General features: G+C 42.4%; 10 non-coding genes across 10 annotated transcripts; all 10 read left to right on the top strand.

The window, feature by feature from the left end:
• Nucleotides 1-7,386: 7,386 nt before the first annotated feature.
• TRNASTOP-UCA (transfer RNA opal suppressor (anticodon UCA)) lies at nucleotides 7,387-7,473 on the top strand. Its single transcript has one exon. It is a non-coding gene; the product is annotated as a tRNA-Sec (tRNA).
• Nucleotides 7,474-22,071: 14,598 nt separating this feature from the next.
• TRNASTOP-UCA (transfer RNA opal suppressor (anticodon UCA)) lies at nucleotides 22,072-22,158 on the top strand. Its single transcript has one exon. It is a non-coding gene; the product is annotated as a tRNA-Sec (tRNA).
• Nucleotides 22,159-24,460: 2,302 nt separating this feature from the next.
• On the top strand, nucleotides 24,461-24,547 carry TRNASTOP-UCA (transfer RNA opal suppressor (anticodon UCA)). The gene has a single exon. It is a non-coding gene; the product is annotated as a tRNA-Sec (tRNA).
• Nucleotides 24,548-27,971: 3,424 nt separating this feature from the next.
• Nucleotides 27,972-28,058, top strand: TRNASTOP-UCA (transfer RNA opal suppressor (anticodon UCA)). The gene has a single exon. It is a non-coding gene; the product is annotated as a tRNA-Sec (tRNA).
• A 4,858-nt stretch (nucleotides 28,059-32,916) lies between these two features.
• TRNASTOP-UCA (transfer RNA opal suppressor (anticodon UCA)) lies at nucleotides 32,917-33,003 on the top strand. Its single transcript has one exon. It is a non-coding gene; the product is annotated as a tRNA-Sec (tRNA).
• A 2,648-nt stretch (nucleotides 33,004-35,651) lies between these two features.
• TRNASTOP-UCA (transfer RNA opal suppressor (anticodon UCA)) lies at nucleotides 35,652-35,738 on the top strand. Its single transcript has one exon. It is a non-coding gene; the product is annotated as a tRNA-Sec (tRNA).
• Nucleotides 35,739-38,018: 2,280 nt separating this feature from the next.
• On the top strand, nucleotides 38,019-38,105 carry TRNASTOP-UCA (transfer RNA opal suppressor (anticodon UCA)). The gene has a single exon. It is a non-coding gene; the product is annotated as a tRNA-Sec (tRNA).
• Nucleotides 38,106-44,179: 6,074 nt separating this feature from the next.
• TRNASTOP-UCA (transfer RNA opal suppressor (anticodon UCA)) lies at nucleotides 44,180-44,266 on the top strand. Its single transcript has one exon. It is a non-coding gene; the product is annotated as a tRNA-Sec (tRNA).
• A 3,775-nt stretch (nucleotides 44,267-48,041) lies between these two features.
• On the top strand, nucleotides 48,042-48,128 carry TRNASTOP-UCA (transfer RNA opal suppressor (anticodon UCA)). The gene has a single exon. It is a non-coding gene; the product is annotated as a tRNA-Sec (tRNA).
• Nucleotides 48,129-62,479: 14,351 nt separating this feature from the next.
• Nucleotides 62,480-62,566, top strand: TRNASTOP-UCA (transfer RNA opal suppressor (anticodon UCA)). The gene has a single exon. It is a non-coding gene; the product is annotated as a tRNA-Sec (tRNA).
• Nucleotides 62,567-72,089: the final 9,523 nt, after the last annotated feature.

Here is a 72,089-nt window from a genome sequence, read left to right as displayed (position 1 = left end):
ATATCCTACAGAGTATTTACATATACAGCTGTGTGTGTGATATCCTGCAGAGTATTTACATATACATCTGTGTGTGTGATATCCTGCAGAGTATTTACATATACAGCTGTGTGTGATATCCTACAGAGTATTTACATATACAGCTGTGTGTGTGATATCCTGCAGAGTATTTACATATACAGCTGTGTGTGTGATATCCTACAGAGTATTTACATATACAGCTGTGTGTGATATCCTGCAGAGTATTTACATATACAGCTGTGTGTGTGATATCCTGCAGAGTATTTACATATACAGCTGTGTGTGATATCCTGCAGAGTATTTACATATACAGCTGTGTGTGTGATATCCTACAGAGTATTTACATATACAGCTGTGTGTGATATCCTACAGAGTATTTACATATACAGCTGTGTGTGTGATATCCTACAGAGTATTTACATATACAGCTGTGTGTGTGATATCCTGCAGAGTATTTACATATACAGCTGTGTGTGATATCCTGCAGAGTATTTACATATACAGCTGTGTGTGATATCCTACAGAGTATTTACATATACAGCTGTGTGTGTGATATCCTACAGAGTATTTACATATACAGCTGTGTGTGTGATATCCTGCAGAGTATTTACATATACAGCTGTGTGTGTGATATTCTGCAGAGTATTTACATATACAGCTGTGTGTGATATCCTACAGAGTATTTACATATACAGCTGTGTGTGTGATATCCTGCAGAGTATTTACATATACAGCTGTGTGTGTGATATCCTACAGAGTATTTACATATACAGCTGTGTGTGTGATATCCTACAGAGTATTTACATATACAGCTGTGTGTGTGATATCCTGCAGAGTATTTACATATACAGCTGTGTGTGATATCCTGCAGGGTATTTACATATACAGCTGTGTGTGTGATATCCTGCAGAGTATTTACATATACAGCTGTGTGTGTGATATCCTGCAGAGTATTTACATATACAGCTGTGTGTGTGATATCCTACAGAGTATTTACATATACAGCTGTGTGTGATATCCTGCAGAGTATTTACATATACATCTGTGTGTGTGATATCCTGCAGAGTATTTACATATACAGCTGTGTGTGATATCCTACAGAGTATTTACATATACAGCTGTGTGTGTGATATCCTGCAGAGTATTTACATATACAGCTGTGTGTGTGATATCCTACAGAGTATTTACATATACAGCTGTGTGTGTGATATTCTGCAGAGCATTTACATATACAGATGTGTGTGTGATATCCTACAGAGTATTTACATATACAGCTGTGTGTGTGATATCCTGCAGAGTATTTACATATACAGCTGTGTGTGTGATATCCTACAGAGTATTTACATATACAGCTGTGTGTGTGATATCCTACAGAGTATTTACATATACAGCTGTGTGTGTGATATCCTACAGAGTATTTACATATACAGCTGTGTGTGATATCCTGCAGAGTATTTACATATACAGCTGTGTGTGTGATATCCTACAGAGTATTTACATATACAGCTGTGTGTGTGATATCCTACAGAGTATTTACATATACAGCTGTGTGTGTGATATCCTACAGAGTATTTACATATACAGCTGTGTGTGTGATATCCTGCAGAGTATTTACATATACAGCTGTGTGTGATATCCTGCAGAGTATTTACATATACAGCTGTGTGTGTGATATCCTACAGAGCATTTACATATACAGCTGTGTGTGATATCCTGCAGAGTATTTACATATACAGCTGTGTGTGATATCCTACAGAGTATTTACATATACAGCTGTGTGTGTGATATCCTGCAGAGTATTTACATATACAGCTGTGTGTGATATCCTGCAGAGTATTTACATATACAGCTGTGTGTGATATCCTGCAGAGTATTTACATATACAGATGTGTGTGTGATATCCTGCAGAGTATTTACATATACAGCTGTGTGTGATATCCTGCAGAGTATTTACATATACAGCTGTGTGTGATATCCTGCAGAGTATTTACATATACAGATGTGTGTGTGATATCCTACAGAGTATTTACATATACAGCTGTGTGTGATATCCTACAGAGTATTTACATATACAGATGTGTGTGTGATATCCTACAGAGTATTTACATATACAGATGTGTGTGTGATATCCTACAGAGTATTTACATATACAGCTGTGTGTGTGATATCCTGCAGAGTATTTACATATACAGCTGTGTGTGTGATATCCTACAGAGTATTTACATATACAGCTGTGTGTGATATCCTGCAGAGCATTTACATATACAGCTGTGTGTGATATCCTACAGAGTATTTACATATACAGCTGTGTGTGTGATATCCTGCAGAGTATTTACATATACAGCTGTGTGTGATATCCTACAGAGTATTTACATATACAGCTGTGTGTGATATCCTACAGAGTATTTACATATACAGCTGTGTGTGTGATATCCTACAGAGTATTTACATATACAGCTGTGTGTGATATCCTGCAGAGTATTTACATATACAGCTGTGTGTGATATCCTGCAGAGTATTTACATATACAGCTGTGTGTGTGATATCCTACAGAGTATTTACATATACAGTTGTGTGTGTGATATCCTACAGAGTATTTACATATACAGCTGTGTGTGATATCCTGCAGAGTATTTCACTACTGGGGAACAGATGTCACATAGAGTGTCACACTACTGGGGGGAACAGATGTCACATAGAGTGTCACACTACTGGGGGGAACAGATGTCACATAGAGTGTCCCACTACTGGGGGGGGACAGATGTCACATAGAGTGTCACACTACTGGGGAACAGATGTCACATAGAGTGTCACACTACTGGTGGGAACAGATGTGTGTGTGATATCCTACAGAGTATTTACATATACAGATGTGTGTGTGATATCCTACAGAGTATTTACATATACAGCTGTGTGTGTGATATCCTACAGAGCATTTACATATACAGCTGTGTGTGATATCCTGCAGAGTATTTACATATACAGCTGTGTGTGTGATATCCTGCAGAGTATTTACATATACAGCTGTGTGTGATATCCTACAGAGTATTTACATATACAGCTGTGTGTGATATCCTACAGAGTATTTACATATACAGCTGTGTGTGTGATATCCTACAGAGTATTTACATATACAGCTGTGTGTGATATCCTACAGAGTATTTACATATACAGCTGTGTGTGTGATATCCTACAGAGTATTTACATATACAGCTGTGTGTGTGATATCCTGCAGAGTATTTACATATACAGCTGTGTGTGATATCCTACAGAGTATTTACATATACAGCTGTGTGTGTGATATCCTGCAGAGTATTTACATATACAGCTGTGTGTGATATCCTGCAGAGTATTTACATATACAGCTGTGTGTGATATCCTACAGAGTATTTACATATACAGCTGTGTGTGTGATATCCTGCAGAGTATTTACATATACAGCTGTGTGTGTGATATCCTGCAGAGTATTTACATATACAGCTGTGTGTGATATCCTGCAGAGTATTTACATATACAGCTGTGTGTGATATCCTGCAGAGTATTTACATATACAGCTGTGTGTGTGATATCCTACAGAGTATTTACATATACAGTTGTGTGTGTGATATCCTACAGAGTATTTACATATACAGCTGTGTGTGATATCCTGCAGAGTATTTCACTACTGGGGAACAGATGTCACATAGAGTGTCACACTACTGGGGGGAACAGATGTCACATAGAGTGTCACACTACTGGGGGGAACAGATGTCACATAGAGTATCACACTACTGGTGGGAACAGATGTCACATAGAGTGTCACACTACTGGTGGGAACAGATGTCACATAGAGTATCACACTACTGGGGGGAACAGATGTCACATAGAGTGTCACACTACTGGGGGGAACAGATGTCACATAGAGTGTCACAATACTGGGGGGAACATATGTCACATAGAGTATCACACTACTGGGGGGAACAGATGTCACATAGAGTGTCACAATACTGGGGGGAACAGATGTCACATAGAGTATCACAATACTGGGGGGAACAGATGTCACATAGAGTGTCACACTACTGGGGGAACAGATGTCACATAGAGTATCACAATACTGGGGGGAACAGATGTCACATAGAGTGTCACAATACTGGGGGGAACAGATGTCACATAGAGTGTCACACTACTGGGGGGAACAGATGTCACATAGTGTGTCACACTACTGGTGGGAACAGATGTTACATAGAGTGTCACACTACTGGGGGGAACAGATGTCACATAGAGTGTCACACTACTGGTGGGGAACAGATGTCACATAGAGTGTTACAATACTGGGGGGAACAGATGTCACATAGAGTGTCACACTACTTGTGGGGAACAGATGTCACATAGAGTGTCACACTACTGGTGGGAACAGATGTTACATAGAGTGTCACACTACTGGGGGGAACAGATGTCACATAGAGTGTCACACTACTGGTGGGGAACAGATGTCACATAGAGTGTTACAATACTGGGGGGAACAGATGTCACATAGAGTGTCACACTACTGGGGGGAACAGATGTCACATAGTGTGTCACAATACTGGGGAACAGATGTCACATAGAGTGTCACACTACTGGGGTGAACAGATGTCACATAGTGTGTCACACTACTGGGGAACAGATGTCACATAGAGTGTCACACTACTGGTGGGGAACAGATGTCACATAGAGTGTTACAATACTGGGGGAACAGATGTCACATAGAGTGTCACACTACTGGGGGGAACAGATGTCACATAGAGTGTCACACTTCTGGGGTGAACAGATGTCACATAGTGTGTCACACTACTGGGGAACAGATGTCACATAGAGTGTCACACTACTGGTGGGGAACAGATGTCACATAGAGTGTTACAATACTGGGGGAACAGATGTCACATAGAGTGTCACACTACTGGGGGGAACAGATGTCACATAGAGTGTCACACTACTGGTGGGGAACAGATGTCACATAGAGTGTTACAATACTGGGGGGAACAGATGTCACATAGAGTGTCACACTACTGGTGGGAACAGATGTCACATAGAGTGTCACACTACTGGGGGGAACAGATGTCACATAGAGTGTCACAATACTGGGGGGAACAGATGTCACATAGAGTGTCACACTACTGGGGGAACAGATGTCACATAGAGTGTCACACTACTGGTGGGGAACAGATGTCACATAGAGTGTTACACTACTGGGGGGAACAGATGTCACATAGAGTATCACACTACTGGGGGGAACAGATGTCACATAGAGTGTCACACTACTGGGGGAACAGATGTCACATAGAGTATCACACTACTGGGGGGAACAGATGTCACATAGAGTGTCACACTACTGGGGGGAACAGATGTCACATAGAGTATCACACTACTGGGGGGAACAGATGTCACATAGTGTGTCACAATACTGGGGGGAACAGATGTCACATAGAGTGTCACACTACTGGGGGGAACAGATGTCACATAGAGTGTCACACTACTGGGGAACAGATGTCACATAGAGTGTCACACTACTGGGGGGAACAGATGTCACATAGAGTGTCACAATACTGGGGGGAACAGATGTCACATAGAGTGTCACACTACTGGGGGGAACAGATGTCACATAGAGTGTCACACTACTGGTGGGGAACAGATGTCACATAGAGTGTTACACTACTGGGGGGAACAGATGTCACATAGAGTATCACACTACTGGGGGGAACAGATGTCACATAGAGTGTCACACTACTGGGGGAACAGATGTCACATAGAGTGTCACACTACTGGTGGGAACAGATGTCACATAGAGTATCACACTACTGGGGGGAACAGATGTCACATAGAGTGTCACACTACTGGGGGGAACAGATGTCACATAGAGTATCACACTACTGGGGGGAACAGATGTCACATAGTGTGTCACAATACTGGGGGGAACAGATGTCACATAGAGTGTCACACTACTGGGGGGAACAGATGTCACATAGAGTGTCACACTACTGGGGGGAACAGATGTCACATAGAGTATCACACTACTGGGGGTAACAGATGTCATATAGAGTGTCACACTACTGGGGGTAACAGATGTCATATAGAGTGTCACAATACTATGGGGAACAGATGTCACATCTGGGGAACAGATGTCACATCTGGGGAACAGATGTCACATAGAGTGTCACACTACTGGGGGGAACAGATGTCATATAGAGTGTCACACTACTGGGGGGAACAGATGTCACATAGAGTGTCACACTACTGGGGAACAGATGTCACATAGAGTGTCACACTACTGGTGGGAACAGATGTCACATAGAGTGTCACACTACTGGGGGGAACAGATGTCACATAGAGTGTCACACTACTGGGGGGAACAGATGTCACATAGAGTGTCCCACTACTGGGGGGGGGACAGATGTCACATAGAGTGTCACACTACTGGGGAACAGATGTCACATAGAGTGTCACACTACTGGTGGGAACAGATGTCACATAGAGTGTCACACTACTGGGGGGAACAGATGTCACATAGAGTGTCACACTACTGGGGGGAACAGATGTCACATAGAGTGTCACACTACTGGGGGGGGGGACAGATGTCACATAGAGTGTCACACTACTGGTGGGAACAGATGTCACATAGAGTGTCACAATACTGGGGGGAACAGATGTCACATAGAGTGTCACACTACTGGGGAACAGATGTCACATAGAGTGTCACAATACTGGGGGGAACAGATGTCACATAGAGTGTCACACTACTGGGGGGGAACAGATGTCACATAGAGTGTCACACTACTGGGGGGGAACAGATGTCACATAGAGTGTTACAATACTGGGGGGGAACAGATGTCACATAGAGTGTTACAATACTGGGGGGGAACAGATGTCACATAGAGTATCACACTACTGGGGGGAACAGATGTCACATAGAGTGTTACAATACTGGGGGGAACAGATGTCACATAGAGTGTCACACTACTGGGGGGGAACAGATGTCACATAGAGTGTCACACTACTGGGGGGGAACAGATGTCACATAGAGTGTCACAATACTGGGGGGAACAGATGTCACATTACTGAGTCTCATTAGACGAGCTGGCAGCAAAGTGTTAATAAATACAGTGACGTAGGCTTTAGATCTGTATTCAATCCCAGGATGCATTGGGCTAATTTGCATACGCATTCTCAGTCCGGTTACGGTAAATAAATAGTAAACGGCAGCCAGTAACGAGCTGAACCAATCAGAGGCGGCCGTGTGAGAGCTCCGCCGGTTACCGGTGTAACTACAGCAGTAGTCATAGGTCGCCCTTAGCTAAAGAGACTCACTTCTGGGCTCCATATAAACTGCTCAGGGCCGCTCATTCTATTGCCCGGATGATCCTCAGTGGTCTGGGGTGCAGGCTTCAAACCTGTAGCTGTCTAGGGACAGAGTGGTTCAATTCCACCCTCCGGGCGTCCGTAGCAATAACTTTATTGTAGGTCATACGTATTCTCCTCACGTGCATGCTGGGAGATGTAGTGAAGTCTCATCTAAATCAACAATACTTTATTAGCAAGACCTTGTTACAAGTAATATGTTACACAAAAAAGATCAATATCAATTTATTATATAGTATTACATTGGGGTAAATGTGTTAATATCTTTTAGTCTTTGCATTCTGGGTGATGTAGGCTAATTATCTGCTGTGCATGCTGGGATATGTAGTCCCAGTGTTAAATAGGATGAAAGTAGTGAGGTGTATTACATTTATCTCTAACACAAGACATGTATAAGGGTGGGGTATACAGCTGTGTGTAATGTGTATAAGGGTGAGGTATACAGCTGTGTGTAATGTGTATAAGGGTGAGGTATACAGCTGTGTGTAATGTGTATAAGGGTGAGGTATACAGCTGTGTGTAATGTGTATAAGGGTGAGGTATACAGCTGTGTGTAATGTGTATAAGGGTGAGGTATACAGCTGTGTGTAATGTGTATAAGGGTGGGATATACAGCTGTGTGTAATGTGTATAAGGGTGAGGTATACAGCTGTGTGTAATGTGTATAAGGGTGAGGTATACAGCTGTGTGTAATGTGTATAAGGGTGAGGTATACAGCTGTGTGTAATGTGTATAAGGGTGAGGTATACAGCTGTGTGTAATGTGTACAAGGGTGGGGTATACAGCTGTGTGTAATGTGTATAAGGGTGGGGTATACAGCTGTGTGTAATGTGTATAAGGGTGGGGTATACAGCTGTGTGTAATGTGTATAAGGGTGAGGTATACAGCTGTGTGTAATGTGTATAAGGGTGAGGTATACAGCTGTGTGTAATGTGTATAAGGGTGAGGTATACAGCTGTGTGTAATGTGTATAAGGGATGGGGTATACAGCTGTGTGTAATGTGTATAAGGGTGAGGTATACAGCTGTGTGTAATGTGTATAAGGGTAGGGTATACAGCTGTGTGTAATGTGTATAAGGGTGAGGTATACAGCTGTGTGTAATGTGTATAAGGGTGAGGTATACAGCTGTGTGTAATGTGTATAAGGGTGAGGTATACAGCTGTGTGTAATGTGTATAAGGGTGAGGTATACAGCATAGTTGCCAACAGTCCCTAATTTCCAGGGACAGTCCCTGAATTTTGTTGTATGTCCCTGGAGTTTTTTTGTCCCTGGAAATGTCCCTGAAAATCTCCTTTGCACAACATTTGTTGTTTGCATATATATACACACACATACACATATACAGATAGATAGATGATAAATAGATATAGTGTATTATTTAAATATAATTCATTCCTAATGGAATATTGTTATTATTATTGAATGGGTTCACATATTATTGGTCTTTCTAATTTTGATGCTGTGTTGTAAAAATAACCATATGCCCAGAATGTGTTCCAGAGACTGGGTAGGTGTAAGAGCTTGGTGCTGTAATCTGTATAATAAACTATGGATAAGTCTAAATTATACTATTACTTTCAAATGGGTGTGTTTTGATTGCAGAACTGAGTGGGCGGAGCAGTTGAACAGTAGGTCGTCAATACTCCAGTAACCCGCTTGCTTGCTCTGCTGCAAAGTGTCCCTGGAATTTTTTTTGAAATGTTGGCAACTATGATACAGCTGTGTGTAATGTGTATAAGGGTGAGGTATACAGCTGTGTGTAATGTGTATAAGGGTGAGGTATACAGCTGTGTGTAATGTGTATAAGGGTGAGGTATACAGCTGTGTGTAATGTGTATAAGGGTGAGGTATACAGCTGTGTGTAATGTGTATAAGGGTGGGGTATACAGCTGTATGTAATGTGTATAAGGGTGAGGTATACAGCTGTGTGTAATGTGTATAAGGGTGAGGTATACAGCTGTGTGTAATGTGTATAAGGGTGAGGTATACAGCTGTGTGTAATGTGTATAAGGGTGAGGTATACAGCTGTGTGTAATGTGCATAAGAGTGAGGTATACAGCTGTGTGTAATGTGTATAAGGGTGAGGTAAACAGCTGTGTGTAATGTGTATAAGAGTGAGGTATACAGCTGTGTGTAATGTGTATAAGGTGGGGTATACAGCTGTGTGTAATGTGTATAAGGGTGAGGTATACAGCTGTGTGTAATGTGTATAAGGGTGAGGTATACAGCTGTGTGTAATGTGTATAAGGGTGGGGTATACAGCTGTGTGTAATGTGTATAAGGGTGAGGTATACAGCTGTGTGTAATGTGTATAAGGGTGAGGTATACAGCTGTGTGTAATGTTTATAAGGGTGAGGTATACAGCTGTGTGTAATGTGTACAAGGGTGAGGTATACAGCTGTGTGTAATGTGTACAAGGGTGGGGTATACAGCTGTGTGTAATGTGTATAAGGGTGAGGTATACAGCTGTGTGTAATGTGTATAAGGGTGAGGTATACAGCTGTGTGTAATGTGTATAAGGGTGAGGTATACAGCTGTGTGTAATGTGTATAAGGGTAGGGGTATACAGCTGTGTGTAATGTGTATAAGGGTGAGGTATACAGCTGTGTGTAATGTGTATAAGGGTGAGGTATACAGCTGTGTGTAATGTGTATAAGGGTGAGGTATACAGCTGTGTGTAATGTGTATAAGGGTGAGGTATACAGCTGTGTGTAATGTGTATAAGGGGGAGGTATACAGCTGTGTGTAATGTGTATAAGGGTGAGGTATACAGCTGTGTGTAATGTGTATAAGGGGTGAGGTATACAGCTGTGTGTAATGTGTATAAGGGTGGGGTATACAGCTGTGTGTAATGTGTATAAGGGTGAGGTATACAGCTGTGTGTAATGTGTATAAGGGTGAGGTATACAGCTGTGTGTAATGTGTATAAGGGTGGGGTATACAGCTGTGTGTAATGTGTATAAGGGTGAGGTATACAGCTGTGTGTAATGTGTATAAGGGTGAGGTATACAGCTGTGTGTAATGTGTATAAGGGTGAGGTATACAGCTGTGTGTAATGTGTATAAGGGTAGGGTATACAGCTGTGTGTAATGTGTATAAGGGTGAGGTATACAGCTGTGTGTAATGTGTATAAGGGTGAGGTATACAGCTGTATGTAATGTGTATAAGGGTGAGGTATACAGCTGTGTGTAATGTGAATAAGGGTGAGGTATACAGCTGTGTGTAATGTGTATAAGGGTGAGGTATACAGCTGTGTGTAATGTGTATAAGGGTGAGGTATACAGCTGTGTGTAATGTGTATAAGAGTGAGGTATACAGCTGTGTGTAATGTGTATAAGGGTGAGGTAAACAGCTGTGTGTAATGTGTATAAGAGTGAGGTATACAGCTGTGTGTAATGTGTATAAGGGTGGGGTATACAGCTGTGTGTAATGTGTATAAGGGTGAGGTATACAGCTGTGTGTAATGTGTATAAGGGTGAGGTATACAGCTGTGTGTAATGTGTATAAGGGTGAGGTATACAGCTGTGTGTAATGTGTATAAGGGTGGGGTATACAGCTGTGTGTAATGTGTATAAGGGTGAGGTATACAGCTGTGTGTAATGTGTATAAGGGTGAGGTATACAGCTGTGTGTAATGTTTATAAGGGTGAGGTATACAGCTGTGTGTAATGTGTACAAGGGTGAGGTATACAGCTGTGTGTAATGTGTACAAGGGTGGGGTATACAGCTGTGTGTAATGTGTATAAGGGTGAGGTATACAGCTGTGTGTAATGTGTATAAGGGTGAGGTATACAGCTGTGTGTAATGTGTATAAGGGTGAGGTATACAGCTGTGTGTAATGTGTATAAGGGTAGGGTATACAGCTGTGTGTAATGTGTATAAGGGTGAGGTATACAGCTGTGTGTAATGTGTATAAGGGTGAGGTATACAGCTGTGTGTAATGTGTATAAGGGTGAGGTATACAGCTGTGTGTAATGTGTATAAGGGTGAGGTATACAGCTGTGTGTAATGTGTATAAGGGTGAGGTATACAGCTGTGTGTAATGTGTATAAGGGTGAGGTATACAGCTGTGTGTAATGTGTATAAGGGTGGGGTATACAGCTGTGTGTAATGTGTATAAGGGTGAGGTATACAGCTGTGTGTAATGTGTATAAGGGTGAGGTATAACAGCTGTGTGTAATGTGTATAAGGGTGGGGTATACAGCTGTGTGTAATGTGTATAAGGGGTGAGGTATACAGCTGTGTGTAATGTGTATAAGGGTGAGGTATACAGCTGTGTGTAATGTGTATAAGGGTGAGGTATACAGCTGTGTGTAATGTGTATAAGGGTAGGGGTATACAGCTGTGTGTAATGTGTATAAGGGTGAGGTATACAGCTGTGTGTAATGTGTATAAGGGTGAGGTATACAGCTGTGTGTAATGTGTATAAGGGTGAGGTATACAGCTGTGTGTAATTGTGTATAAGGGTGGGGTATACAGCTGTGTGTAATGTGTATAAGGGTGAGGTATACAGCTGTGTGTAATGTGTATAAGGGTGAGGTATACAGCTGTGTGTAATGTGTATAAGGGTGAGGTATACAGCTGTGTGTAATGTGTATAAGGGTGAGGTATACAGCTGTGTGTAATGTGTATAAGGGTGAGGTATACAACTGTGTTAATTGTATAAGGGTGGGGTATACAGCTGTGTGTAATGTGTATAAGGGTGAAGTATACAGCTGTGTGTAATGTGTATAAGGGTGAGGTATACAGCTGTGTGTAATGTGTATAAGGGGTGAGGTATACAGCTGTGTGTAATGTGTATAAGGGTGGGAGTATACAGCTGTGTGTAATGTGTATAAGAGTGAGGTATACAGCTGTGTGTAATGTGTATAAGGGTGGGGTATACAGCTGTGTGTAATGTGTATAAGGGTGAAGTATACAGCTGTGTGTAATGTGTATAAGGGTGAGGTATACAGCTGTGTGTAATGTGTATAAGGGTGAGGTATACAGCTGTGTGTAATGTGTATAAGGGTGAGGTATACAGCTGTGTGTAATGTGTATAAGGGTGAGGTATACAGCTGTGTGTAATGTGTATAAGGGTGAGGTATACAGCTGTGTGTAATGTGTATAAGGGTGAGGTATACAGCTGTGTGTAATGTGTATAAGGGTGAGGTATACAGCTGTGTGTAATGTGTATAAGGGTGAGGTATACAGCTGTGTGTAATGTGTATAAGAGTGAGGGTATACAGCTGTGTGTAATGTGTATAAGGGTGAGGTATACAGCTGTGTGTAATGTGTATAAGAGTGAGGTATACAGCTGTGTGTAATGTGTATAAGGGTGGGGTATACAGCTGTGTGTAATGTGTATAAGGGTGAGGTATACAGCTGTGTGTAATGTGTATATGGGGTGAGGTATACAGCTGTGTGTAATGTGTATAAGGGTGAGGTATACAGCTGTGTGTAATGTGTATAAGGGTGGGGTATACAGCTGTGTGTAATGTGTATAAGGGTGAGGTATACAGCTGTGTGTAATGTGTATAAGGGTGAGGTATACAGCTGTGTGTAATGTTTATAAGGGTGAGGTATACAGCTGTGTGTAATGTGTACAAGGGTGAGGTATACAGCTGTGTGTAATGTGTACAAGGGTGGGTATACAGCTGTGTGTAATGTGTATAAGGGTGAGGTATACAGCTGTGTGTAATGTGTATAAGGGTGAGGTATACAGCTGTGTGTAATGTGTATAAGGGTGAGGTATACAGCTGTGTGTAATGTGTATAAGGGTAGGGTATACAGCTGTGTGTAATGTGTATAAGGGTGAGGTATACAGCTGTGTGTAATGTGTATAAGGGTGAGGTATACAGCTGTGTGTAATGTGTATAAGGGTGAGGTATACAGCTGTGTGTAATGTTGTATAAGGGTGAGGTATACAGCTGTGTGTAATGTGTATAAGGGTGAGGTATACAGCTGTGTGTAATGTGTATAAGGGTGAGGTATACAGCTGTGTGTAATGTGTATAAGGGTGAGGTATACAGCTGTGTGTAATGTGTATAAGGGTGGGGTATACAGCTGTGTGTAATGTGTATAAGGGTGAGGTATACAGCTGTGTGTAATGTGTATAAGGGTGAGGTATACAGCTGTGTGTAATGTGTATAAGGGTGGGGTATACAGCTGTGTGTAATGTGTATAAGGGTGAGGTATACAGCTGTGTGTAATGTGTATAAGGGTGAGGTATACAGCTGTGTGTAATGTGTATAAGGGTGAGGTATACAGCTGTGTGTAATGTGTATAAGGGTAGGGTATACAGCTGTGTGTAATGTGTATAAGGGTGAGGTATACAGCTGTGTGTAATGTGTATAAGGGTGAGGTATACAGCTGTGTGTAATGTGTATAAGGGTGAGGTATACAGCTGTGTGTAATGTGTATAAGGGTGGGTATACAGCTGTGTGTAATGTGTATAATGGGTGAGGTATACAGCTGTGTGTAATGTGTATAAGGGTGAGGTATACAGCTGTGTGTAATGTGTATAAGGGTGAGGTATACAGCTGTGTGTAATGTGTATAAGGGTGAGGTATACAGCTGTGTGTAATGTGTATAAGGGTGAGGTATACAGCTGTGTGTAATGTGTATAAGGGTGAGGTATACAGCTGTGTGTAATGTGTATAAGGGTGAGGTATACAGCTGTGTGTAATGTGTATAAGGGTGAGGTATACAGCTGTGTGTAATGTGTATAAGGGTGAGGTATACAGCTGTGTGTAATGTGTATAAGGGTGAGGTATACAGCTGTGTGTAATGTGTATAAGGGTGAGGTATACAGCTGTGTGTAATGTGTATAAGGGTGAGGTATACAGCTGTGTGTAATGTGTATAAGGGTGAGGTATACAGCTGTGTGTAATGTGTATAAGGGTGAGGTATACAGCTGTGTGTAATGTGTATAAGGGTGAGGTATACAACTGTGTGTAATGTGTATAAGGGTGAGGTATACAGCTGTGTGTAATGTGTATAAGGGTGAGGTATACAGCTGTGTGTAATGTGTATAAGGGTGAGGTATACAGCTGTGTGTAATGTGTATAAGGGTGAGGTATACAGCTGTGTGTAATGTGTATAAGGGTGAGGTATACAGCTGTGTGTAATGTGTATAAGGGTGAGGTATACAGCTGTGTGTAATGTGTATAAGGGTGAGGTATACAGCTGTGTGTAATGTGTATAAGGGTGAGGTATACAGCTGTGTGTAATGTGTATAAGGGTGAGGTATACAGCTGTGTGTAATGTGTATAAGGGTGAGGTATACAGCTGTGTGTAATGTGTATAAGGGTGAGGTATACAGCTGTGTGTAATGTGTATAAGGGTGAGGTATACAGCTGTGTGTAATGTGTACAAGGGTGAGGTATACAGCTGTGTGTAATGTGTATAAGGGTGAGGTATACAGCTGTGTGTAATGTGTATAAGGGTGAGGTATACAGCTGTGTGTAATGTGTATAAGGGTGAGGTATACAGCTGTGTGTAATGTGTATAAGGGTGAGGTATACAGCTGTGTGTAATGTGTATAAGGGTGAGGTATACAGCTGTGTGTAATGTGTATAAGGGTGAGGTATACAGCTGTGTGTAATGTGTATAAGGGTGAGGTATACAGCTGTGTGTAATGTGTATAAGGGTGAGGTATACAGCTGTGTGTAATGTGTATAAGGGTGAGGTATACAGCTGTGTGTAATGTGTATAAGGGTGAGGTATACAGCTGTGTGTAATGTGTATAAGGGTGAGGTATACAGCTGTGTGTAATGTGTATAAGGGTGAGGTATACAGCTGTGTGTAATGTGTATAAGGGTGAGGTATACAGCTGTGTGTAATGTGTATAAGGGTGAGGTATACAGCTGTGTGTAATGTGTATAAGGGTGAGGTATACAGCTGTGTGTAATGTGTATAAGGGTAGGGTATACAGCTGTGTGTAATGTGTATAAGGGTGAGGTATACAGCTGTGTGTAATGTGTATAAGGGTGAGGTATACAGCTGTGTGTAATGTTTATAAGGGTGAGGTATACAGCTGTGTGTAATGTGTATAAGGGTGAGGTATACAGCTGTGTGTAATGTGTATAAGGGTGGGATATACAGCTGTGTGTAATATGTATAAGGGTGAGGTATACAGCTGTGTGTAATGTGTATAAGGGTGGGATATACAGCTGTGTGTAATGTGTATAAGGGTGAGGTATACAGCTGTGTGTAATGTGTATAAGGGTGAGGTATACAGCTGTGTGTAATGTGTATAAGGGTGAGGTATACAGCTGTGTGTAATGTGTATAAGGGTGAGGTATACAGCTGTGTGTAATGTGTACAAGGGTGGGGTATACAGCTGTGTGTAATGTGTATAAGGGTGGGGTATACAGCTGTGTGTAATGTGTATAAGGGTGAGGTATACAGCTGTGTGTAATGTGTATAAGGGTGAGGTATACAGCTGTGTGTAATGTGTATAAGGGTGAGGTATACAGCTGTATGTAATGTGTATAAGGGTGGGATATACAGCTGTGTGTAATGTATATAAGGGTGAGGTATACAGCTGTGTGTAATGTGTATAAGGGTGAGGTATACAGCTGTGTGTAATGTGTATAAGGGTGAGGTATACAGCTGTGTGTAATGTGTATAAGGGTGAGGTATACAGCTGTGTGTAATGTGTATAAGGGTGGGATATACAGCTGTGTGTAATGTGTATAAGGGTGAGGTATACAACTGTGTGTAATGTGTATAAGGGTGAGGTATACAGCTGTGTGTAATGTGTATAAGGGTGAGGTATACAGCTGTGTGTAATGTGTATAAGGGTGAGGTATACAGCTGTGTGTAATGTGTATAAGGGTGAGGTATACAGCTGTGTGTAATGTGTATAAGGGTGAGGTATACAGCTGTGTGTAATGTGTATAAGGGTGAGGTATACAGCTGTGTGTAATGTGTATAAGGGTGAGGTATACAGCTGTGTGTAATGTGTATAAGGGTGAGGTATACAGCTGTGTGTAATGTGTATAAGGGTGGGATATACAGCTGTGTGTAATGTGTATAAGGGTGAGGTATACAGCTGTATGTAATGTGTATAAGGGTGGGGTATACAGCTGTATGTAATGTGTATAAGGGTGAGGTATACAGCTGTGTGTAATGTGTATAAGGGTAGGGTATACAGCTGTGTGTAATGTGTATAAGGGTGAGGTATACAGCTGTGTGTAATGTGTATAAGGGTGAGGTATACAGCTGTGTGTAATGTTTATAAGGGTGAGGTATTCAGCTGTGTGTAATGTGTATAAGGGTGAGGTATACAGCTGTGTGTAATGTGTATAAGTGTGAGGTATACAGCTGTGTGTAATGTGTATAAGGGTGAGGTATACAGCTGTGTGTAATGTGTATAAGGGTGAGGTATACAGCTGTGTGTAATGTTTATAAGGGTGAGGTATACAGCTGTGTGTAATGTGTATAAGGGTGAGGTATACAGCTGTGTGTAATGTGTATAAGGGTGAGGTATACAGCTGTGTGTAATGTGTATAAGGGTGAGGTATACAGCTGTGTGTAATGTGTATAAGGGTGAGGTATACAGCTGTGTGTAATGTGTATAAGGGTGAGGTATACAGCTGTGTGTAATGTGTATAAGGGTGAGGTATACAGCTGTGTGTAATGTGTATAAGGGTGAGGTATACAGCTGTGTGTAATGTGTATAAGGGTGAGGTATACAGCTGTGTGTAATGTGTATAAGGGTAGGGTATACAGCTGTGTGTAATGTGTATAAGGGTGAGGTATACAGCTGTGTGTAATGTGTATAAGGGTGAGGTATACAGCTGTGTGTAATGTGTATAAGGGTGAGGTATACAGCTGTGTGTAATGTGTACAAGGGTGAGGTATACAGCTGTGTGTAATGTGTACAAGGGTGGGGTATACAGCTGTGTGTAATGTGTACAAGGGTGGGGTATACAGCTGTGTGTAATGTGTATAAGGGTGAGGTATACAGCTGTGTGTAATGTGTATAAGGGTGAGGTATACAGCTGTGTGTAATGTGTATAAGGGTGAGGTATACAGCTGTGTGTAATGTGTATAAGGGTGAGGTATACAGCTGTGTGTAATGTGTATAAGGGTGAGGTATACAGCTGTGTGTAATGTGTATAAGGGTGAGGTATACAGCTGTGTGTAATGTGTATAAGGGTAGGGTATACAGCTGTGTGTAATGTGTATAAGGGTGAGGTATACAGCTGTGTGTAATGTGTATAAGGGTGAGGTATACAGCTGTGTGTAATGTGTATAAGGGTGAGGTATACAGCTGTGTGTAATGTGTATAAGGGTGAGGTATACAGCTGTGTGTAATGTGTACAAGGGTGGGGTATACAGCTGTGTGTAATGTGTATAAGGGTGGGGTATACAGCTGTGTGTAATGTGTATAAGGGTGAGGTATACAGCTGTGTGTAATGTGTATAAGGGTGAGGTATACAGCTGTGTGTAATGTGTATAAGGGTGAGGTATACAGCTGTGTGTAATGTGTATAAGGGTGAGGTATACAGCTGTGTGTAATGTGTATAAGGGTGAGGTATACAGCTGTGTGTAATGTGTATAAGGGTGAGGTATACAGCTGTGTGTAATGTGTATAAGGGTGAGGTATACAGCTGTATGTAATGTGTATAAGGGTGGGATATACAGCTGTGTGTAATGTGTATAAGGGTGAGGTATACAGCTGTATGTAATGTGTATAAGGGTGGGGTATACAGCTGTATGTAATGTGTATAAGGGTGAGGTATACAGCTGTGTGTAATGTGTATAAGGGTGAGGTATACAGCTGTGTGTAATGTGTATAAGGGTAGGGTATACAGCTGTGTGTAATGTGTATAAGGGTGAGGTATACAGCTGTGTGTAATGTGTATAAGGGTGAGGTATACAGCTGTGTGTAATGTGTATAAGGGTGGGGTATACAGCTGTGTGTAATGTGTATAAGGGTGAGGTATACAGCTGTGTGTAATGTGTATAAGGGTAGGGTATACAGCTGTGTGTAATGTGTATAAGGGTGAGGTATACAGCTGTGTGTAATGTGTATAAGGGTGAGGTATACAGCTGTGTGTAATGTTTATAAGGGTGAGGTATTCAGCTGTGTGTAATGTGTATAAGGGTGAGGTATACAGCTGTGTGTAATGTGTATAAGTGTGAGGTATACAGCTGTGTGTAATGTGTATAAGGGTGAGGTATACAGCTGTGTGTAATGTGTATAAGGGTGAGGTATACAGCTGTGTGTAATGTTTATAAGGGTGAGGTATACAGCTGTGTGTAATGTGTATAAGGGTGAGGTATACAGCTGTGTGTAATGTGTATAAGGGTGAGGTATACAGCTGTGTGTAATGTGTATAAGGGTGAGGTATACAGCTGTGTGTAATGTGTATAAGGGTGAGGTATACAGCTGTGTGTAATGTGTATAAGGGTGAGGTATACAGCTGTGTGTAATGTGTATAAGGGTGAGGTATACAGCTGTGTGTAATGTGTATAAGGGTGAGGTATACAGCTGTGTGTAATGTGTATAAGGGTGAGGTATACAGCTGTGTGTAATGTGTATAAGGGTAGGGTATACAGCTGTGTGTAATGTGTATAAGGGTGAGGTATACAGCTGTGTGTAATGTGTATAAGGGTGAGGTATACAGCTGTGTGTAATGTGTATAAGGGTGAGGTATACAGCTGTGTGTAATGTGTATAAGGGTGAGGTATACAGCTGTGTGTAATGTGTACAAGGGTGGGGTATACAGCTGTGTGTAATGTGTACAAGGGTGGGGTATACAGCTGTGTGTAATGTGTATAAGGGTGAGGTATACAGCTGTGTGTAATGTGTATAAGGGTGAGGTATACAGCTGTGTGTAATGTGTATAAGGGTGAGGTATACAGCTGTATGTAATGTGTATAAGGGTGGGATATACAGCTGTGTGTAATGTATATAAGGGTGAGGTATACAGCTGTGTGTAATGTGTATAAGGGTGAGGTATACAGCTGTGTGTAATGTGTATAAGGGTGAGGTATACAGCTGTGTGTAATGTGTATAAGGGTAGGGTATACAGCTGTGTGTAATGTGTATAAGGGTGAGGTATACAGCTGTGTGTAATGTGTATAAGGGTGAGGTATACAGCTGTGTGTAATGTGTATAAGGGTGAGGTATACAGCTGTGTGTAATGTGTATAAGGGTGAGGTATACAGCTGTGTGTAATGTGTATAAGGGTGAGGTATACAGCTGTGTGTAATGTGTATAAGGGTGAGGTATACAGCTGTTTGTAATGTGTATAAGGGTGAGGTATACAGCTGTGTAATGTGTATACGGGTGAGGTATACAGCTGTGTGTAATGTGTATAAGAGTGAGGTATACAGCTGTGTGTAATGTGTATAATGGTGAGGTATACAGCTGTGTGTAATGTGTATAAGGGTGGGGTATACAGCTGTGTGTAATGTGTATAAGGGTGAGGTATACAGCTGTGTATAAGGGTGAGGTATACAGCTGTGTGTAATGTGTATAAGAGTGAGGTATACAGCTGTGTGTAATGTGTATAAGAGTGAGGTATACAGCTGTGTGTAATGTGTATAAGGGTGAGGTATACAGCTGTGTGTAATGTGTATAAGGGTGAGGTATACAGCTGTGTGTAATGTGTATAAGGGTGAGGTATACAGCTGTGTGTAATGTGTATAAGGGTGAGGTATACAGCTGTGTATAAGGGTGAGGTATACAGCTGTGTGTAATGTGTATAAGGGTGAGGTATACAGCTGTATGTAAGGGTGGGGTATACAGCTGTGTGTAATGTGTATAAGGGTGGGGTATACAGCTGTGTGTAAGGGTGAGGTATACAGCTGTGTATAAGGGTGAGATATACAGCTGTGCGTAAGGGTGGGGTATACAGCTGTGTATAAGGGTGAGGTATACAGCTGTGTATAAGGGTGAGGTATACAGCTGTGTGTAAGGGTGAGGTATACAGCTGTGTATAAGGGTGAGGTATACAGCTGTGTATAAGGGTGGGGTATACAGCTGTGTATAAGGGTGAGGTATACAGCTGTGTATAAGGGTGAGGTATACAGCTGTGTGTAAGGGTGGGGTATACAGCTGTGTATAAGGGTGAGGTATACAGCTGTGTATAAGGGTGAGGTATACAGCTGTGTGTAAGGGTGGGGTATACAGATGTGTGTAAGGGTGAGGTATACAGCTGTGTATAAGGGTGAGGTATACAGCTGTGTATAAGGGTGGGGTCGTATACAGTTATATGCACAGCTGTGTGTCTGCCACTCTCTGTAGACTACAGTGTATATTTGTGCCACATAGCTTCAGCCATATAGATGCACCAATGATTAACTCCTTCTTGCTGGGCACATAGATAGCAGTTATTAACCCCCTCTGCCTAGTTATATAGACATCACTGTTTAAGTCTGTCCTACCAAACCCATAACAACCCTCTATGGCAGTGATGAACTCACTCCGGCTAATCACATAGAGAGCAGGGCTTAAAGGGAGAGGAAACCCACATTTTTTTCTTTCATAATTCAGATAGAGCAGCAATTTTAAATTTTACTCCTGTTATCAATTTGTCTTTGTTCTTTGTGTATCTTTATTTGAAAAACAGAAATATAAGCTTAGGATCCGGCCCATTTAGCCACCAATCAGCAAGCGCTGCACAGGAGAAGGAAATACTACCACTATAACTCCACTGCTCTATGTTTTACTTAACCTAGGGGCCTAAAAACCACTGTTCTATATATCACTGGCATAAAAAGGGTTAAATCACTGCTCTTTGTGTATCGCTGGCAATGAGTGATTTTCAGCAATCATGTTTACTGGCAGCCAAGGGGTTTAAATTGCTGCTTAGTGTGTTTCAGTGGCAGTTATGGGGGTAAACTCAATGTTCTGTGGCTGTTGCTGGCAGTCAGGGGATACAATCCCTACTTCATGTGTCATTGGCAGCCAAAGGGAAAAATCACTGCTGCAAAATTGCTGTTATGCAAAATATAAATAGTGAAAGCAAAATCAAAGCCAAGAACAGGGTTTAGAGAAGGGGCAGTTGGGAATCGCTGCCATCTGGCAAACCCTAGACTCTCTGATATGTCTTCTTGCCCACTGGTGGGGTTTCAGATCATATAAAGAGGAATTTGCGGAGACCACATTGTCGCATCATTAGACCCTCTCTTATTAGATGAGGCTGCTGGGTACAAGTCTGTACTGCAGCTGCCTTCTCTATAGCTAGGTACGCCTTCCCCTCACCCATACAAAGGGTTCCCCGGGCACTTATCTTCTATTGTGAGATGATAGAGGGGGTTTCTGTGTATTGTGCCATCTGTAACAGTGGTGCTGGGTATCACATCATAGGAGATGTATGGTTATATTTACTGTATAGGTGCAGGGTCTTCCCCTATCAGACCCACAAACCTGCCCTGTTGTCTCCCTACACTGCCAGACACTGCTACCCAGTACCCACTCACTGACCAACAACCTGCCTCTAGCCTTGCAATCCCAGCATGCACTGGGCAGATTTGCATAACCACCTCTGCCCTGTGATGAGCTGTAATTATAAGTTACTGATGAACAAACAACAAATAAAACTAATAGAGACAAAGCTGAGGGAACAGAGGGATAAGCAGGTGTAATTATAATGCACCTGTGTCTGTCTCCCTAATCTAAATGAATCCAGTACTGAGGGCTGATATATATCACAGGGAGCAGCTAATACAGATGCCCAGATGATCCTCAGTGGTCTGGGGTTCAGGCTTCAAACCTGTAGCTGTCTAGGGACAGAGTGGTTCAATTCCACCTTCTGGGCGTGGGTCTAAGTCACTTGTTTTATTAGTGAGCATTAGAAGAGAGGCATGCTGGGAGCAGCAGGAGAGAGAGGTATGCTGGGAGCAGCAGGAGAGAGAGAGGCATGCTGGGATTTATTAGTGTATAATCTGACTATATAGAATAACAGGACCGGTGAGACTAGGACGTTCTTTAGTGAACCGAGACCCTACAGGCACTAAATAGAGAATATTTACCGTCTCCCCTGGGTGCTGTTGCTTATTCTTTGAATACAAATAAATACTCAGTTTAGATTCATTAATACAACAAAGAGCTCATCAGTAAAACCTAATGATTACTGGAGATGATTACAGGATGAGGCAGCTCTCTGCTTATTAGTGAATCTGGCCCCTCAGATAACACAGGAATAGGGAGATTTATGTAGTAACAGTACTTCTGCTCAGTACCTACACGTGCACTATACACTGGGGAATCCTCTCTGGAAAGAAATACAACGCAGACACATATTATGTTTATTTATTGCTCACATATTGTGTGTTTAAGTATCACATTTATTTGTGCATTATCACTAGTGTGTGAGTGTGATGAGTACTTGTGTATGAGCATGTAACTGTGTATTATCACTAGTGGGTGAGTGTGATGAGTACTTGTGTATGTGCATGTACCTGTGTATTATCACTAGTGTGTGAGTATGATAAATACTTGTGTATGTGCATGTACCTGTGTATTATCACTAGTGTGTGAGTATGATGAATACTTGTGTATGTGCATGTACCTGTGTATTATCACTAGTGTGTCAGTATGATGAGTACTTGCGTATGTGCATGTACCTGGGTATTATCACTAGTGTGTGAGTGTGATGAGTACTTGCGTATGTGCATGTACCTGGGTATTATCACTAGTGTGTGAGTATGATGAGTACTTGTGTATGTGCATGTACCTGGGTATTATCACTAGTGTGTGAGTGTGATTAGTACTTGTGTATGTACATGTAACTGTGTATTATCACTAGTGTGTGAGTATGATGAATACTTGTGTATGTGCATGTACCTGTGTATTATCACTAGTGTGTGAGTGTGATGAGTACTTGTGTATTAGCATGTAACTGTGTATTATCACTAGTGTATGAGTGTGATTTGTACTTGTGTATGTGCATGTAACTGTGTATTATCACTAGTGTGTGACTCGTATGATGAATACTTGTGTTTGTGCATGTAACTGTGTATTATCAGTAGTGTGTGAGTGTGATGAGTACTTGTGTATGTGCATGTAACTGTGTATTATCAGTAGTGTGTGAGTGTGATGAGTACTTGTGTATGTGCATGTACCTGGGTATTATCAGTAGTGTGTGAGTATGATGATTACTTGTGTATGTGCATGTACCTGGGTATTATCAGTAGTGTGTGAGTATGATGAGTACTTGTGTATGAGCATGTACCTGGGTATTATCAGTAGTGTGTGAGTATGATGATTACTTGTGTATGTGCATGTACCTGGGTATTATCAGTAGTGTGTGAGTATGATGAGTAATTGTGTATGTGCATGTACCTGTGTATTATCACTAGTGTGTGAGTATGATGAGTACTTGTGTATGAGCATGTACCTGGGTATTATCAGTAGTGTGTGAGTATGATGATTACTTGTGTATGTGCATGTACCTGGGTATTATCAGTAGTGTGTGAGTATGATGAGTAATTGTGTATGTGCATGTACCTGTGTATTATCACTAGTGTGTGAGTATGATGAATACTTGTGTATGAGCATGTACCTGGGTATTATCACTAGTGTGTGAGTATGATGAGTACTTGTGTATGTGCATGTAACTGTGTATTATCACTAGTTTGTAACTCGTATGATGAGTGCTTGTGTATGTGCATGTACCTGGGTATTATCAGTAGTGTGTGAGTATGATGAGTACTTGTGTATGTGCATGTACCTGGGTATTATCACTAGTGTGTGAGTGTGATATTTATATAGCAACAAATCTCTGTATATTACAGCCTTGTGCCAGTATAGTATTTGTGTATGCAGATGTGTGTGTTATTACTGTGTGTTTACTAACGTACTTGTGTGTGTTTAACTGTTTAGCTTTTATTATTCAATCCCAGCATGCACTGGGCTGATTTGCATAACCACCTCTGCCCTGTGATGAGCTGTAATTATAAGTTACTGATGAACAAACAACAAATAAAACTAATAGAGAAAAAGCTGAGGGAACAGAGGGATAAGCCGGTGTAATTATATTGCACCTGTGTCTGTCTCCCTAATCTAAATGAATCCAGTACTGAGGGCTGATATATATCACAGGGAGCAGCTAATACAGATGCCCAGATGATCCTCAGTGGTCTGGGGTTCAGGCTTCAAACCTGTAGCTGTCTAGGGACAGAGTGGTTCAATTCCACCTTCTGGGCGTGGGTCTAAGTCACTTGTTTTATTAGTGAGCATTAGAAGAGAGGCATGCTGGGAGCAGCAGGAGAGAGAGAGGCATGCTGGGATTTATTAGTGTATAATCTGACTATATAGAATAACAGGACCGGTGAGACTAGGACGTTCTTTAGTGAACCGAGACCCTACAGGCACTAAATAGAGAATATTTACCATCTCCCCTGGGTGCTGTTGCTTACTCTTTGAATACAAATAAATACTCAGTTTAGATTCATTAATACAACAAAGAGCTCTTCAGTAAAACCTAATGATTACTGGAGATGATTACAAGATGAGGCAGCTCTCTGCTTATTAGTGAATCTGGCTCCTCAGATAACACAGGAATAGGGAGATTTATGTAGTAACAGTACTTCTGCTCAGTACCTACACGTGCACTATACACTGGGGAATCCTCTCTGGAAAGAAATACAACGCAGACACATATTATGTTTATTTATTGCTCACATATTGTGTGTTTAAGTATCACATTTATTTGTGCATTATCACTAGTGTGTGAGTGTGATTACTTGTGTATGAGCATGTACCTGTGTATTATCACTAGTGTGTGAGTATGATGAGTACTTGTGTATGTGCATGTACCTGTGTATTATCACTAGTACGTGAGTATGATAAATACTTGTGTATGTGCATGTACCTGTGTATTATCACTAGTGTGTGAATATAATGAGTACTTGTGTATGTGCATGTACCTGTGTATTATCACTAGTGTGTGAATATGATGAGTACTTGTGTATGTGCATGTACCTGTCTATTATCACTAGTGTGTGAGTATAATGAGTTCTTGTGTATGTGCATGTACCTGTGTATTATCACTGTGTGTGAGTGTGATGAGTACTTGTGTATGTGCATGTACCTGTGTATTATCACTAGTGTGTGAATATGATGAGTACTTGTGTATGTGCATGTACCTGTCTATTATCACTAGTGTGTGAGTATAATGAGTTCTTGTGTATGTGCATGTACCTGTGTATTATCACTGTGTGTGAGTGTGATGAGTACTTGTGTATGTGCATGTACCTGTGTATTATCACTAGTGCGTGAGTATGATGAGTACTTGTGTATGTGCATGTACCTGTGTATTATCACTGTGTGTGAGTAGGATGAGTACTTGTGTATGTGCATGTACCTGTGTATTATTACTAGTGCACGAGTATAATGAATACTTGTGTATGTGCATGTACCTGTGTATTATCACTAGTGTGTGAGTATGATGAGTACTTGTGTATGTGCATGTACCTGTGTATTATCACTAGTGTGTGAGTATGATGAGTACTTGCGTATGTGCATGTACCTGCGTATTATCACTAGTGTGTGAGTATGATGAGTACTTGTGTATGTGCATGTACCTGTGTATTATCACTAGTGTGTGAGTATGATGAGTACTTGTGTATGTGCATGTACCTGTGTATTATCACTAGTGTGTGAGTATGATGAGTACTTGCGTATGTGCATGTACCTGTGTATTATCACTAGTGTGTGAGTGTGATGAGTACTTGTGTATGTGCATGTACCTGGGTATTATCACTAGTGTGTGATTATGATGAATAATTGTTTATGTGCATGTAACTGTGTATTATCACTAGTGTGTGAGTATGATGAGTAATTGTGTATGTGCATGTACCTGTGTATTATCACTAGTTTGTGAGTGTGATGAGTACTTGTGTATGTGCATGTAACTGTGTATTATCACTAGTGCGTGATTATGATGAGTACTTGTGTATGTGAATGTAACTGTGTATTATCACTAGTGTGTGAGTATGATGAATACTTGTGTATGTGCATGTAACTGTGTATTATCACTAGTGTGTGAGTAATATGAATACTTGTGTATGTGAATGTAACTGTGTATTATCACTAGTGTGTGAGTAATATGAATACTTGTGTATCTGCATGTAACTGTGTATTATCACTAGTGTGTGAGTGTGATGAATACTTGTGTATGTGCATGTAACTGTGTATTATCACTAGTGTGTGAGTAATATGAATACTTGTGTATGTGAATGTAACTGTGTATTATCACTAGTGTGTGAGTATGATGAATACTTGTGTATCTGCATGTAACTGTGTATTATCACTAGTGCGTGAGTATGATGAGTACTTGTGTATGTGCATGTAACTGTGTAGTATCACAAGTGTGTGAGTATGATGAATACTTGTGTATGTGCATGTAACTGTGTATTATCACTAGTGTGTGAGTATGATGAATACTTGTGTATGTGCATGTACCTGTGTATTATCACTAGTGTGTGAGTGTGATGAGTACTTGTGTATGTGCATGTACCTGGGTATTATCACTAGTGTGAGTATAATGAGTACTTGTGTATGTGCATGCACTGTGTATTATCACTAGTGTGTGAGTGTGATGAGTACTTGTGTATGTGCATGTACCTGTGTATTATCACTAGTGTGGGAGTATGATGAGTACTTGTGTAGGTGCATGTAACTGTGTATTATCACTAGTGTGTAAGTGTGATGAGTACTTGTGTATGAGCATGTTACTGTGTATTATCACTAGTGCATGAATATGATGAATATTTGTGTATGTGCATGTACCTGTGTATTATCACTAGTACGTGAGTATGATGAGTACTTGTGTATGAGCATGTACCTGGGTATTATCACTAGAGTGTAACTCGTATGATGAATGCTTGTGTATGTGCATGTACCTTGGTATTATCACTAGTGTGTGAGTATGATGAGTACTTGTGTATGAGCATGTACCTGGGTATTATCAGTAGTGTGTGACTCGTATGATGAGTTCTTGTGTATGTGCATGTACCTGTGTATTATCACTGGAGTGTGAGTATGATGAGTACTTGTGTATGTGCATGTACCTGGGTATTATCACTAGTGTGTGAGTATGATGAGTACTTGTGTATGAGCATGTACCTGTGTATTATCACTAGTTTGTAACTCGTATGATGAGTGCTTGTGTATGTGCATGTACCTGGGTATTATCAGTAGTGCGTGAGTATGATGAGTACTTGTGTATGTGCATGTACCTGGGTATTATCAGTAGTGTGTGAGTGTGATATTTATATAGCAACAAATCTCTGTATATTACAGCCTTGTGCCAGTATAGTATTTGTGTATGCAGATGTGTGTGTTATTACTGTGTGTGCACTAACGTACTTGTGTGTGTTTAACTGTTTAGCTTTTATTATTCAATCCCAGCATGCACTGGGCTGATTTGCATAACCACCTCTGCCCTGTGATGAGCTGTAATTATAAGTTACTGATGAACAAACAACAAATAAAACTAATAGAGACAAAGCTGAGGGAACAGAGGGATAAGCCGGTGTAATTATACTGCACCTGTGTCTGTCTCCCTAATCTAAATGAATCCGGTACTGAGGGCTGATATATATCACAGGGAGCAGCTAATACAGATGCCCAGATGATCCTCAGTGGTCTGGGGTTCAGGCTTCAAACCTGTAACTGTCTAGGGACAGAGTGGTTCAATTCCACCTTCTGGGCGTGGGTCTAAGTCACTTGTTTTATTAGTGAGCATTAGAAGAGAGGCATGCTGGGAGTACCAGGAGAGAGAGGCATGCTGGGATTTATTAGTGTATAATCTGACTATATAGAATAACAGGACCGGTGAGACTAGGACGTTCTTTAGTGATCCGAGACCCTACAGGCACTAAATAGAGAATATTTACCATCTCCCCTAGGTGCTGTTGCTTACTCTTTGAATACAAATAAATACTCAGTTTAGATTCATTAATACAACAAAGAGCTCATCAGTAAAACCTAATGATTACTGGAGATGATTACAGGATGAGGCAGCTCTCTGCTTATTAGTGAATCTGGCCCCTCAGATAACACAGGAATAGGGAGATTTATGTAGTAACAGCACTTCTGCTCAGTACCTACACGTGCACTATACACTGGGGAATCCTCTCTGGAAAGAAATAAAACGCAGACACATATTATGTTTATTTATTGCTCACATATTGTGTGTTTAAGTATCACATTTATTTGTGCATTATCACTAGTGTGTGAGTGTGATGAGTACTTGTGTATGAGCATGTACCTGTGTATTATCACTAGTATGTGATTGTGATGAGTACTTGTGTATGTGCATGTACCTGTGTATTATCACTAGTGCGTGAGTATAATGAGTACTTGTGTATGTGCATGTACCTGTGTATTATTACTGTGTGTGAGTGGGATGAGTACTTGTGTATGTGCATGTACCTGTGTATTATTACTAGTGCATGAGTATAATGAATACTTGTGTATGTGCATGTACCTGTGTATTATCACTAGTGTGTGAGTATGATGAGTACTTGTGTATGTGCATGTACCTGTGTATTATCACTAGTGTGTGAGTATGATGAGTACTTGCGTATGTGCATGTACCTGCGTATAATCACTAGTGTGTGAGTATGATGAGTACTTGTGTATGTGCATGTACCTGTGTATTATCACTAGTGTGTGAGTATGATGAGTACTTGTGTATGTGCATGTACCTGTGTATTATCACTAGTGTGTGAGTATGATGAGTACTTGCGTATGTGCATGTACCTGTGTATTATCACTAGTGTGTGAGTGTGATGAGTACTTGTGTATGTGCATGTACCTGGGTATTATCACTAGTGTGTGATTATGATGAATACTTGTTTATGTGCATGTAACTGTGTATTATCACTAGTGTGTGAGTATGATGAGTAATTGTGTATGTGCATGTACCTGTGTATTATCACTAGTTTGTGAGTGTGATGAGTACTTGTGTATGTGCATGTAACTGTGTATTATCACTAGTGCGTGATTATGATGAGTACTTGTGTATGTGAATGTAACTGTGTATTATCACTAGTGTGTGAGTATGATGAATACTTGTGTATGTGCATGTAACTGTGTATTATCACTAGTGTGTGAGTAATATGAATACTTGTGTATGTGAATGTAACTGTGTATTATCACTAGTGTGTGAGTAATATGAATACTTGTGTATCTGCATGTAACTGTGTATTATCACTAGTGTGTGAGTGTGATGAATACTTGTGTATGTGCATGTAACTGTGTATTATCACTAGTGTGTGAGTAATATGAATACTTGTGTATGTGAATGTAACTGTGTATTATCACTAGTGTGTGAGTATGATGAATACTTGTGTATCTGCATGTAACTGTGTATTATCACTAGTGCGTGAGTATGATGAGTACTTGTGTATGTGCATGTAACTGTGTAGTATCACAAGTGTGTGAGTATGATGAATACTTGTGTATGTGCATGTAACTGTGTATTATCACTAGTGTGTGAGTATGATGAATACTTGTGTATGTGCATGTACCTGTGTATTATCACTAGTGTGTGAGTGTGATGAGTACTTGCGTATGTGCATGTACCTGTGTATTATCACTAGTGTGTGAGTATGATGAATACTTGTGTATGTGCATGTACCTGGGTATTATCACTAGTGTGAGTATAATGAGTACTTGTGTATGTGCATGCACTGTGTATTATCACTAGTGTGTGAGTGTGATGAGTACTTGTGTATGTGCATGTACCTGTGTATTATCACTAGTGTGGGAGTATGATGAGTACTTGTGTAGGTGCATGTAACTGTGTATTATCACTAGTATGTAAGTGTGATGAGTACTTGTGTATGAGCATGTTACTGTGTATTATCACTAGTGCATGAATATGATGAATATTTGTGTATGTGCATGTACCTGTGTATTATCACTAGTGTGTGAGTATGAGTACTTGTGTATGTGCATGTTACTGTGTATTATCACTAGTGCGTGAATATGATGAATATTTGTGTATGTGCATGTACCTGTGTATTATCACTAGTACGTGAGTATGATGAGTACTTGTGTATGAGCATGTACCTGGGTATTATCACTAGTGTGTGAGTATGATGAGTGCTTGTGTATGTGCATGTACCTTGGTATTATCACTAGTGTGTGAGTATGATAAATACTTGTGTATGTGCATGTACCTGTGTATTATCACTAGTGTGTGAGTATGATGAATACTTGTGTATGTGCATGTACCTGTGTATTATCACTAGTGTGTCAGTATGATGAGTACTTGCGTATGTGCATGTACCTGGGTATTATCACTAGTGTGTGAGTGTGATGAGTACTTGTGTATGTGCATATACCTGTGTATTATCAGTAGTGTGTGAGTGTGATGAGTACTTGCGTATGTGCATGTACCTGGGTATTATCACTAGTGTGTGAGTGTGATTAGTACTTGTGTATGTGCATGTACCTGGGTATTATCACTAGTGTGTGAGTATGATGAAATACTTGAGTATGTGCATGTACCTGTGTATTATCACTAGTGTGTGAGTATGATGAGTACTTGCGTATGTGCATGTACCTGGGTATTATCACTAGTGTGTGAGTGTGATTAGTACTTTTGTATGTGCATGTACCTGGGTATTATCACTAGTGTGTGAGTATGATGAGTACTTGCGTATGTGCATGTACCTGTGTATTATCACTAGTGTGTGAGTATGATGAGTACTTGCGTATATGCATGTACCTGTGTATTATCACTAGTGTGTGAGTATGATGAGTACTTGCGTATGTGCATGTACCTGGGTATTATCACTAGTGTGTGAGTGTGATTAGTACTTGTGTATGTGCATGTACCTGGGTATTATCACGAGTTTGTGAGTGTGATGAGTACTTGTGTATGTGCATGTAACTGTGTATTATCACTAGTGCGTGATTATGATGAGTACTTGTGTATGTGAATGTAACTGTGTAATATCACTAGTGTGTGAGTATGATGAATACTTGTGTATGTGCATGTACCTGTGTATTATCACTAGCATGTGAGTGTGATGAGTACTTGTGTATGTGCATGTACCTCTGTATTATCACTAGTGTGTGAGTATGATAAATACTTGTGTATGTGCATGTACCTGTGTATTATCACTAGTGTGTGAGTATGATGAATACTTGTGTATGTGCATGTACCTGTGTATTATCACTAGTGTGTGAGTGTGATGAGTACTTGTGTATGAGCATGTAACTGTGTATTATCACTAGTGTGTGGGTGTGATTTGTACTTGTGTATGTGCATGTACCTGGGTATTATCACTAGTGTGTGAGTATGATGAGTACTTGTGTATGTGCATGTAACTGTGTATTATCACTAGTGTGTGACTCGTATGATGAATACTTGTGTTTGTGCATGTAACTGTGGATTATCAGTAGTGTGTGAGTGTGATGAGTACTTGTGTATGTGCATGTACCTGGGTTTTATCAGTAGTGTGTGAGTATGATGATTACTTGTGTATATGCATGTACCTGGGTATTATCAGTAGTGTGTGAGTATGATGAGTACTTGTGTATGAGCATGTACCTGGGTATTATCACTAGTGTGTGAGTATGATGAGTAATTGTGTATGTGCATGTACCTGTGTATTATCACTAGTGTGTGAGTATGATGAATACTTGTGTATGAGCATGTACCTGGGTATTATCACTAGTGTGTGAGTATGATGAGTACTTGTGTATGTGCATGTAACTGTGTATTATCACTAGTTTGTAACTCGTATGATGAGTGCTTGTGTATGTGCATGTACCTGGGTATTATCAGTAGTGTGTGAGTATGATGAGTACTTGCATATGTGCATGTACCTGGGTATTATCACTAGAGTGTGAGTATGATGAGTACTTGTGTATGTGCATGTACCTGTGTATTATCAGTAGTGTGTGACTCATATGATGAATACTTGTGTATGTGCATGTACCTGGGTATTATCACTAGTGTGTGAGTATGATGAGTACTTGCATATGTGCATGTACCTGGGTATTATCAGTAGTGTGTGAGTATGATGAGTACTTGTGTATGTGCATGTACCTGTGTATTATCAGTAGTGTGTGACTCATATGATGAATACTTGTGTATGTGCATGTACCTGGGTATTATCACTAGTGTGTGAGTATGATGAGTACTTGCGTATGTGCATGTACCTGTGTATTAGCAGTAGTGTGTGAGTGTGATATTTATATAGCAACAAATCTCTGTATATTACAGCCTTGTGCCAGTATAGTATTTGTGTATGCAGATGTGTGTGTTATTACTGTGTGTGCACTAACGTACTTGTGTGTGTTTAACTGTTTAGCTTTTATTATTCAATCCCAGCATGCACTGGGCTGATTTGCATAACCACCTCTGCCCTGTGATGAGCTGTAATTATAAGTTACTGATGAACAAACAACAAATAAAACTAATAGAGACAAAGCTGAGGGAACAGAGGGATAAGCCGGTGTAATTATAATGCACCTGTGTCTGTCTCCCTAATCTAAATGAATCCAGTACTGCGGGCTGATATATATCACAGGGAGCAGCTAATACAGATGCCAAGATGATCCTCAGTGGTCTGGGGTTCAGGCTTCAAACCTGTAGCTGTCTAGGGACAGAGTGGTTCAATTCCACCTTCTGGGCGTGGGTCTAAGTCACTTGTTTTATTAGTGAGCATTAGAAGAGAGGCATGCTGGGAGCACCAGGAGAGAGAGGCATGCTGGGATGTATTAGTGTATAATCTGACTATATAGAATAACAGGACCGGTGAGACTAGGACGTTCTTTAGTGAACCGAGACCCTACAGGCACTAAATAGAGAATATTTACCATCTCCCCTGGGTGCTGTTGCTTACTCTTTGAATACAAATAAATACTCAGTTTAGATTCATTAATACAACAAAGAGCTCATCAGTAAAACCTAATGATTACTGGAGATGATTACAGGATGAGGCAGCTCTCTGCTTATTAGTGAATCTGGCTCCTCAGATAACACAGGAATAGGGAGATTTATGTAGTAACAGTACTTCTGCTCAGTACCTACACGTGCACTATACACTGGGGAATCCTCTCTGGAAAGAAATAAAACGCAGACACATATTATGATTATTTATTGCTCACATATTGTGTGTTTAAGTATCACATTTATTTGTGCATTATCACTAGTGTGTGAGTATGATGAGTACTTGTGTATGTGCATGTACCTGTGTATTATCACTAGTACATGAGTATAATAAATACTTGTGTATGTGCATGTACCTGTGTATTATCAATAGTGTGTGAATATGATGAGTACTTGTGTATGTGCATGTACCTAGGTATTATCACTAGTGTGTGAGTATAATGAGTTATTGTGTATGTGCATGTACCTGTGTATTATCACTAGTGTGTGAATATTATGAGTACTTGTGTATGTGCATGTACCTGTCTATTATCACTAGTGTGTGAGTATAATGAGTTCTTGTGTATGTGCATGTACCTGTGTTTTATCACTAGTGTGTGAATATGATGAGTACTTGTGTATGTGCATGTACCTGTGTATTATCAGTAGTGTGTGAGTGTGATGACTACTTGTGTATGTGCATATACCTGTGTATTATTAGTAGTGTGTGAGTGTGATGAGTTCTTGTGTATGTGCATGTACCTGGGTATTATCACTAGTGTGTGAGTATGATGAGTAGTTGCATATGTGCATGTACCTGGGTATTATCACTAGTGTGTGAGTGTGATGAGTAATTGCGTATGTGCATGTACCTGGGTATTATCACTAGTGTGTGAGTGTGATGAGTACTTGCGTATGTGCATGTACCTGGGTATTATCACTAGTGTGTGAGTATGATGAGTACTTGTGTATGTGCATGTACCTGGGTATTATCACTAGTGTGTGAGTATGATGAGTACTTGCGTATGTGCATGTACCTGGGTATTATCACAGTGTGTGATATAATGAGTACTTGTGTATTTGCATGTACCTGTGTATTATCAGTAGTGTGTGAGTTTGATGAATACTTTTGCATGTGCATGTACCTGTGTATTATCACTAGTGTGTCAGTGTGATGAATACTTGTGTATGTGCATTTAAATGTGTATTATCACAAGTGTGTGAGTATGATGAATACTTGTGTATGTGCATGTAACTGTGTATTATCACTAGTGTGTGAGTAATATGAATACTTGTGTATGTGAATGTAACTGGGTATTATCACTAGTGTGTGAGTATGATGAATACTTGTGTATCTGCATGTAACTGTATTATCACTAGTGCGTGAGTATGATGAGTACTTGTGTATGTGCATGTAACTGTGTAGTATCACAAGTGTGTGAGTATGATGAATACTTGTGTATGTGCATGTAACTGTGTATTATCACTAGTGTGTGAGTATGATGAATACTTGTGTATGTGCATGTACCTGTGTATTATCACTAGTGTGTGAGTATGATGAATACTTGTGTATGTGCTTGTACCTGTGTATTATCACTAGTGTGTGAGTATGATGAATACTTGTGTATGTGCATGTACCTGTGTATTATCACTAGTGTGTGAGTATGATGAGTACTTGTGTAGGTGCATGTAACTGTGTATTATCACTAGTGTGTGAGTATGATGAGTACTTGTGTATGTGCATGTTACTGTGTATTATCACTAGTGCGTGAATATGATGAATACTTGTGTATGTGCATGTACCTGTGTATTATCACTAGTGTGTGAGTATGAGTACTTGTGTATGTGCATGTTACTGTGTATTATCACTAGTGCGTGAATATGATGAATATTTGTGTATGTGCATGTAACTGTATATTATCACTAGAGTGTAACTCGTATGATGAATGCTTGTGTATGTGCATGTACCTGGGTATTATCACTAGAGTGTGAGTATGATGAGTACTTGTGTATGTGCATGTACCTGGGTATTATCACTAGTGTGTGAGTGTGATATTTTTATAGCAACACATCTCTGTATATTACAGCCTTGTGCCAGTATAGTATTTGTGTATGCAGATGTGTGTGTTATTACTGTGTGTGCACTAACGTACTTGTGTGTGTTTAACTGTTTAGCTTTTATTATTCAATCCCAGCATGCACTGGGCTGATTTGCATAACCACCTCTGCCCTGTGATGAGCTGTAATTATAAGTTACTGATGAACAAACAACAAATAAAACTAATAGAGACAAAGCTGAGGGAACAGAGGGATAAGCCGGTGTAATTATAATGCACCTGTGTCTGTCTCCCTAATCTAAATGAATCCAGTACTGAGGGCTGATATATATCACAGGGAGCAGCTAATACAGATGCCCAGATGATCCTCAGTGGTCTGGGGTTCAGGCTTCAAACCTGTAGCTGTCTAGGGACAGAGTGGTTCAATTCCACCTTCTGGGCGTGGGTCTAAGTCACTTGTTTTATTAGTGAGCATTAGAAGAGAGGCATGCTGGGAGCACCAGGAGAGAGAGGCATGCTGGGATGTATTAGTGTATAATCTGACTATATAGAATAACAGGACCGGTGAGACTAGGACGTTCTTTAGTGAACCGAGACCCTACAGGCACTAAATAGAGAATATTTACCATCTCCCCTGGGTGCTGTTGCTTATTCTTTGAATACAAATAAATACTCAGTTTAGATTCATTAATACAACAAGGAGCTCATCAGTAAAACCTAATGATTACTGGAGATGATTACAGGATGAGGCAGCTCTCTGCTTATTAGTGAATCTGGCCCCTCAGATAACACAGGAATAGGGAGATTTATGTAGTAACAGCACTTCTGCTCAGTACCTACACGTGCACATAGTATGTTTATTTATTGCTCACATATTGTGTGTTTAAGTATCACATTTATTTGTGCATTATCACTAGTGTGTGAGTGTGATGAGTACTTGTGTATGAGCATGTACCTGTGTATTATCACTAGTATGTGAGTGTGATGAGTACTTGTGTATGTGCATGTACCTGTGTATTATCACTAGTGTGTGAGTATGATAAATACTTGTGTATGTGCATGTACCTGTGTATTATCACTAGTGTGTGAGTATGATGAATACTTGTGTATGTGCATGTACCTGGGTATTATCACTAGTTTGTGAGTGTGATGAGTACTTGTGTATGTGCATGTGCCTGTGTATTATCACTAGTGTGTGTGATGAGTACTTGTGTATGAGCATGTACCTGGGTATTATCACTAGTGTGTGAGTATGATGAATACTTGAGTATGTGCATGTACCTGTGTATTATCACTAGTGTGTGAATATAATAAATACTTGTGTATGTGCATGTACCTGGGTATTATCACTAGTGTGTGAGTATGATGTGTACTTGTTTATGAGCATGTACCTGTGTATTATCACTAGTGTGTGAGTGATATGAGTATTTGTGTATGTGCATATACCTGTGTATTATCACTAGTGTGTGAGTGTGATGAGTACTTGTGTATGAGCATGTACCTGGGTATTATCACTAGTGTGTGAGTATGATGAAATACTTGAGTATGTGCATGTAACTGTGTATTATCACTAGTGTGTGAGTATGATAAATACTTGTGTATGTGCATGTACATGGGTATTATCACTAGTGTGTGAGTATGATGAGTACTTGTGTATGTGCATGTACCTGGGTATTATCACTAGTGTGTGAGTATGATGAGTACTTGTGTATGTGCATGTACCTGTGTATTATCACTAGTGTGTGAATATGGTGAGTACTTGTGTTTGTGCATGTAACTGTGTATTATCACTAGTGTGTGAGTATGATGAATACTTGTGTATGTGCATGTAACTGTGTATTATCTCTAGTATGTGAATATGATGAATACTTGTGTATGTGCATGTAACTGTGTATTATCACTAGTATGTGAGTGTGATGAATACTTGCGTATGTGCATGTACCTGTGTATTATCACTAGTGCATGAGTATAACGATTACTTGCGTATGTGTATGTACCTGTGTATTATCAGTAGTGTGTGATTGTGATGAGTACTAGTGTATGTGCATGTACCTGGGTATTATCACTACAGTGTGAATATGATGAGTTCTTGTGTATGTGCATGTACCTGGGTATTATCACTAGTGTGTGAGTATGATGAGTACTTGTGTATGTGCATGTAACTGTGTATTATCACTAGTTTGTAACTCGTATGATGAGTGCTTGTGTATGTGCATGTACCTGGGTATTATCACTAGTGTGTGAGTATGATGAGTACTTGTGTATGTGCATGTACCTGTGTATTATCACTAGTGTGTGACTCGTATGATGAATACTTGTGTATGTGCATGTACCTGTGTATTATCAGTAGTGTGTGAGTGTGATATTTATATAGCAACAAATCTCTGTATATTACAGCCTTGTGCCAGTATAGTATTTGTGTATGCAGATGTGTGTGTTATTACTGTGTGTGCACTAACGTACTTGTGTGTGTTTAACTGTTTAGCTTTTATTATTCAATCCCAGCATGCACTGGGCTGATTTGCATAACCACCTCTGCCCTGTGATGAGCTGTAATTATAAGTTACTGATGAACAAACAACAAATAAAACTTATAGAGACAAAGCTGAGGGAACAGAGGGATAAGCCGGTGTAATTATATTGCACCTGTGTCTGTCTCTCTAATCTAAATGAATCCAGTACTGAGGGCTGATATATATCACAGGGAGCAGCTGATACAGATGCCCAGATGGTCCTCAGTGGTCTGGGGTTCAGGCTTCAAACCTGTAGCTGTCTAGGGACAGAGTGGTTCAATTCCCCCTTCTGGGCGTGGGTCTAAGTCATTTGTTTTATTAGTGAGCATTAGAAGAGAGGCATGCTGGGAGCAGCAGGAGAGAGAGAGGCATGCTGGGATTTATTAGTGTATAATCTGACTATATAGAATAACAGGACCGGTGAGACTAGGACGTTCTTTAGTGAACCGAGACCCTACAGGCACTAAATAGAGAATATTTACCATCTCCCCTAGGTGCTGTTGCTTACTCTTTGAATACAAATAAATACTCAGTTTAGATTCATTAATACAACAAAGAGCTCATCAGTAAAACCTAATGATTACTGGAGATGATTACAAGATGAGGCAGCTCTCTGCTTATTAGTGAATCTGGCCCCTCAGATAACACAGGAATAGTGAGATTTATGTAGTAACAGTACTTCTGCTCAGTACCTACACGTGCACTATACACTGGGGAATCCTCTCTGGAAAGAAATACAACGCAGACACATATTATGTTTATTTATTGCTCACATATTGTGTGTTTAAGTATCACATTTATTTGTGCATTATCACTAGTGTGTGAGTGTGATGAGTACTTGTGTATGAGCATGTACCTGTGTATTATCACTAGTATGTGAGTGTGATGAGTACTTGTGTATGTGCATGTACCTGTGTATTATCACTAGTGTGTGAGTATGATAAATACTTGTGTATGTGCATGTACCTGTGTATTATCACTAGTGTGTGAGTATGATGAATACTTGTGTATGTGCATGTACCTGGGTAATATCACTAGTGTGTGAGTGTGATTAGTACTTGTGTATGTGCATGTACCTGGGTATTATCACTAGTGTGTGAGTGTGATTAGTACTTGTGTATGTGCATGTACCCGGGTATTATCACTAGTGTGTGAGTGTGATGAGTACTTGTGTATGTGCATGTACCTGGGTATTATCACTAGTGTGTGAGTATGATAAGTACTTGTGTATGTGCATGTACCTGTGTATTATCACTAGTGTGTGAGTATGATGAGTACTTGCGTATGTGCATGTACCTGGGTATTATCACTAGTGTGTGATATAATGAGTACTTGTGTATATGCATGTACCTGTGTATTATCACTAGTGTGTCAGTGTGATGAATACTTGTGTATGTGCATGTACCTGTGTATTATCACTAGTGTGTCAGTGTGATGAATACTTGTGTATGTGCATTTAAATGTGTATTATCACTAGTGTGTGAGTATGATGAGTACTTGTGTATGTGCATGTACCTGTGTATTATCACTAGTGTGTGAGTATGATGAGTACTTGTGTATGTGCATGTACCTGGGTATTATCACTAGTGTTTGAGTGTGATGAAATACTTGAGTATGTGCATGTAACTGTGTATTATCACTAGTGTGTGAGTGTGATGAGTACTTGTGTATGTGCATGTACCTGTGTATTATCACTACTGTGTGAGTATGATAAATACTTGTGTATGTGCATGTACCTGGGTATTATCACTAGTGTGTGACTCGTATGATGAATACTTGTGTATATGCATGTACCTGGGTATTATCACTAGTGTGTGAGTATGATGAGTGCTTGTGTATGTGCATGTACCTGGGTATTATCACTAGTGTGTGAGTATGATGAGTACTAGTGTATTTGCATGTACCTGGGTATTATCACTAGTGTGTGAGTATGATGAGTGCTTGTGTATGTGCATGTACCTGGGTATTATCACTAGTGTGTGAGTATGATAAATACTTGTGTTTGTGCATGTACCTGGGTATTATCACTAGTGTGTGAGTATGATGAGTACTTGTGTATGTACCTGTGTATTATCAGTAGTGTGTGACTCGTATGATGAATACTTGTGTATGTGTATGTGACAAAACCAATCTCGCCACTGTACATTGGAGGGCCTGTTATGGAACATTCTTTGGGCTGGAGGTACATGGGCTTAAGGATACCCAGAGACTGCATGGAAATATGGAATTTTATATGCTGGACACCCCATGTACTTTCATACCTCTGTCTTATGTCTATGTCACCCTGTATCCATAAATACAGGATGGGTACAGGGTGTGAGTGCCCCTTGTGGGAGCAATTGTGACTCTATAAGCAAAGTGGGCATAAAAGACTTTATAGCTAATAAGAACTGTTCCTATATTCTGTAATAAGATGTATTCTATGTATGTTTCAGATCTGATTGTGTCTCAGGAGTCTGTCTGGGTAAACTGATTGTGTCATTGTGTGATTATGTTAACTAGACTGCCCAACATCAGATTGTCTGAGTAAACGTTCTTCCCTAGTTAATTAACTTAATATGTTAATCTGTTTTACCTGTGAATAGACAATTGTTTGATGCATTGTTTATATGTTTGCCTTACTGTTAAACCAATGCCCTTTGTAACCTGAAGCCAGGGTGTATAAATCTGTGTGCTGCCTTCAAATAAAGCATATATTCTGTTTAAACCTGAAACTGGCTGGGTTGTGAATTGCTGATTGTCTATGCAGGACATTGTTCATCTGGGGTTAACCCTTGGTACACAGTTGGTACCGTAACATTGGTGGCAGCGACGGAATGAACCTTATCGCCCAGAAGAGCAACTACACAAGCCAGTAACCTCAGGAAGAGGGGGATTATTACAATACTGACTAAGATGGAAAAGAGAAAAGTAAATTTTGCAGCTTTTAAAAACTTCCTGGAAACAGAAGGAGAGATTGATGGGTACCTTGCGGATTTTGAGAGGCAATGTGCACTACACAAGGTACCCGCAGAGGACTGGGTCACGATATTATCTGGAAAATTATCCGGCCGGGCCAGAGAGGCTTTTCGGGCCATTCCAGATGAGGAAGTCAGGGATTATAATACTGTAAAAGAGGCTCTGCTCTCCAGGTATGCGGTTACACCGGAGGCATACCGGAGACGGTTCAGAGACACTGTTAAATTAGCTGGAGATTCCTACCTTGAGTGGGCATGTAAGGTGCACCGCACAGCAGCTCACTGGATAGCGGGGTGCCAAGCCATATCTGGGGAAGAGGTGCTGCAGCTATTCCTGTTGGAACATTGCTTCGACAAATTACCCGCAGGAGTTCGAGAGTGGGTTCGGGACCGTAAACCCTCCACCCTGCAGGAAGCGGCTCGCTTGGCAGATGAGTATACGGATGCCCGCAAACTGGACATTGCTACCACTAAGCCCCCTGCTAGAGTGGAGTACAGACCCCCAGTCACCCCAGCAGCTGCCAGTTACCAAACCCCGGCGCACCGCTATACCACACGGCCTCCGGCCACGAACTACCCTCAGAGAGCCCTGTTCAATTCGCGGGGCTACTCACAACCTATTCGGTGCTTTAGATGTAAGCAACTAGGGCACAAAAGACCAGAGTGTCCCCTAAACGCAGCGAACCAAGCGCAGTCCTGGAGAAGACCCGCCGGCGGAATCCCACGTAATCCTCAGCCTGCGGCCCGCTACGTAGAGGCGCAAGAATGCTGGAGCATCCTACATGAGGCAGACCTTGTGCAAGCTGCCCACCGGAATAACCGGCAACTGGTTAAAGTGAATGGGAAGAAGGTCAGTGGTCTACGGGATACTGGTGCTACCATGACCTTGCTTCAAAAGAACTTGGTGTCTGAGAAACAGTACACTGGAGACACTGTGGCTGTGAGGGTAGCAGGGGGCGATGTGTTCAGCCTACCTGTTGCCAGGGTACATTTGGATTGGGGAGTGGGCGCTAGACCTGTGAATGTGGGGGTCAAGAAGGACTTACCTGCTGATGTTCTTCTTGGAAATGACTTGGCCCCCCTTGTTTCTGCCTACGCTCCTATGGGTCCCGCTGATGTTAACTCTGTGACTACCCGTGCCCAGATCCGTGCAGCAGAGACTGACCCACCTGCTGCTAAGCCCCAGGACGCTGAGCTCAGTAAATCTCTATCCGCTATTGATATGTGGAGGTCCCGTTACAATGCGCTGATGAAGGAGAAGAGGAGCGCAGAGGAAAAAGCACGTTTAGAACAGGAATCTCTGCTAGACAAGCTGCACCGACAAACTGCAGAAAACACCAGCTTGAGAGTGGAACATGAAACATTAAAGACAAACTTAGTGACACTGGAGGAGAAGCTGACGCTGGCTCATAGTGAGGTGCAGCAACTCAAGGGCACCCTATGTCAGTATGAAGGGATTGTGGATACCTATAAAGAGCAGGTACAGAAAACTCGTAAAGAAGCTGATGGGATTTTGAAGGACTGTTTGGCCCTGGTCTGGGCACTGAGGAATTTGAACCCTTGTTTGTATGGACAGGAATTCTCTCTCATAACGGGAATACAGATGGATTGTCCCAGCAAACTGACATGCCTACCAGGCGCTCTGGTGGTATATGCCACAGTATATACCCTGGACAGCCGAGCATGACAAACCAGAGGGAGAGGAGTTTGATGGTCCTGTCCCCCAGCAACACGGCTGTTTAGCCAAAGGGGAGACGATTGGTCTCCCCCTCCAGCAGCACAGCTATGTATCCGAAGGGGAGACAGTCGGTCTTCCCCTCCAGCAACCAGGCTCCCACCAGGCTACTTCCATGGTAGTGCTGGCACCCGGGCAGAGTACAGCTGGTCTCTGCCCACCTCGCAACCCACCAATTCAGCGTACCAGTCCCCCACACAGCTGTGGTGAGGCACCTGGACATGGACAAGTTTTCCCCGTACTCAGGTGTAGTAACCATTTATTGTGGGTGGGCTGTACTACTAATTGTGTTTTATGGGTGGGTTGCTGGACTAACCAGGGCACTGACCGGCAGGAGGTCAGATACCCTGTTAGTCTGTTTGGAAAAGGGGAGAGATGTGACAAAACCAATCTCGCCACTGTACATTGGAGGGCCTGTTATGGAACATTCTTTGGGCTGGAGGTACATGGGCTTAAGGATACCCAGAGACTGCATGGAAATATGGAATTTTATATGCTGGACACCCCATGTACTTTCATACCTCTGTCTTATGTCTATGTCACCCTGTATCCATAAATACAGGATGGGTACAGGGTGTGAGTGCCCCTTGTGGGAGCAATTGTGACTCTATAAGCAAAGTGGGCATAAAAGACTTTATAGCTAATAAGAACTGTTCCTATATTCTGTAATAAGATGTATTCTATGTATGTTTCAGATCTGATTGTGTCTCAGGAGTCTGTCTGGGTAAACTGATTGTGTCATTGTGTGATTATGTTAACTAGACTGCCCAACATCAGATTGTCTGAGTAAACGTTCTTCCCTAGTTAATTAACTTAATATGTTAATCTGTTTTACCTGTGAATAGACAATTGTTTGATGCATTGTTCATATGTTTGCCTTACTGTTAAACCAATGCCCTTTGTAACCTGAAGCCAGGGTGTATAAATCTGTGTGCTGCCTTCAAATAAAGCATATATTCTGTTTAAACCTGAAACTGGCTGGGTTGTGAATTGCTGATTGTCTATGCAGGACATTGTTCATCTGGGGTTAACCCTTGGTACACAGTTGGTACCGTAACAGTGTATGTACCTGGGTATTATCACTAGTGTGTGAGTATGATGAGTACTTGTGTATGTGCATGTACCTGGGATTTATCACTAGTGTGTGAGTATGATGAGTTCTTGTGTATGTGCATGTACCTGGGATTTATCACTAGTGTGTGAGTATGATGAGTTCTTGTGTATGTGCATATACCTGTGTATTATCACTAGTGTGTGAGTATGATGAGTACTTGCGTATGTGCATGTACCTGTGTATTATCATTAGTGTGAGAGTGTGATATTTATATAGCAACAAATCTCTGTATATTACAGCCTTGTGCCAGTATAGTATTTGTGTATGCAGATGTGTGTGTTATTACTGTGTGTGCACTAACGTACTTGTGTGTGTTTAACTGTTTAGCTTTTATTATTCAATCCCAGCATGCACTGGGCTGATTTGCATAACCACTTCTGCCCTGTGATGAGCTGTAATTATAAGTTACTGATGAACAAACAACAAATAAAACTAATAGAGACAAAGCTGAGGGAACAGAGGGATAAGCCGGTGTAATTATATTGCACCTGTGTCTGTCTCCCTAATCTAAATGAATCCAGTACTGAGGGCTGATATATATCACAGGGAGCAGCTAATACAGATGCCCAGATGATCCTCAGTGGTCTGGGGTTCAGGCTTCAAACCTGTAGCTGTCTAGGGACAGAGTGGTTCAATTCCCCCTTCTGGGCGTGGGTCTAAGTCACTTGTTTTATTAGTGAGCATTAGAAGAGAGGCATGCTGGGAGCAGCAGGAGAGAGAGGCATGCTGGGAGCACCAGGAGAGAGAGGCATGCTGGGATTTATTAGTGTATAATCTGACTATATAGAATAACAGGACCGGTGAGACTAGGACGTTCTTTAGTGAACCGAGACCCTACAGGCACTAAATAGAGAATATTTACCATCTCCCCTAGGTGCTGTTGCTTACTCTTTGAATACAAATAAATACTCAGTTTAGATTCATTAATACAACAAAGAGCTCTTCAGTAAAACCTAATGATTACTGGAGATGATTACAAGATGAGGCAGCTCTCTGCTTATTAGTGAATCTGGCCCCTCAGATAACACAGCAATAGGGAGATTTATGTAGTAACAGCACTTCTGCTCAGTACCTACACGTGCACTATACACTGGGGAATCCTCTCTGGAAAGAAATACAACGCAGACACATATTATGTTTATTTATTGCTCACATATTGTGTGTTTAAGTATCAAATTTATTTGTGCATTATCACTAGTGTGTGAGTGTGATGATTACTTGTGTATGAGCATGTACCTGTGTATTATCACTAGTGTGTGAGTATGATGAGTACTTGTGTATGTGCATGTACCTGTGTATTATCACTAGTATGTGAGTATGATAAATACTTGTGTATGTGCATGTACCTGTGTATTATCACTAGTATGTGAGTATGATAAATACTTGTGTATGTGCATGTACCTGTGTATTATCACTAGTGTGTGAGTGTGTTGAATACTTGTGTATGTGCATGTACCTGTGTATTATCACTATTGTGTGAGTGTGATGAGTACTTGTGTATGTGCATGTACCTGGGTATTATCACTAGTGTGTGAGTATGATGAGTGCTTGTGTATGTGCATGTACCTGTGTATTATCACTAGTGTGTGAGTATGATGAGTACTTGTGTATGTGCATGTACCTGTGTATTATCAGTAGTGTGTGAGTGTGATGAGTACTTGTGTATGTGCATATACCTGTGTATTATCACTAGTGTGTGAGTATGATGAGTACTTGTGCATGTGCATGTACCTGGGTATTATCACTAGTGTATGAGTATGATAAATACTTGTGTATGTGCATGTACCTGTGTATTATCACTAGTGTGTGAGTGTGATATTTATATAGCAACAAATCTCTGTATATTACAGCCTTGTGCTAGTATAGTATTTGTGTATGCATGTGCATGTACCTGGGTATTATCACTAGTGTGTGAGTATGATGAGTACTTGTGCATGTGCATGTACCTGTGTATTATCAGTAGTGTGTGAGTGTGATGAGTACTTGTGTATGTGCATATACCTGTGTATTATCACTAGTGTGTGAGTATGATGAGTACTTGTGCATGTGCATGTACCTGGGTATTATCACTACTGTGTGAGTATGATAAATACTTGTGTATGTGCATGTACCTGGGTATTATCACTAGTGTGTGAGTATGATGAGTTCTTGTGTATGTGCATGTACCTGTGTATTTTCAGTAGTGTGTAACTCGTATGATGAATACTTGTGTATTTGCATGTACCTGGGTATTATCACTAGTGTGTGAGTATGATGAGTGCTTGTGTATGTGCATGTACCTGGGTATTATCACTAGTGTGTGAGTGTGATGAGTACTTGTGTATGTGCATGTAACTGTGTATTATCACTAGTGTGTGAGTGTGATGAATACTTGTGTATGTGCATGTAACTATGTATTATCACTAGTGTGTGAGTATGATGAGTACTTGTGTATGTGCATGTACCTGTGTATTATCACTAGTATGTGAGTGTGATGAGTACTTGTGTATGTGCATGTACCTGTGTATTATGACTAGTATGTGAGTGTGATGAGTACTTGTGTATGTGCATGTACCTGTGTATTATCACTAGTATGTGAGTGTGATGAGTACTTGTGTATGTGCATATACCTGTGTATTATCACTAGTGTGTGAGTATGATAAATACTTGTGTATGTGCATGTACCTGTGTATTATCACTAGTGTGTGAGTATGATGAATACTTGTGTATGTGCATGTACCTGGGTAATATCACTAGTGTGTGAGTGTGATTAGTACTTGTGTATGTGCATGTACCTGGGTATTATCACTAGTGTGTGAGTATGATGAGTACTTGTGTATGTGCATGTACCCGGGTATTATCACTAGTTTGTGAGTGTGATGAGTACTTGCGTATGTGCATGTACCTGGGTATTATCACTAGTGTGTGAGTATGATAAGTACTTGTGTATGTGCATGTACCTGTGTATTATCACTAGTGTGTGAGTATGATGAGTACTTGCGTATGTGCATGTACCTGGGTATTATCACTAGTGTGTGATATAATGAGTACTTGTGTATATGCATGTACCTGTGTATTATCACTAGTGTGTGAGTGTGATGAATACTTGTGTATGTGCATGTACCTGTGTATTATCACTAGTGTGTCAGTGTGATGAATACTTGTGTATGTGCATTTAAATGTGTATTATCACTAGTGTGTGAGTATGATGAGTACTTGTGTATGTGCATATACCTGTGTATTATCAGTAGTGTGTGAGTGTGATGAGTACTTGTGTATGTGCATGTACCTGTGTATTATCACTACTGTGTGAGTATGATAAATACTTGTGTATGTGCATGTACCTGGGTATTATCACTAGTGTGTGAGTATGATGAGTACTTGTGTATGTGCATGTACCTGTGTATTATCACTACTGTGTGAGTATGATAAATACTTGTGTATGTGCATGTACCTGGGTATTATCACTAGTGTGTGAGTATGATGAGTTCTTTTGTATGTGCATGTACCTGTGTATTTTCAGTAGTGTGTGACTCGTATGATGAATACTTGTGTATTTGCATGTACCTGGGTATTATCACTAGTGTGTGAGTATGATGAGTGCTTGTGTATGTGCATGTACCTGGGTATTATCACTAGTGTGTGAGTGTGATGAGTACTTGTGTATGTGCATGTAACTGTGTATTATCACTAGTGTGTGAGTGTGTTGAATACTTGTGTATGTGCATGTACCTGTGTATTATCACTATTGTGTGAGTGTGATGAGTACTTGTGTATGTGCATGTACCTGGGTATTATCACTAGTGTGTGAGTATGATGAGTGCTTGTGTATGTGCATGTACCTGTGTATTATCACTAGTGTGTGAGTATGATGAGTACTTGTGTATGTGCATGTACCTGTGTATTATCAGTAGTGTGTGAGTGTGATGAGTACTTGTGTATGTGCATATACCTGTGTATTATCACTAGTGTGTGAGTATGATGAGTACTTGTGCATGTGCATGTACCTGGGTATTATCACTAGTGTGTGAGTATGATAAATACTTGTGTATGTGCATGTACCTGGGTATTATCACTAGTGTGAGAGTGTGATATTTATATAGCAACAAATCTCTGTATATTACAGCCTTGTGCCAGTATAGTATTTGTGTATGCAGATGTGTGTGTTATTACTGTGTGTGCACTAACGTACTTGTGTTTAACTGTTTAGCTTTTATTATTCAATCCCAGCATGCACTGGGCTGATTTGCATAACCACCTCTGCCCTGTGATGAGCTGTAATTATAAGTTACTGATGAACAAACAACAAATAAAACTAATAGATACAAAGGTGAGGGAACAGAGGTATACGCTGGTGTAATTATAATGCACCTGTGTCTGTCTCCCTAATCTAAATGAATCCAGTACTGAGGGCTGATATATATCACAGGGAGCAGCTAATACAGATGCCCAGATGATCCTCAGTGGTCTGGGGTTCAGGCTTCAAACCTGTAACTGTCTAGGGACAGAGTGGTTCAATTCCCCCTTCTGGGCGTGGGTCTAAGTCATTTTTTTTATTAGTGAGCATTAGAAGAGAGGCATGCTGGGAGTAACAGGAGAGAGAGAGGCATGCTGGGAGTACCAGGAGAGAGAGGCATGCTGGGATTTATTAGTGTATAATCTGACTATATAGAATAACAGGACCGGTGAGACTAGGACGTTCTTTAGTGAACCGAGACCCTACAGGCACTAAATAGAGAATATTTACCATCTCCCCTAGGTGCTGTTGCTTACTCTTTGAATACAAATAAATACTCAGTTTAGATTCATTAATACAACAAAGAGCTCATCAGTAAAACCTAATGATTACTGGAGATGATTACAGGATGAGGCAGCTCTCTGCTTATTAGTGAATCTGGCCCCTCAGATAACACAGGAATAGGGAGATTTATGTAGTAACAGCACTTCTGCTCAGTACCTACACGTGCACTATACACTGGGGAATTGTTACGGTACCAACCAGATACCAAGGGTTAACACCAGATGAACAATGTCCTGCATAGGGAATCAGCAATTCACAACCCCAATCAGTTTCCCCCTCAACATGAGACCAGGCTCCACATTTCAGGTTTAAAACAGAATGTCATTTATTAAAAGGCTATGCCTAGTATTTATGCAGGTTTGACCCCAGATGGGGGGGTTGAAAGACTGTTGTACATTAGATAAAAGGGGAAGACGCCCTTTGACATGATACAATAGAATTACATTACTTAACACTTTAAACACAAGACACTCTTGGCTTTCCTTATCACTTAGGCGTCTGCTCTCTGAGAGTGATTAAACAATGGAATGCTTATCACTAACTTAATTATAGCTGATGCCAGCAAACTTGTATTTAGAAAATAAAGTTAACTCTTTCAGTCCTGACCGAAGGGTCTGTCACATAGCTCCCCCCTTGTGGAACACTCCGGCAGACCCGGCTTGACCCTTTGGCGGGTCAACCTGGGGATGACCGGACTAGGAGGTGGTAGGCATGTCAGTTTGCCAGGACAATCCATCTGTATTCCCGTTATGAGAGAGAATTCCTGCCCGTATAAATAAGGGTTCAACTTCTTCAGTGCCCAGACCAGGGCTAAATAGTCCTTCAAAATCTCATCAGCTTCCTTACGAGTTTTTTGTACCTGCTCTTTATAGGTATCCACAATCCCTTCATACTGACATAGGGTGCCCTTGAGTTGCTGCACCTCACTATGAGCCAGCGTCAGCTTCTCCTCAAGTGTCGCTAAGTTTGTCTTTAATGTTTCATGTCCCACTCTCAAGCTGGTGTTTTCTGCAGTCTGTCGGTGCAGCTTGTCTAGCAGAGATTCACGTTCTAAACGTGCTTTTTCCTCTGCGCTCCTCTTCTCCTTCATCAGCGCATTGTAACGGGACTTCCACGTATCAATAGCGGATAGAGATTTACTGAGCTCAGCGTCCTGGGGCTTAGTAGCAGGTGGGTCAGTCACAGGGTTAACATCAGCGGGACCCATAGGAGCGTAGGCAGAAACAAGGGGGGCCAAGTTATTTCCAAGGAGAACATCAGCGGGTAAATCCTTCATGACCCCCACATTCACAGGTCTAGCGCCCACTCCCCAATCCAAATGTACCCTGGCAACAGGTAGGCAGAACACAGTGCCCCCTGCTACCCTCACAGCCACAGTGTCTCCGGTGTGCTGTTTCTTAGACACCAAGTTCATGGTAGCACCAGTATCCCGTAGACCACTGACCTCCTTCCCATTCACTTTAACCAGTTGCCGGTTATTCCGGTGGGCAGCTTGCACAAGGTCTGCCTCATGTAGGATGCCCCAGCATTCTTGCGCCTCTACGTAGCGGGCCGCAGGCTGAGGGTTACGTGTGATTCCGCCGGCAGATCTTCTCCAGGACTGTGCTTGGTTCGCTGCATTTAGGGGACACTCTGGTCTTTTGTGCCCTAGCTGCTTACATCCAAAGCACCGAATCGGTTGTGAGTAGCCCCGCGAATTGAACCGGGCTCTCTGAGGGTAGTTCGTGGCCAGAGGCCGTGTGGTATAGCGGTGCGCCGGGGGTTGGTAACTGGCAGCTGCTGGTGTGACTGGGGGTCTGTACTCCACTCTAGCAGGGGGCTTAGTGGTAGCAGTGTCCAGTTTGCGGGCATCCGTATACTCATCTGCCAAGCGAGCCGCTTCATGCAGGGTGGAGGGTTTACGGTCCCAAACCCACTCTCGAACTCCTGCGGGTAACTTGTCGAAGCAATGTTCCAACAGGAATAGCTGCAACACCTCTTCCCCAGACACGGCTTGGCACCCCGCTATCCAGTGAGCTGCTGTGCGGTGCACCTTACAGGCCCACTCAAGGTAGGAATCTCCAGCTAATTTAACAGTGTCTCTGAACCGCCTCCGGTATGCCTCTGGTGTAACCGCATACCTGGAGAGCAGAGCCTCTTTTACAGTATTATAATCCCCGACTTCCTCATCTGGAATGGCCCGAAAAGCCTCACTGGCCCGGCCGGATAATTTTTCGGATAATATCGTGACCCAGTCTTCTGCGGGTACCTTGTGTAGTGCACATTGCCTCTCAAAATCCGCAAGGTACCCATCAATCTCTCCTTCTGTTTCCAGGAAGTTTTTAAAAGCTGCAAAATTTACTTTTCCCTTTTCCACTCGGGTTGCTGTGACTTGGGCTGCTGCAGCGCCGCTTTGGCGAAGTAGGTTGGCCTCCACAGCTGCTATGACCCGGTCGATAATTTCCGCAGATGGGTTGGGGCCATAATGTGCCAGTCTTATTTTAACCGCCCGATCAAAGCTTGCTTCTTCAGGGGTTCTGTCTGCTATGCTGGGCCCATTGGTTCCTTCTGTCCCTGGTACTCTTTCCATCTTAGTCAGTATTGTAATAATCCCCCTCTTCCTGAGGTTACTGGCTTGTGTAGTTGCTCTTCTGGGCGATAAGGTTCATTCCGTCGCTTGCCACCAATTGTTACGGTACCAACCAGATACCAAGGGTTAACACCAGATGAACAATGTCCTGCATAGGGAATCAGCAATTCACAACCCCAATCAGTTTCCCCCTCAACATGAGACCAGGCTCCACATTTCAGGTTTAAAACAGAATGTCATTTATTAAAAGGCTATGCCTAGTATTTATGCAGGTTTGACCCCAGATGGGAGGGTTGAAAGACTCTTGTACATTAGATAAAAGGGGAAGACGCCCTTTGACATGATACAATAGAATTACATTACTTAACACTTTAAACACAAGACACTCTTGGCTTTCCTTATCACTTAGGCGTCTGCTCTCTGAGAGTGATTAAACAATGGAATGCTTATCACTAACTTAATTATAGCTGATGCCAGCAAACTTGTATTTAGAAAATAAAGTTAACGCTTTCAGTCCTGACCGAAGGGTCTGTCACAGGAATCCTCTCTGGAAAGAAATACAACGCAGACACATATTATGTTTATTTATTGCTCACATATTGTGTGTTTAAGTATCACATTTATTTGTGCATTATCACTAGTGTGTGAGTGTGATGAGTACTTGTGTATGAGCATGTACCTGTGTATTATCACTAGTATGTGAGTGTGATGAGTACTTGTGTATGTGCATGTACCTGTGTATTATCACTAGTGTGTGAGTATGATAAATACTTGTGTATGTGCATGTACCTGTGTATTATCACTAGTGTGTGAGTATGATGAATACTTGTGTATGTGCATGTACCTGTGTATTATCACTAGTGTGTCAGTGTGATGAGTACTTGTGTATGTGCATGTACCTGGGTATTATCACTAGTGTGTGAGTATGATGAAATACTTGAATATGTGCATGTACCTGTGTATTATCACTAGTGTGTGAGTATAATGAGTACTTGAGTATGTGCATGTACCTGGGTATTATCACTAGTGTGAGAGTGTGATTAGTACTTGTGTATGTGCATGTACCTGGGTATTATCACTAGTGTGTGAGTATGATGAGTACTTGCGTATGTGCATGTACCTGGGTATTATCACTAGTGTGTGAGTGTGATGAGTACTTGCGTATGTGCATGTACCTGTGTATTATCAGTAGTGTGTCAGTGTGATGAGTACTTGTGTATGTGCATGTACCTGGGTATTATCACTAGTGTGTGAGTATGATGAAATACTTGAGTATGTGCATGTACCTGTGTATTATCACTAGTGTGTGAGTATGATGAGTACTTGCGTATGTGCATGTACCTGGGTATTATCACTAGTGTGTGAGTGTGATTAGTACTTGTGTATGTGCATGTACCTGGGTATTATCACTAGTGTGTGAGTATGATAAGTACTTGCGTGTGTGCATGTACCTGTGTATTATCACTAGTGTGTGAGTGTGATGAGTACTTGCGTATGTGCATGTACCTGGGTATTATCACTAGTGTGTGAGTATGATGAGTACTTGCGTATGTGCATGTACCTGGGTATTATCACTAGCGTGTGATATAATGAGTACTTGTGTATCTGCATGTACCTGTGTATTATCACTAGTGTGTCAGTATGGTGAGTATTTGTGTATGTGCATGTACCTGGGTATTATCACTAGTGTGTGAGTGTGATGAATACTTGTGTATCTGCATGTACCTGTGTATTATCACTAGTGTGTCAGTATGGTGAGTATTTGTGTATGTGCATGTACCTGGGTATTATCACTAGTGTGTCAGTGTGATGAATACTTGTGTATGTGCATTTAAATGTGTATAATCACTAGTGTGTGAGTATGATGAGTACTTGTGTATGTGCATGTACCTGTGTATTATCACTAGTGTGTCAGTGTGATGAGTACTTGTGTATGTGCATGTACCTGGGTATTATCACTAGTGTGTGAGTATGATGAGTACTTGCGTATGTGCATGTACCTGTGTATTATCACTAGTGTGTGAGTGTGATGAGTACTTGCGTATGTGCTTGTACCTGGGTATTATCACTAGTGTGTGAGTATGATGAGTACTTGCGTATGTGCATGTACCTGGGTATTATCACTAGTGTGTGATATAATGAGTACTTGTGTATATGCATGTACCTGTGTATTATCAGTAGTGTCAGTGTGATGAGTACTTGTGTATGTGCATATACCTGTGTATTATCACTAGTGAGACAGTGGAGGGCAGCATAGCCCAGAACGAACATAAGAATTAAGGCCCTTAGGAGTGAGCTGCTGTGAAGTGGCAACAATGTTGCATTTGTGTGGGTGGGTACAGGGCTCACCTTTAAGAAGCCAAGCTACAGGCCCCAAACCCTCTTTCCAGCTTGTCTTCACAGCTTGCAGGATCACAGCATGCAGGATCTTCATTCTCTGGTTAAGCAGTCTGCTGCAGCATGGGCTGTTTTTCAAAGTCTTCCAGAGCACCTGTGAAGAGTGATGTGTTGGAGGAGTTACTGATCGGAGTCCCACCATCTCCGGTGAGTCGTACCCCAAATTTTTCCCTTTTCTCTGTAATTTAATGGGGAAGTCTGGGGGGGGGGGGGAGACCTGTGTGCCCTATATGTGTTTGACCTGGCACTCTCTAGTTAATATTTTATTTTCCCAGGTAGGCCTATCTTCCCCCTCTCTCCCTCCCGGTCAGTTAGTGGTTGGGCCTGGGGGCCGGGTACCCTCTTCTCCTGGTTTTTCGGCCTCCCCTTAATAATTTTAACATACCCCTGATGCGCGTCTCTAGGGTGGATCGTTGGCTGGAGTGAGTGTGAGCATTCATACTTGCCTCTGCCATTGGTTACGGTGTCCACGAAGCTCAGGCCTGCAGCAGTCCCGCTCTTGCAGGGCTTGTGTCGGCGGTCCCCATTTAGCGGTCGCGACTTTCGGCGGTTCTTCCCCCTCCTCCTGGTCGTCGGACGGCTTCGGGCGAGTCTTCGGCCATGCGGGCGGCGGCATCCATCTATGATGGCGTCTCTTCCGGTCTGGGCGCTTCGGAACCGCCATTTGAGATCCGGTAGCCAAGCGGGTGGGATCGTCTCCTCCTCCAGGGTCCCCAGGTAAGAGAGGAGTGCCGGGGGGGGGGGCGAGGCCCACTGGGGGGGGGCGCGCAGCGAGGCTCAGGGGCTCTGCGCTCGCTGGCGGATGAATTGCTTGCAATGCCTGGGGAGCATGATGTAGGAAAGCACAGGAGAATTTGCAGGCCAGATGCTGTGGTTCAGGTGATGAGAAAAGGCATTTATGAGCAGGCCGCAGGCCTGACCGGGGGTTTCTTTTGTTTATCAACAGATTGATTTGGATAGTCAGCCTTTTCTTTGCAGTCAGTTAGTGAGGCGCAAGGCCTTACTGTTAGCGACCAATTGAGGCCTAGCAGGAATTATGCCGTGTCATGTTGCAGTGCATGAGAGGCCTATCACATAGGGCATGCAGGCGTTCACCTGGGGTACCCCCCTGGGGGATGCATTTGGGGTAACAATTAACGTTTTCGGCCAGGAAGGGCCCAGGTGCTTTTCTCTTAGTTTCTGCTCAGCATGGAGATAGCACAGAACAAGGCTTCTCTAGACAGGTGTAGTGGTGAATGCAGTGTCTGAATCACAAGAGAGTGGCATGTCTGAGTGTATGGAACAGTGTGTGGCGCAGTGCGCAATGTTCTTGGTCGAGGGGGACTAGATTCTGCTGTGGCTGTGGGGATCCTTGTCCTCTCCCCGTGGTACTCCTCTCTTGCATTTCTCATTTCAGGCCAAGGAGGAGCACATCCGGGAGTAACCTTCAATCTCCTTGGATCCTTTGCCGTGCAGCGCCCCTGGGAGCTGGAGAGCATGGAATCGCAAGAAGTGGTGTATCTCATGGAGCCACAGAATACTTGGGTGCCAATGCAGTACAGTCCAGGTGTTCGTGGTGAGGAAGAGTACAGCCGCCCCTCTTGGAACTGGTGAGACCATTTTATCTTTTGGGCATAGGGGCTTTAGTTTATCTTCGGATGATTCTGGCTCTGAGTGAGTGATAGGTCCCTGGGGTCGGAGGCTGAAGAGCGGAAGGGAATGTATAAAATTGATGAAGTGGGTAGTCAAAGTACGTAAGGCCGTGGGTCCTCCCCCTCTCCCCTGGTTTCTCTCGCTAGAGTCCCGTGTTCATTGCAGAACCTCCCGCGCCAGCGGGGTTGGCTCTCCCTGGGGCGGCAGCTGGGCGTATAACGGCCATGTATGGGGACAAGCACAAACAGCCCTCATTAAGGCTTCTCGAGCATTTGAAGTCCAAATTTGTTAGACGCATTCAAGAGGGTAAATATGTGCATAGGTTTGAACTTTCGGCCGAGGTCTATCACCAGGAAGAAATGGCGGTGTTACATCACTAAACTTTCCGATCGGGCTCTGAATATCCTCAAATATCAAGATGCCATCTAAACCGCTTGCGAGCGGTTTCGGGAACGGGCATGGCGGGATTATGACGTCGCGTTAGGCGATGGATGGTTGGTAATCCCCTCCTGAATTTGGCGACGTAGATTTGTGGTTAGGGGCATAGTTGGGGCCCGAAAAACCTTTTTGCCCGGGCAGGTCTCTGCTGGGCCCCCGGGCAATTGCGCGCCTTAGCGCTCTCAACGGTGTCCCACAGGTATTTGCTGCGCAGTTCCAGAATAAGCTCTGCCCCAATGGGCCGGCGTGTGTTTTGCCACGTGAGTAAGCATCGCGGGGTGGCCACTCCGGTTGGAGTGTGACAGATCCCACGATGCAGGCCGGTAGCAAGAGCAGCCTAGTTCCAGTTTCAAACCTTTCACTGCCGGAAAGGGTGGCCACCCCACTGAGGGTAGCCGTAATTGGTAGCCGTAATTCGGATAGGAGGGTGGCGGCCTTGCTGGGCGGCGGCCTCCGTCAGGGATTCATTATCCCCTTCAGCTTTGCAGTAGAGGGTTTCCGAAATCGGCATACAAATTTCCTAGCCTTGCAAGGAAAAAGAGAGACAAGGAGATTGCTTTCGGCCGCATGGCTGGCTCATTTGTGGAGATTCCGATTCGCGGATTGGTTTCTCTCTCCTCTTGGGGTTGTTCCTAAGAAGGAGCCGGGTAAGTCCCGGCTCATCTAGCACCTTTCCTTCCCTAAAGGGAGGTCGGGCAACAACGCTATTTCCCCTTAGCTCAGTTCGGTTTACTACAAGTCCTTTGATGACGCGTTATCACTGGTATGGAGGGCAAATCTGGATGTGGTATCAGCATTTCGGCTGCTTCCCATTCATCCCTCCTCCTTACACCCAGGGGATGTTGGCGTGAGGGCAAGTAATTTGTGGACAAAAGCTTGCCTATGAGCTGTTCTATATCATGTGCTCATTTTGAAGCCTTCAGAGCTTCTTGCACTGGGCCATCTCAGTGATTGCTGGTTTGATGGCCTGGCACATTGCCTGGACGATTTCCTGCTGCTTGGATATGCCGGATACGCTGTGTGTGCTTTCCTGATGAAAGTGATTCAATTTTTGCTGGCCAGAATGGGTGTCCCTCTGGCGGAGGGTAAGGCCCAGTGCCTTTGCACGTGCCTTACTTTTTGGGTATCAAGATTGACTCATTGTTGATACAATTGCCCGTATGGTGGGTACGGTTTGGGGAATCGAGTCCTTTGTTTGTTCCATGAAGGATCTCCAGACCATGTTGATCTCCAGACCATGTTGGGTCTTCTGAATTTCGCCGATAGGATTATTCCTATAAGCAGAATTTTTCTTTGGCGGCTCGAAGGGCGTCGTGCGGGGAGCGTCCCCAAGCGAGTGAGTTTTGTGTAATGGCGGAAATGTTTGATGACTTTGCAGTATGGGAACAATTCCTGAACCATTTTAATGGGATCTGTTTATGGTGGAAGGCTGTTCCTTCCAACATGGTTATTCAGTTGTTTACTGAGGCGGCAGGGTCTCACGGGTATGGGTCCTTCTTGTCCGGTCCTTGGAGTGCCGGCCCATGGCCTCGGTCATGGGTTCCAAGGGGCTTGTTAAGAAATTTTGCCTGTTAGAGCTCCCCCCCCATTATTATTGCTTTTGAGGTCTAGCGTGAGCAGCTAAGGGATCAGGTGGTCGTGTTCTGGATGGATAACAAGAGCGTCATTTTGCTGTTAACATGCTCTCGTGGGGATCTACCTCGGTAGTGCGGTACCCTCGCCTGCTGGCGCTGAAGTGTCTGCACTCGTGTCCAGAATAGTATTGCTGAGGCGCTCTCTCGTTTTCAATGGAAAGCATTCTATGCGTTGGTTCCTCAGGCGGACATTAACGGAGTCGTTTGTTCCAATTATTTATGGCAGGTAGCGCCGGTGGGAGATCTTTGATTACCATGATCCGTTCTTCGCTGGCCCTCTCTACTTGGACCGCTTATGTGAAGCATTAGTCTAAATAGATCACCTTCTGTGATAGGACGAGCCGTCCATCTTGAGGTGTTGTCCAATGGGGTCTTTAGGAATGGATCAATGAGCTTAAAGGTAATGGGGTTTTTCTAAAGTGTCAGTCGGATCTCGGCTGACTGCCATGTCCTTCTTCTGTAAACTTTATGGCCTCTCAGACTCTTCAAGAACCTTCCTGGTCGGGCAGGTGTTGAGGGGCTGGGGGCGCATGATGCCCAGAACAAGGGACGTTAGGATGCCCGTTACCATCAAGAGATTGGTGTTCCTGTGTCGAACTGTGCCTGTGGTGTGTTCTCCTGCCGATAAGGGTACCCGTTCTCTGCTGCCTTTGGGCTGGCTTTTCACGGGGCACTTAGGGTGGTGGAATTGCTCCCCCCCCCCATTGAGGAACAAGCCCGGGGGTCTGTAGGCCTCCTCACATCAAGAACGACGAGTCATCTGTTCTAATTTTCCTTTCCAGATCACAGACAGACCAAGAAGGTAAGGAGTTGGACGTCTTTCCCCGCCCACGAGGGCTCAGTTTGTTGCCCAGTCAGGTTGCTTAGGAACTATATGGACATGCATCCGGAGGGTCCATTACAATTTCTGGTTCACGAGGACGGTTCCCCGTTGACCAGATTTCACTGCAGGAGAGGCCTGAGCTGGGCAGCATAGAAAGTGGGCCTTGACCCAAGGGTCATTGCCCCCAATCTACCACTGCTGCGGGTTTGTGTTGGTCTGCCGTCCACATTAGGGCATTGGGGAGATGGAGGTCTAAGAGATACATGTTGTTTGTTTGGCCATTAGCGATGTGAATGTTTTGTTTTCTCATGTTGCGATGTTCCCAGTTAACTGTTGTTTCTTTACTGGGCCGAGAGATGGTCCACTGAGACTTATGATCGCGGGTCACTCCTACATTCACTGGGCGGAGCTGAGAGCGATCGCGAGACCTGACCTGCAACAGCTGGGACCCCCCCCCATTGGGTCACTGTTAGGTGGCTAGGTTGTAGGGGTTTGAGTTGGCAGGATCTGCCTGGGTTGCTGCATGGGGCATTGCACAGGTGGGAAAACCCCCAAGTTATGATCATTCACGCACATGGTGGTGATATGGGGCTCCCGCCGTGGAAACTGCTCAGTGGGGTGATTCAGTCTGATTTGCTCACTTTTCAGACATGGGTCCCAATGTTAAGATAGGGTGGTCCAATATCATTACCAGAATTGAGTGGCGCCATATGCAGTCCCACAGGGCGGCCTTTCAGGTCAGAAAGAAACTGAACAGGGAGGTTAGGATTTTATCCTAGCGCAGTCAGTAGGGTTTGTTATGGAACATGGGAACATCACAACGGCTGAGAGAAGCCTCTACAGGAGGGATGGGGTGCACCTCCCTGAGAGGGGCATCGACCTGTTCCTGTGTGATTTGAGGCGTGCTATATTATTACACCTATGTGGGTGGCGGCAAGAGCTGTGCCTGTGGGCTATCTCTTGTGGCGGTTGTCCCACGCCCCGGTTTGCCATTAGAGGTAGAGTGACGGCTGGCCCAGGGGGAGGGTAGTCTTTGCAGGCGCGCGCCTGGGGCACCTCCCCCCATTTGATGTTGCCGAGAACTCCCTAAGTCTGTGCGTGCAGCTAAGCTCAGCTTGTGTAGGCATTCACGGGCGTGGTTCAATTTCCTAGCAGGGGGTACTTACTCTCCTAGCTAGATTGCCGCCACCTGGTTTAAGGTTTGCTGAGTTGCTTTCAGCCGGTTCCTATGTTCTATAATAAATGCGGACCCTATGGGTCTTTATACCCACACCATGTGTTTGTGTCGTTATTCAAGTTATGTATTACTAAAGTCATTTATGGTAAAGTTAAGTTATAAGTTAAGTTATGTGTCAGTCAGTTATATGACTGGTAAGTTATTACAGCAAGCCAGGAGGATAGGGCATTTAATTACTTAAGACAGTGGAGGGCAGCATAGCCCAGAACGAACATAAGAATTAAGGCCCTTAGGAGTGTGCTGCTGTGAAGTGGCAACAATGTTGCATTTGTGTGGGTGGGGATAAGGCTCACCTTTAAGAAGCCAAGTTACAGGCCCCAAACCCTCTTTCCAGCTTGTCTTCACAGCTTCCCTCCCGCCCTCCCTTTCATTGGTAAGGCGGCAATCACTTAGGCTGGACATCACTAGGGTGTTTTTTATTAGCAGGGTGTCTGAGGCAGGATGAGGGCTACGCGGCTCGCTTCCTTAAGCCCAAGGACGTTAGTTTTTGACTCCCCAGGTAGTGGCATGTACACGCGCCTAGTCACACCTGGTCCTACTGGTCTGGAGCTTTATAATATCACACCCTGGCTAGGCGGTTGTCCCACGCCCCGGTTTGCCATTAGAGGTAGAGTGACGGTTCAATTTCCTAGCAGGGGGTACTTACTCTCCTAGCTAGATTGCCGCCACCTGGTTTAAGGTTTGCTGAGTTGCTTTCAGCCGGTTCCTATGTTCTATAATAAATGCGGACCCTATGGGTCTTTATACCCACACCATGTGTTTGTGTCGTTATTCAAGTTATGTATTACCAAAGTCATTTATGGTAAAGTTAAGTTATAAGTTAAGTTATGTGTCAGTCAGTTTTATGACTGGTAAGTTATTACAGCAAGCCAGGAGGATAGGGCATTTAATTACTTATGTCAGTGTGATGAATACTTGTGAATGTGCATTTAAATGTGTATTATCACTAGTGTGTGAGTATCATGAGTACTTGTGTATGTGCATGTACCTGTGTATTATCACTAGTGTGTGAGTATCAGGAGTACTTGTGTATGTGCATGTACCTGGGTATTATCACTAGTGTGTGAGTATCATGAGTACTTGTGTATGTGCATGTACCTGTGTATTATCACTAGTATGTGAGTGTGATGAATACTTGCGTATGTGCATGTACCTGTGTATTATCACTAGTGTGTGAATATGATAAATACTTGTGTATGTGCATATACCTGTGTATTATCAGTAGTGTGTGAGTGTGATGAGTACTTGTGTATGTGCATGTACCTGGGTATTATCACTAGTGTGTGAGTATGATGAAATACTTGAGTATGTGCATGTAACTGTGTATTATCACTAGTGTGTGAGTGTGATGAGTACTTGTGTATGTGCATGTACCTGTGTATTATAACTAGTGTGTGAGTATGATAAATACTTGTGTATGTGCATGTACCTGGGTATTATCACTAGTGTGTGAGTATGATGAGTACTTGTGTATGTGCATGTACCTGTGTATTATCAGTAGTGTGTGACTCGTATGATGAATACTTGTGTATGTGCATGTACCTGGGTATTATCACTAGTGTGTGAGTGTGATTAGTACTTGTGTATGTGCATGTACCTGGGTATTATCACTAGTGTGTGAGTATGATGAGTACTTGCGTATGTGCATGTACCTGGGTATTATCACTAGTGTGTGAGTGTGATGAGTACTTGCGTATGTGCATGTACCTGGGTATTATCAGTAGTGTGTGAGTGTGATGAGTACTTGCGTATGTGCATGTACCTGGGTATTATCAGTAGTGTATGAGTGTGATGAGTACTTGCGTATGTGCATGTACCTGGGTATTATCACTAGTGTGTGAGTATGATGAGTACTTGTGTATGTGCATGTATCTGGGTATTATCACTAGTGTGTGAGTATGATGAGTACTTGCGTATGTGCATGTACCTGGGTATTATCACTAGTGTGTGAGTATGATGAATACCTGTGTATGTGCATGTACCTGTGTATTATCACTAGTGTGTCAGTGTGATGAGTACTTGTGTATGTGCATGTACCTGGGTATTATCACTAGTGTGTGAGTATGATGAAATACTTGAGTATGTGCATGTACCTGTGTATTATCACTAGTGTGTGAGTATGATGAGTACTTGCGTATGTGCATGTACCTGGGTATTATCACTAGTGTGCGATATAATGAGTACTTGTGTATATGCATGTACCTGTGTATTATCAGTAGTGTGTGCGTTTGATCAGTACTTGTGTATCTGCATGTACCTGTGTATTATCACTAGTGTATGAGTATGGTGAGTATTTGTGTATGTGCATGTACCTGGGTATTATCACTAGTGTGTGAGTGTGATGAATACTTGTGTATGTGCATGTACCTGTGTATTATCACTAGTGTGTGAGTGTGATGAATACTTGTGTATGTGCATGTACCTGGGTATTATCACTAGTGTGCGATATAATGAGTACTTGTGTATATGCATGTACCTGTGTATTATCAGTAGTGTGTGCGTTTGATCAGTACTTGTGTATCTGCATGTACCTGTGTATTATCAGTAGTGTGTGCGTTTGATCAGTACTTGTGTATCTGCATGTACCTGTGTATTATCACTAGTGTGTGAGTATGGTGAGTATTTGTGTATGTGCATGTACCTGGGTATTATCACTAGTGTGTGAGTGTGATGAATACTTGTGTATGTGCATGTACCTGTGTATTATCACTAGTGTGTGAGTGTGATGAATACTTGTGTATGTGAATGTAACTGTGTATTATCACTAGTGTGTGAGTATGATGAGTACTTGTGTTTGTGCATCTACCTGTGTATTATCAGTAGTGTGTGAGTGTGATGAGTACTTGTGTATGTGCATATACCTGTGTATTATCAGTAGTGTGTGAGTGTGATGAGTACTTGTGTATGTGTATGTACCTGGGTATTATCAGTAGTGTGTGAGTATGATGAGTACTTGTGTGTGTGCCTGTACCTGGGTATTATCACTAGTATGTGATATTTTTATAGCAACACATCTCTGTATATTACAGCCTTGTGCTAGTATAGTATTTGTGTATGCAGATGTGTGTGTTATTACTGTGTGTGCACTAACGTAATTGTGTGTGTTTAACTGTTTAACTTTTATTATTCAATCCCAGCATGCACTGGGCTGATTTGCATAACCACCTCTGCCCTGTGATGAGCTGTAATTATAAGTTACTGATGAACAAACAACAAATAAAACTTATAGAGACAAAGCTGAGGGAACAGAGGGATAAGCTGGTGAAATTTTAATGCACCTGTTTCTGTCTCCCTAATCTAAATGATTCCAGTACTGAGGGCTGATATATATCACAGGGAGCAGCTAATACAGATGCCCAGATGATCCTCAGTGGTCTGGGGTTCAGGCTTCAAACCTGTAGCTGTCTAGGGACAGAGTGGTTCAATTCCACCTTCTGGGCGTGGGTTTAAGCCACTTGTTTTATTAGTGAGCATTAGAAGAGAGGCATGCTGGGAGCACCAGGAGAGAGAGGCATGCTGGGATGTATTAGTGTATAATCTGACTATATAGAATAACAGGACCGGTGAGACTAGGGCGTTCTTTAGTGAACCAAGACCCTACAGGCACTAAATAGAGAATACTTACCGTCTCCCCTGGGTGCTGTTGCTTACTCTTTGAATACAAATAAATACTCAGTTTAGATTCATTAATACAACAAAGAGCTCATCAGTAAAACCTAATGATTACTGGAGATGATTACAGGATGAGGCAGCTCTCTGCTTATTAGTGAATCTGGCCCCTCAGATAACACAGGAATAGGGAGATTTATGTAGTAACAGCACTTCTGCTCAGTACCTACACGTGCACTATACACTGGGGAATCCTCTCTGGAAAGAAATACAACGCAGACACATATTATGTTTATTTATTGCTCACATATTGTGTGTTTAAGTATCACATTTATTTGTGCATTATCACTAGTGTGTGAGTGTGATGAGTACTTATGTATGTGCATGTACCTGTGTATTATCATTGTGTGTGAGTGTGATGAGTACTTGTGTATGTGCATATACCTGTGTATTATCACTAGTGTGTGAGTGTGATGAGTACTTGAGTATGTGCATGTACCTGTGTATTATCACTAGTGTGTGAGTATTATGAGTACTTGTGTATGTGCATGTACCTGTGTATTATCACTAGTGTGTGAGTATGATGAGTACTTGTGTATGAGCATGTAGCTGTGTATTATCACTAGTGTGTGAGTATTATGAGTACTTGTGTATGTGCATGTACCTGTCTATTATCACTAGTGTGTGAGTGTGATGAGTACTTGTGTATGAGCATGTACCTGTGTATTATCACTAGTGTGTGAGTATGATAAAAACTTGTGTATGTGCATGTACCTTGGTATTATCACTAGTGTGTGAGTATGATGAGTACTTGTGTATGAGCCTGTAGCTGTGTATTATCACTAGTGTGTGAATATTATGAGTACTTGTGTATGTGCATGTACCTGTCTATTATCACTAGTGTGTGAGTGTGATGAGTACTTGTGTATGAGCATGTACCTGTGTATTATCACTAGTGTGTGAGTATGATGAATACTTGAGTATGTGCATGTACCTGTGTATTATCACTAGTGTGTGAATATTATAAATACTTGTGTATGTGCATGTACCTGGGTATTATCACTAGTGTGTGAGTATGATGAGTACATGTGTATGTGCATGTACCTGTGTATTATCACTAGTGTGTGAGTGTGATGAGTACTTGTGTATGAGCATGAACCTGGGTATTATCACTAGTGTGTGAGTATGATGAAATACTTGAGTATTTGCATGTAACTGTGTATTATCACTAGTGTGTGAGTATGATAAATACTTGTGTATGTGCATGTACCTGGGTATTATCACTAGTGTGTTAGTGTCAGGAATTCTGCTCCACCTTGAGAACTGTATCTGCTCTCATTGAATACCACCTTTACTTCTTTGTTACACCCTCCTAACCTATTTAAGTTTCACTCTGACGTCAGCCAGGTGCTTAGTGATTGAGAAATTTCCTTACTACTGAGCTGATCATAAGAATTATCCTGCAACAGTTGGAACCTTATTACTGTGTCCTGAGTAACTGGATTTATCATTGTGTATTCTTATTAGCATTATCATCTGTATCCAGTCTGTCACAGATGAATTGAACTTTCACAGCGCTGCCCTGCACGCACCTGTTTCACTTGTGGTGGCGTATTGAGAAACCGCATCCGCGGTATAGAACTTACTTGGGGACACAGTCTTTACCTACCGTGAGTAACCACTGCTGTAATCTTTGCGGCACTGAACCGAGTTCCAAATTCCGGAGGTTTCTAATTGATCTCCGCTGCCTACTCTGACCGTGAATCACGGAACTACTTGCGGAGGAATCTACTTGTGACAGACCCTTCTGTCAGTACTGAAAGAATTAACTTTGTTCAGCTTTAAGAAGCTATTTTCTAAATACAAGGTTGCTGGCATCAGCTATTGTGTGTTGTAATTAAGTTTAAGTGATAAACATTCACATTGTTTAATCCCATCCAGAGAGCAGACGCCCAAGTGATAAGAAAGACTAAATTGTTTATCTACTTAAGTAATGTAATTCTATTGTATCATGTCAAAGGGCGTTTTCCCTCTATCTAATGTACAATATTCTTTCAACCCCCCATCTAGGGTCAGACCTGCATAAATACTGGGCATATAGCCTTCAATAAAACACATTCTGTTTTTACCTTCAATGTGGAGCCTGGTCTCATGTTTGAGGGGGGAACTGGCTGGGTTGTGAGTTGCTGATCCCATATTCAGGACATCGTTCACCTGGTATTAACCCTTGGTATCCTGTTGGTACCGTAACAATTGGTGGCAAGCGACGGGAGGATCCTTATCGCCCAGAAGAGCAACTACACAAGCCAGTAACCTCAGGAAGAGGGGGATTATTACAATACTGACTAAGATATAAGGAGTACCAGGGACCGAAGGAACCAACGGGTCCAGCATATCAGACAGAACCCCCGAAGAAGCAAGCTTTGACCGGGCGGTCAAAATAAGACTGGCACATTATGGCCCCAACCCATCTGCGGAAATTATCGACCGGGTCATAGCAGCTGTGGAGGCCAACCTACTTCGCCAAAGCGGCGCTGCAGCTGCCCAAGTCACAGCAACCCCAGTGGAAAAGAGAAAAGTGCATTTTACAGCTTTTAAAAACTTCCTGGAAACAGAAGGAGAGATTGATGGGTACCTTGCGGATTTTGAGAGACAATGTGCACTGCACCAGGTACCCGCAGAGGACTGGGTCACGATATTATCCGGAAAATTATCCGGCCGGGCCAGTGAGGCTTTTCGGGCCATTACAGATGAGAAAGTCGGGGATTATAATACTGTAAAAGAGGCTCTGCTCTCCAGGTATGCGGTTACACCGGAGGCATACCGGAGGCGGTTCAGAGACACTGTTAAATTGGCTGGTGATTCCTACGTTGAGTGGGCATGTAAGGTGCACCGCACAGCATCTTACTGGATGGCAGGGTGCCAAGCCATATCCGGGGAAGAGGTGCTGCAGCTATTCCTGTTGGAACATTGCTTTGACAAGTTATCAGCAGGAGTTAGAGAGTGGGTTCGGGACCGTAAACCCTCCACCCTGCATGAAGCTGCTCGCCTGGCAGATGAGTATACGGATGCCCGCAAACTGGATACTGCTACCACTAAGCCCCCTGCTAGAGTGGAGTACAGACCCCCAGTCACCCCAGCAGCTGCCAGTTACCAACCCCCGGTGCACCGCTATACCACACCGCCTTCAGCCACGAACTACCCTCAGAGAGCCCGGTTCAATTCGCGGGGCTAATCACAACCTATTCGGTGCTTTGGATGTAAGCAACTAAGGCACAAAAGAACAGAGTATCCCCTAAACGCAGCGAACCAAGCACAGTCCTGGAGAAGACCTGCCGGCGGAATCCCACGTAACCCTCAGCCTGCGGCCCACTACGTAGAGGAGCAAGAATGCTGGGGTATCCTACATGAAGCAGACCCCGTGCAAGCTGCCCACCGGAATAACCGGCAACTGGTTAAAGTGAATGGGAAGGAGGTCAGTGGTCTATGGGATACTAGTGCTACCATGACCTTGCTTCAAAAGATCTTGGTGTCTGAGAAACAGCACACTGGAGACACTGTGGCTGTGAGGGTAGCAGGGGGCACTGTGTTCTGCCTACCTGTTGCCCAGGTACATTTGGATTGGGGAGGGGGCGCTAGACCTGTGAATGTGGGGGTCAAGAAGGACTTACCTGCTGATGTTCTCCTTGGAAATAACTTGGCCCCCCTTGTTTCTGCCTATGCTCCCATGGGTCCCACCGATGTTAACCCTGTGACTACCCGTGCCCAGATCCATGCCGCAGAGACTGACCCACCTGCTGCTGAGCCCCAGGACGCTGAGCTCAGTAAATCCCTATCCGCTATTGATACGTGGGAGTCCCGTTACAATGCGCTGATGAAGGAGAAGAGCCAAGTAGAGGATGAAATGGTCACGATAAACAATCACGTAACAGTGCTAGTGGGAGAGAAGAGGAGAGAAGAGGAGAGCAGAGGAAAAAGCATGTTTAGAACGGGAATCTCTGCTAGACAAGCTGCACCGACAGACTGCAGAAAACACTAGCTTGAGAGTGGAACATGAAACATTAAAGACAAACAGCGACACTGGAGGAGAAGCTGGCGCTGGCTCATAGTGAGGTGCAGCAACTCAAGGGCACCCTATGTCAGTATGAAGGGACTGTGGATACCTATAAAGAGCAGGTACAAAAAACTCGTAAGGAAGCTGATGAGATTTTGAAGGACTGTTTAGCCCTAGTCTGGGCACTGAAGAAGTTGAACCCTTATTTATACAGGCAGGAATTCTCTCTCATAACGGGAATACAGATGGATTGCCCCGGCAAACTGACATGCCTACCACCTCCTAGTCCGGTCATCCCCAGGTTGACCTGCCAAAGGGTCAAGCCGGGTCTGCCGGAGTGTTCCACAAGGGGGGAGCTATGTGACAGACCCTTCTGTCAGTACTGAAAGAGTTAACTTTGTTCAGCTTTAAGAAGCTATTTTCTAAATACAAGGTTGCTGGCATCAGCTATTGTGTGTTTAAGTGATAAACATTCACATTGTTTAATCCCATCCAGAGAGCAGACGCCCAAGTGATAAGAAAGACTAAATTGTTTATCTGCTTAAGTAATGTAATTCTATTGTATCATGTCAAAGGGCGTTTTCCCTCTATCTAATGTACAATTTTCTTTCAACCCCCCATCTAGGGTCAGACCTGCATAAATACTGGGCATATAGCCTTCAATAAAACACATTCTGTTTTTACCTTCAATGTGGAGCCTGGTCTCATGTTTGAGGGGGGAACTGGCTGGGTTGTGAGTTGCTGATCCCATATTCAGGACATCGTTCACCTGGTATTAACCCTTGGTATCCTGTTGGTACCGTAACACTACTCAGCCGTCGCTCTCACGGAGCGCTCTCTAGCATCTTACCTGTCTCGCTCACACTGAACCGAACCATTCCGTCTTCTAAGACTACTGGAGAGATTGTTGCTTAATCTATCTATTTTACCTATACTTACCTTTAATTCATCTGGGATTATCTGCGATACCACAAGTTCAGTTTATACCCTTATCTGTATTGCAAAGATCAACAGGCTGCTTGTATTATGGGTAGTTTGTTTAAGGACATACTAACCTCATATATATCTATTCAGTGAACAGTTATCTGAATACTTTATTAATTCACTCTGAGCCTCAGGGGTTAACGTTCACATATGTTGACTCAAAGCTAAGTGATACAAATTAACATCCACAGTTGCTGATCCATAAAAAGTTTAACAGATATAAAAGGTTACAACCTTACAGAATCACTAAGCCTTTAAAATAAAATGGATCCAGTGGATTTACCACAGATAGTCTATGAACTTTCACAGAAAGTGGACCAACTTGGTCAGGCTATGAATAACCTACAAGTGGAGAACGAAACACTAAGGAAGGTTATTAGGGATTCGTTAACTCATAAGTTACCAGCACAAGAGTTCCATCCTGAACCACACATTTCCAGCCCAGACTTATTCTCAGGGGATAGACGGATATATCGTCAATTTAAGAATGCCTGCCTGCTCAACTTCACCTTAAAACCAAAGACCTATCCAACTGACCATCTCAAAGTCTTAACTATCATTTCATATTTACGTGGTGAACTGAGGATCTGGGCGGATTCTTACTATGAATCTAATAACCCTATACTGTTCTCCCTGCCAGAATTCCTTGTAGCCATGGATGAATTGTACCTTGACGTGAATTCACAGATTGTTGCTGAAACAAAAATGAGAGCTTTGAGACAGGGCTCTAAACAAGTTGAACTGTATATTACCGAGTTCAAACAATACTCATCTGATTCACAATGGAACAGAGTGGCTTTGAAGAATCAATTCAGACTGGGACTTTCTGAAAATATAAAGGACGAGCTCGCTAGAGTTCAATTACCTGACACCCTGGAGGCATTGATGAAATTGTCTATCCAAATAGACAGGCGTTTGAGAGAAAGGAAGAGCGAACGTAAGGGGTCAGAGACCACCTATAGGAAGGCCTCCTCGTCCTCACCACCAGCTATCGATGGAGGTCAGAGCCAGGAACCAATGGAAATAGGAGTTTTGAGAGGTCCTCTGTCCACTGAGGAGAAGCAAAGACGAAAGAGAGAGTCCTTATGTCTTTACTGTGCAAGTCCAGCACATGCAGTGAAAGACTGTCCCACTCTACTGAGAAACAAGAAAAGTAAGTTGATATTGACTAACTCCTCTGTCTCTCTGCAGCATAAACCTATTTATTGTATCATCTCTCTCTCTTTACAGTGGGACCATAGACGTCTGACTTTGGAGGCCATTCTTGACACTGGGGCTTATGGGAATTATATAGACTTAGAGGTTGTTAAGGCAAATAAAATACCACTTGAAAAGAAAACTTCTCCTGTTTCAATCCGTGTAGTAGATGGTTCCTATATATCTAGTGGTCCCATTACACATCACACAGTTCCTTTGATGGTAACCACACACAATAGTCATTTTGAATATGTCTCCTTTGATGTTCTACCTTCTCCACTTTTTCCTATTGTCTTGGGAATTAAGTGGATATGTCTCCATCAACCTACTATTGACTGGAAGACATTGAAAGTCACTCTAGACTCTTCCTACTGTAAGTCTAGCTGTTACCATTTACCGGATTGCATATCCTTAACTAACCAAGAGGTAACTATTCCTAAAGAATATATACAATACACAGAAGTATTTAGCAAAAGGGAGGCAGAGACGCTACCCCCACACCGCAGTTATGACTGCCCAATAGATCTTAAACCAGGGGCAGTTATCCCTCATGGACATCTGTACCCATTAAGCCAGCCAGAACTAGTTCACCTAAAAACATATATTGATGAAAACCTAAAAAAAGGTTTTATCAGGCCATCAGTTTCTCCTGCTGCTGCTGGTATGTTTTTTGTTAGGAATAAAGATCAATCCTTACGCCCTATAATTGACTATAGAGAGCTTAATAAGGTTACCGTTAAAAATAGATACCCCCTCCCTCTGATCCCGGAGCTCATTGAGCGGCTTACTCGTGCTAAAATATTCACAAAACTGGACCTCCGGGGGGCCTACAATCTCATCCATATAAGAGAGGGAGATGAGTGGTTAACTGCATTTAGACCGAGATACGGTCTTTATGAATATTTAGTGATGCCTTTTGGTTTGTGCAATGCTCCAGCAACTTTTCAGCATTACATAAATGATGTGTTCAGAGATCTCCTTGATACATGTGTAGTGGTCTATCTGGATGACATCCTGATCTATTCCCAAAATTTGCAAGACCACATAAGACACGTTGGATGGGTTCTTTCTAGACTCCAAACACATCGGTTGTATGCCAAGGCTGAAAAATGTATATTCCATACAGAGAAGATTTCCTTCATGGGATACAACATCTCCTCTGAAGGTGTTCAAATGCAACAGGAAAAGGTAGAAGCTGTAAAGAATTGTCCCACACCAAAAAACCATAAGGATCTACAACGGTTTTTAGGCTTTAGTAATTATTACAGAAAATTCATCAAAGGGTACTCTGCTATAGCTAAGCCATTGACCACCCTCACTGGTAGTACATCAACATTTCTTTGGAACAACAAGGCCACACAGGCTTTTGAGCTTCTGAAAAATTCTTTTACTTCAGCTCCAATCCTCCGGCATCCAAATCCTGACTTCCAATATTTCCTCGAAATTGACTCTTCGGATTATGCACTAGGTGCAGTTTTGTCTCAGAGGGAAAGCTTAAAACACCCCTTACATCCTATAGCCTTTTTCTCTAAGGTCATGTCCTCTGCCGAGAGGAATTACCCCATTGGGGAGAAGGAACTCTTATCCATCAAAAGAGCTTTCGAGACTTGGAGACATCTACTGGAGGGAACTCGCCTTCCAATTATAGTCTATACGGATCACAGGAATTTGGAATACCTACAACGGAACAAGACCCTCTCTGCGAGACAAGTCAGGTGGAGTTTGTACTTCAGTAGATTCCAGTTCCAGATTGTATACAGACCGGCCTCCCGAAACGGTAAGGCCGACGCTCTCTCTCGGAGAGACCCTAAACCCCCGCACAATGAGAACCCAACAGCCATGATCCCTCATAAGAACTTCATTGGAAGTATCTCCACTCTAACTACCAGATACAGAAAAGCCTTACTAACCGAACATGAGTATCCAGCTGACCTACAAAAAGGAACCAATGGGTTCTACTATAAACAAAACAAATTATACGTACCTAAGACCCTAAGACAAGAGCTAATCAAAGGACATCATGACAACCCCCTATCTGGACATCTTGGATTCCAAAGAATGCTTGAATTGCTAAGAAGAGCTTATTGGTGGCCACACATGTCATCTAACATTCGAGATCACATCCAGGCCTGTACGACTTGTATCATATCAAAGGCAGACAAAAAACCTCCATATGGCTTATTGATGCCTATATCTGTTCCAGGAAGACCATGGATGCATTTAGGTCTAGACTTCATTGTTGAACTACCTACCTCAGCCGGTATGAACACTGTCTTGGTTGTAGTGGACCTTTTTTCCAAGATGGCACATTTTATACCGTATCACAAACTTCCATCATCTGCTGAAACAGCTCAATTATTCATAGATCATGTCATCAAGCTTCATGGGATTCCGGAGATTCTCACCACTGACAGAGGGACACAGTTCACTTCACATTTCTGGAAGTCTCTTTGCCTAAAACTACAGATTGACCACCGCTACACTACCGCTTATCACCCCCAAACCAATGGGCAAACAGAGCGATTGAATCAAAGTTTGGAACAGTACATGAGATGCTACTGTGCTTACCAACAGGAAGATTGGAAAAAATACCTCTCACTTGCCGAATTCGCATATAACAATACTCTGAACTCCTCCAGCAAAATGACCCCCTTCTACGCCAATTATGCTTATCATCCTAAGATGACCTTTACATCTAGAGAATCATGCCTCAATCCAAAGGTAGACGACCTTGCTGACCGTTTGACTGAGACTTGGCAATCCCTCCAAGAAAACCTTTGTACTGCCCAAGGACTACAAAAGCGCTACTATGACCTTAGACGAAGATCACCTCCGCTATACTCAATAGGTGATTGGGTTTGGCTCTCTACAAAAAACCTCAGGCTACAAATCCCCAGCAAGAAGTTGGCGAGTCTGTTTATTGGACCTTTTCAAATAGCCAAAGTAGTTAACCAGAATGCTGTCACCCTCAAACTTCCTCCATCGTTAACCATACATCCAATTATTCATGTCTCCTTACTAAAACCTGCAAAGTCTAGTGGAACCCAAGTCTTGCCTCCTCCCATTCAAACTTTGGAGACCGATGTCTATGAAGTACAGAAAATCCTGGACTCAAGGATT

The sequence above is a fragment of the Bombina bombina genome, chromosome 7, assembly GCF_027579735.1.
Source record: "Bombina bombina isolate aBomBom1 chromosome 7, aBomBom1.pri, whole genome shotgun sequence".
In the NCBI taxonomy this organism is placed as follows: Eukaryota; Metazoa; Chordata; class Amphibia; order Anura; family Bombinatoridae; genus Bombina; species Bombina bombina.
The sequence above is the reverse complement of the archived record's forward strand: the minus strand, read 5'-3'. Positions and strand labels throughout refer to the sequence as shown.